At 39.2% G+C, this 72,089-nt stretch overlaps 1 protein-coding gene across 1 annotated transcript; it reads right to left on the bottom strand.

Moving 5' to 3' along the window:
- Nucleotides 1-20,991: 20,991 nt before the first annotated feature.
- LOC102390833 (hyaluronidase PH-20-like) lies at nucleotides 20,992-66,937 on the bottom strand. Its single transcript, XM_045166336.1, has 6 exons — nucleotides 66,562-66,937; nucleotides 55,081-55,160; nucleotides 29,919-29,964; nucleotides 27,546-28,498; nucleotides 26,748-26,837; nucleotides 20,992-22,200 (listed from the first exon to the last, which is right to left on the bottom strand). Exons 1-6 carry the CDS (start codon nucleotides 66,935-66,937, stop codon nucleotides 21,589-21,591), a joined length of 2,157 nt encoding a protein of 718 aa, XP_045022271.1. The 3' UTR covers nucleotides 20,992-21,588.
- Nucleotides 66,938-72,089: the final 5,152 nt, after the last annotated feature.

The following is a 72,089-nucleotide window of genomic DNA, read 5'->3' as shown; positions in this document are numbered from 1 at the left end:
TGTGGGCTTCCCTGGTGGCTCAACAGTAAAGAATCCACCCGCTACAGGAAACTGCTTGCAATTCAGGAGACTCGGGGTTCAATCCCTAGGTCAGGAAGATCCCCTGGATGGGGAAATGGCAACCCACTCCAGTACTATTGCCTGGGGAGTCCCATGGACAGAGGAGCCTGGCAGGCTACAGTCCATGGGGTCACAAGTGTATGGCATGACTTAGCAACTAAACCACCACCACCATCAGTAAATGATCTGCTTTAAAAATACAGCAATGAAAACCAAAACTGATGCCACATGAGAAGTAATAGACAGAAGAAATAAAATGTTCTTTTTAAACCTGGTCTTTGATTTCCTGTTTCATATTGTAATCTGTTGATATCTGAAAAAGATATACCTTACTTTTCAGAAATGGCAACATCTCCTAAAAATAGACTTTGAGCAATATGAGAAACAAAACAAGATTTACTCTTATGAAAAAAAAAATTGTGAAAAGAAAAACTGAATACACTTAACAAAGTATGAAAAAAACGTGTGCTTTATTTTGTAAGAACCTAGTTCTTAAACTGGGATGCCATTTTTACTTATGGATAACAATACAGAATTTGGTAATCCCCAGCAGTCCATGGGGTAGCGGAGAGTCGGACACGACTGAGCGACTTCACTTTCACTTTTCACTTTCATGCATTGGAGAAGGAAATGGCAACCCACTCCAGTGTTCTTGCCTGGAGAATCCCAGGGATGGGGAAGCCTGATGGGCTACTGTCTATGAGGTCGCACAGAGTTGGACACGACTGAAGCAACTTGGCAGCAGCAGCAGCAGCAATGCTGGTAAGGAAAATTGGCCCTCCTATTCACTATTGGTGAGATCCTTAATAGGAACAAACTCTCAGAAGAAAATTTGGCAATAACTCTCTAAGTTAAAATGTATACATCCTTTGCTTTAGCCATTCCATTTCATTCTGGCAAGAACATGTATCATCTAAATACAAATACAAATTTTTTTCTAAATACAGATCTATCAAATCTGCATTTTTGATACAGGGAGGAAAATTCTCCAGAATGTGAAATATCCATCAATAAGAACTTTCAAAAACTTTTTCATCTGATATAGTGGAATATAGCATAGTCACTACAAAATGTCCTGATGTGGACAGACACCTAAAATAAATAGTCATGTGGGAGATGTAGATATGGACAACTATGGACTAGGAAAAGGAGTTCGTCAAGGCTGTATATTGTCACCCTGTTTATTTAACTTATATGCAGAGTACATCATGAGAAACGCTGGACTGGAAGAAACACAAGCTGGAATCAAGATTGCCGGGAGAAATATCAATAACCTCAGATATGCAGATGACACCACCCTTATGGCAGAAAGTGAAGAGGAACTCAAAAGCCTCTTGATGAAAGTGAAAGTGGACAGTGGAAAAAGTTGGCTTAAAGTTCAACATTCAGAAACCTAAGATCATGGCATCCGGTCACACCACTTCATGGGAAATAGATGGGGAAACAGTGGAAACAGTGCCAGACTTTATTTTTCTGGGCTCCAAAATCACTACAGATGGTGACTGCAGCCATGAAATTAAAAGACGCTTACTCCTTGGAAGGAAAGTTATGACCAACCTAGATAGCATATTCAAAAGCAGAGACATTACTTTGCCAACAAAGTTTCATCTAGTCAAGGCTATGGTTTTTCCTGTGGTCATGTATGGATGTGAGAGTTGGACTGTAAAGAAGGCTGAGCGCTGAAGAATTGATGCTTTTGAACTGTGGTGTTGGAGAAGACTCTTGAGAGTCACTTGGACTGCAAGGAGATCCAACCAGTCCATTCTGAAGGAGATCAGCCCTGGGATTTCTTTGGCAGGAATGATGCTAAAGCTGAAACTCCAGTACTTTGGCCACCTCATGCGAAGAGTTGACTCATTGGAAAAGACTCTGATGCTGGGAGGGATTGGGGGCAGGAGGAGAAGGGGATGACAGAGGATGAGATGGCTGGATGGCATCACTGACGTGATGGACGTAAGTCTCAGTGAACTCCGGGAGCTGGTGATGGACAGGGAGGCCTGGCGTGCTGCGATTCTTGGGGTCGCAAAGAGTCGGACACGACTGAGCGACTGATCTGATCTGATCTGATCTGATCTGATGGACCATAGCCTTATTTGTGTTAAATATGTTGTTTAATTAAACAAAGAGGCCATTAGAGTAAGGTGGTTCTTAGCAAACATAAGCAAACCAAAAATCTAAGCCTGCAAGTGCCTCCGTGTTACACAGTCAAGACACTAAGGACAACCAATCACAAATAGCCATCTAGGTGTTAAGCTCCAACTTTAAAAGAATAAAAAAGCTTTTAAACCAACATAATATAAAAGACTATATGTGTTTCTGGGTTTCCATTTAAATATTGGAGCTTAATATTTAAAACGGGTGAACAACAAAGTCCTACTGTATAGCACATGGAACTCTGCTCAGTGTTATACCGCAGCCTGGATGGGAGGGAGGTTTGAAGGAGATCAGATATATGTATGGCTGAGTTTCTTCTCTGTTCACCTGAACCTATCACAGTATTGTTAATTGGCTACATCCCAATACACAACAAGAAGTTCAAATTAAAAAAAAAATTATTGGAGATTAAAAATGTAAAATAAGACTTTGAATCATCTTGATTGCTCCATCTCAACTCAAATATTAAACAAATTTTAGACATAAAAAGACAAGTTCTGTAGTAAAACTTTTTCCTCACAAGAAATATAATGCCTCAAAGAGTTGACTTTTTAAATTTTTATTGGAATAGAGTTGCTTTGCAATGTTGTGTTAGTTTCTGCTGTGCAGCAAAGTGAACCAGCTACATGTATCCTCTCTTTTATAGATTTCCTTCCCATTTAGATCACCACTGAGTAGAGCACCTTGTTCTATATAGCAGATTCTTATTAGTTATCTATTTTATACATAGTACTGTATACATATAAATCCCAATCTCCCAGTTCTTATTAGTTATCCCAATCTCCTAATTCATCCTCTTCCCTGCCTTGGCATTCATAATGTTTTCTCTACATCTGTGTCTCTATTTCTGATTTGCAAACAAGTTCATCTGTACCAGTTTTCTAGATACCAGATTCCACCTTTGTAAGTGATATTATACAATATTTGTTTTTCTCTGTCTGACTTACTTCACTCTGTCTCTAGGTCTATCCATGTCTCTGCAAATGGCACTCTATGACTGAATAATGTTCCATTGTGTATAGGTACCTTTTTTTAATTAACTTTTAAAAAATATTTTATTTGACTGTAAATCTTAGTTTAGGCATACAGGGTCTTAGTTGAGGCCTGTGTGGGATCTTAGTTCCCCCGCATTGCCAGGTGGATTCTTAACCACTGGACGACCCAGGAAGTCCTCATGTGGACCAATATTCATTATCCTTTCCTCTGTTGATGGACATTTAGGTTGCTTCCATGGCCTGGCTCTCGTAAATAGTGCTGCAATGAACATTACAGTGCATGCATCTTTTTGAATTATGGTTTTCTCCAGGTATATGCCCAGGAGTAGGATTTCTGGGTTTTACAGGAGTTCTATTTTTAGTTTTTTTTTTGAGAAACTTCCATACTATTCCCCAGTATGGAGATTGTACCAATTTACATTTCCACCAACACTGTAGAAGGGCTCCCTCTTCTCCACATCCTCTTCAGCATTTATTGTTTGTAGATGTTTTGATAATGCCATTCTTATCGATGTGAGTGAAGTGAAGTCGCTCAGTCGTGTCTGACTCTTTGCGACCCCATGGACAGTAGCCTACCAGGCTCTGCCATGCATGGGATTTTCCAGGCAAGAATACTGGAGTGGGCTGCCATTTCCTTCTCCAGGGGATCTTCCCAACCCAGGAATCGAACCCGGGTCTCCTGCATTGCAGACAGACGCTTTACCGTCTGAGCCACCAGGGAAGCACTTAATTGTAGTTTTGATTTGCATTTTTCTAACAGTTAGTGATGTTGAGCATCTTTTCGTGTGTCTGTTGGCCATCTGTGTGTCTTTGGAGTACTTTTAAGATCTTAATGACTTTGTGCCACAACCTGCAAGTATAAGGCCCCTTGTGAATTTGGTACATCCCAAACAGTGCCACCACTTTGTGCCTTCATCACTTTTGCCTCTTAAAGGAAATCTGCGGCAAGGGAAGAAGGAGACATTTATTCAGGTGAGCCCAAGTAGGGCATTCAAGTACAACTACTCTTGGCTTTTACAGGGAATTGAAGGCTGATTGTGTCTGCATCAGATGTTTCTTTTAATCCTGTGCAAATTACAGTCCTCAGTAGAATCAGAGAAAGCATTCTAGTTCTTTTTCCTTATCTCTTCTCTCCTTTTATTTTCTTCTCTCCCATTCTTCCCCACCTCCTTCCTTCCCTTACCCTCTGTCTGCAAGCAGAGGAGAAAAGATAAGAATCCAGGTTCTCAATTTTATTGATGGGTTTTATCAATAGATTTTTCACTTTCCAAAGTTTAAACACACTATATGAAATTTCAGTGTCATCAAAATGTCAGTATCTTGTGCAGGATGGCTGTGTTGGCACAATCCCAGCAGCTTTGCCTGTGAAACAGATCATGTAAGTCTTAGTCCTCTAAGCTGGGGCCACTGGTGGGCAAACTGCTGAGTGCTGAAATATCAGTCCTGGACCCAGGGTTGAGATTGCACTGCTTGTCAAATTCAAAAGGAAATTGCCATTCACCAGGTATAGTAATTCAAAAAGTCTTTCCAAAAATGACCTCTCCATGAGAGATGATCCTTTCAGAGTTAGTCTACAAATAACACTTTAAAATGGGCATATTGTTCATTTACTCTGATAGGTAGACTTACGAACTTACACAGAAGAATGAAATACTACAAAGAGGTAAAACATTTCTGCTTCCCCATTTGTTCTGTGAGTCTTCATTTACAAAGGTGACTGAGTGGCTATGCAGAGAACCATGTGAGGAACACCAGGTTTTGGACAAAACACAGATGCAGGAGTAGGGGAGAACTTATTCCAGGGTAAACTGGCTCATTTGAATAACTTTAGCAGGCTTTGGGCTGCATGGAGGAAAACATTCTATTTGATCCTCTTATTGTCCTTGCGTGCATGTGTGTGTGCGTGTGTGTGTGCGTGCACGCGAGCGTGCTTAGTGGCTCAGTCATGTCCAAGTCTTTGTGATCCTATGGACTGTAGCCCACCAGGCTCCTCTGTCCATGGGGATTCTCCAGAGAAGAATGATGGAGTGGGTTGCTATGTGCTCCTCCAGCTTGGAGTCCTTCAGTTCAGTTCAGTTCAGTTCAGTCGCTAAGTCATGTCCAACTCTTTGCGACCCCATGAATAGCAGCACGCCAGGCCTCCCTGTCCTTCACCAACTCCTGGAGTTTACTCAGACTCATGTCCATCGAGTCAGTGATGCCATCCAGCCATCTATCTCATCCTCTGTCATCCCCTTCTCCTCCTGCCCCCAATCCCTCCCAGCATCAGAGTCTTTTCCAATGAGTCAACTCTTCACATAAGATGGCCAAAGTACTGGAGTTTAAGCCTCAGCATCATTCCCTCCAAAGAAATACCAGGGCTGATTTCTTTCAGAATGGACTGGTTTGATCTCCTTGCAGTCCAAGGGACTCTCAAGAGTCTTCTCCAACACCACACTTCAAAAGCATCAATTCTTCGGTGCTCAGCCTTCTTTACAGTCCAACTCTCACATCCATACACGATCACAGGAAAAACCATAGCCTTGACTAGATGGACCTTTGTTGGCAAAGTTGAGTCTAAAAATTAAACTGACAAAGGTGGATTAGCAGGAGAAAAGCATACAAATCTGTTTTATGTTTAATATGTTTTATGGGACACCAGTGCCTTCATCAAAAATATGAAGACCCCAAGAAAACAGTTCAACCTGTGTAGTTAAATTCTAGGCTGGATGAAGAAGGGCAGTGGGGGAGAAATATGATGAGTTAAAAGGAATATGAGGTAATTGTAGGAAACTGGAGGAAACAGCAAGGCGAGTTGGTTAGATCCTTTTTGGCATTCTTGGGTCTTCAGAGAAAAGTCTGCTTCTTTCCTCCAGGTCCACAGGGGACACCTTTCACATGAAGGTCTTTGGCCTATTTCAGGAAAGAAAAGTGGAATGGGGAAGGACTTATAGTGATCTTCTTGCTGCCACTCTTTTTCAAACTCTTTCAACTTAAAATATTCAGTAACCAATGTGCCATAATTTGGGGTTGTGTGTCCCGAACCCCAACAAGGCTAAAGAAGTGCTCTCCAGTTCTCTGGAATCTGGCCCTAGGATGATGAAGGCAGAAGAGTATAGCCTCCTGGTGTGTGCAGGTCCATAGAGGAGGTAGGACTTGGATTGGTTAGTTTACATATCAAATTTCACGCTTTTTGCTATTTGTGAGAATTGACTAGTCCTGGAAAGTGCAGTCCATTCCCTGCCAGAAAGGTGTTTTAAGATGTTAGAACATCCGCAGACACAGAAAATAAATGACTGTTACTATTATTATTAAACAGGAAGGTAGGAGTAAGATCTTTTTCAATATGTACCCCCCAAAAACAAAGAAGAGTGATGGGGAGCATTTCCAAAGTTGAAATAATTTTAAATGAAGTGTTCCAAAATAAATACCCTCTGGCAAAGTAAAGCAAAAATGCATTCAACACAAGGTAGCTAAACAATTGAATTAAAAACATCAAATTTACTTTCAATCTGTAGTAATTATATTCAATAGTCACTACAACCTTTTTTATACAACTTTTATTGAGCACCTATTCTGTGCCAGGAATTGTGCTGTGTCATAGGATCCCAGGACGTGGTTGTCCCTTCGCTAAGCTTATCTGGGAGTGGATTAGAAAGAATACAGGCCGGAAATCACTTCAAAAGTGCAGCGTAAAGATACATGGCAAGTAAATGTCCTCACAGTCCTCAACTATCTAGTCACACAACAACAGGGCATACCTAATAGTCCTCTTCCTCATAGAGGGTCAAACATCTTCTAAAGATCCATTAATTTGCCAACAGCCTATTTATTAAAATTTGAGAAATTCATTTTTTATTACTACTACATTACTGCCGGGGACCAGCCCCGGCTGATCCAGGGTATTCGAAGGAGAGACGGCTAGGCGAGGGTCAGGGAATAACTGCTTAATTACACTTTAATTAAGGATACAAAGAGTAATAGAATAAGGATAGCTCAGTGAGGAAATTCAGTGGAGAAAAGAAGCTGAGTGGCTTGGTTTACGCGGAAAATCAATATAACCCGTGACACCAGGTTAGCTCTGACCACGGAGGCCGCAGGCGCCCTCTCGAATAGCGGAAGGTGCCCCACCTTAGACACCTTCTCGAGTGGGTCTTAGAAGCCCAGGCAAATAAATGGTCGCAGAGGACATCCGCGCTCCAGATGGACGCTCAGCTGGAATTTGGGAGAGAGAGTGACATGGGGAGACCAAGTTTCAGTGAACAAGGCCCGCACTTTATTTTCCAAAGTAGTTTTTATACCTTAAGTTATGCATAGAGGATAATGGGGGAAGGGGTAGAGTCATGCAGCAAGCCAGGCTTTTTTTCCTGTAAACTTATCATATGCAAAAGTTCAGGTGATAGACATCATCTTCTGGCCCGGAGGCCTGTTAACATTTTAAGAAACTTATCTTTCTCTAAAGGTGATTATTCCAAAGTCAGGCGCCAGCCTTCCAAAAAGCATTGAACAAAGCTGCATTTTACATTTCTATACACCCATTATATCAATCAATACACTGCCAAAGACACAGTAGGTAAGGAGTATGGAGACTTAGCAGCAAACATTGGCCCAACAAGTGAAAAACCCTTCACCAATACATTTTCTAATCAATCTTTTAACTACTCAAAGGAATCTGTGTTTAGGCAGTTTAGAACATCTCCTGCCTCTCACAGTTGGGAGGCTCTGAACAATCACATGTGGCCAGAAAAACCTATTCAGGCAGGCTAGAGGATTTCCAAAGGAGTTTGTAGGTTAAACACTGTCACATCCAAGAATTATTAACTGGAGCTGTAAGCTAACTCTTTTTTCAGAGAGAGGTAGTGGGAGACAGCCCCCCGTAAAGTCAGAGGTGTAGGTGAAAGCACAAAGCAGAAAGTAGGCAGACTCTGGTTTTGGGGGTAGATGCTCGAGAATTTCCAGGGGGACTCCTGAGGCTCGATCCCGCCTTTGCGTATGCCGAGCCTCCTTCCTCATGACCTTTGTCATGGGTGGAGTGCCTCACGCTGGCTCTCAGCAGTGATAGAATTCCAGTTGAGCTATTCCAGATCCTCACTCAATATGCAATATGCCAGCTCCCAGCATCTCCCCCTTTTTTATTTCTTAAAAACAGCCAGATGCAGCTCAGTCGCGAGCTTCTGAATGTTCTGCCGAAGAATCCTGACAATACAAGGAAGAATGAATATGAGAAGCAAAATTAAAGCACCAGCAGCGATGTATCCAAGGATATTAGACAGAATGTTTTTTCCTGAAATGAAGTTAGAGAAAGTGTGAAAAAAGTCATTAGCTGCCCCAGCGGCAGTAAAATCCAGTCGAGAGTGTTCCAGGGTCTGTATTTGATTATGAAGTTTCCCTAAGTCCAGGCCAATGTCAGAGCTGTTCCAAACACCTGAGATATGATTTTTGATTTTTTCCCATTCATAATCTGTCTCGTTTACCTTTAAAGATGTCACGCATATCTACCGGTAATCAGCGTGGCAAGACAAAGCCATTTTCACTTTTAAAGCCTGTAAATCAGTCCCAATATGCATTATTGCCTCTTCTAAGGCGTCTACTCTCATCTCTAATTTCCTATCTATAGCTTTTTGTGTTGTTAGAGTTAGTGAAACATTTTTAGACATGGTATCAACATATTGGGCAGTATGCACTTGTTGAGTCAATGATATTGCTGCCACAGTAACAGAAGTAATTGCGGTTATTAAAGCTGATATTCCTAAAATAAGTAAGCCCACAAATCGTCGCAATCGCATTAAATCCTGAAGTTGTTGTAATACAGCAAGACTATAGTTATATCAATAAGTGGTTACATTATAAGATAAGGTGGACGTTGTAACACTACAAAGGAGCAAACATTATATTGAGGGTTTAAACAAGATGAGAGCATACATTGTTCACAGGTCACTACATTGGGTCCACCAGTTTAAAGTCACATGTACATTAAGTTTTCCAGAATCGTTGGTAAAGAGAAAAACATAAGGAGAGGGTAGACAAGCCAAATCAGAATAAGTAGAATTATTTTCTGGTTGGAGTTCGCGCTGCAGCAGCCCCGTCGGTCCCGCCGGGATCTCGATGTTTATCTTGCCTCCCCTTCTGGCGGGCTCCTCTTTTGTGATCGAAGCAATGGGTGAACTGGATGTCTGGGGGTCTGCAACATGGTGAATCAGCCTGTCTAAATTGGAGAATCTGCATCCTGTGGAAAAATATAAGCACATCCTCGACCGATAGTTAATAATGGGTCAGGACCCTTCCATTGTCCTGAGAGGGCCTTCCATTTGACTAATGGTTTTGCATTTAATTGCTCCAGGCACCAATGACGAAGCATTGCAATAGTTCTGGCTGAAATCAGTATTTAAAATATTTATTACGAAAAGAGCATGTTGCAAGATTTGATGGGGAGAACTATACTTAAACTCCCCTTCTTTTAGTTTTTGAATTTGGATTTTTAATGTTTGATGCGTTTTTTCAACAATGGCTTGTCCCTGTGGATAATAAGGGATGCCTGTATTATGTTTAATTTGAAACTTTATACAAAATTTCTGAAAAGACTTAGAAGTGTAAGCAGGAGCATTGTCAGTTTTCAGAGCTTTTGGCAGGCCCAAATATGAAAAACAAGTAAAGAGATGTTGTATCACATCTTTAACTGCCTCTCCGGTACGAGCAGTTGTAATAATAACGTGATAAAAGGTATCTACAGTTACATGAACAAAGGACAGTTTTCCAAATGAAGAAACATGAGTTACATCCATTTGCCAGAGTACGTTAGGTTTGAGACCATGAGGATTAACTCCCATAGGTAGACTATTATAAACAGTGGGGCAGTGTAAGTAAGAATGTACAATCTCTCGAGCAGTCTCTCTGGGAATTTGGAATTGATACCTTAAGGCAGTAGCGTATTGATGATGAAGTGAGTGAGAGGCTCTGGCCTCCTCAATCACAGTAGCCACTGTATTTTTGGTTAACAAGTCAGCCAAATCATTAAAGGCATTTAAAGGGCCAGACAATCTGGAATGAGCCCGAATGTGTCCAATGAAAAATATTTTTTTTTTTTAAATTTGTTGTTGTAACTTAGTTAACAAATGAAATATGGTAGTTTTATTTTCAGGCAAAACCGCAGTTTCAATGTGTGGAATCAGCCTGACCACATACTGAGAATCAGAGTAAAGATTAAATTCCTCATCTGTAAACATAGCAAAAGCCTCTATGACTGCTGTTACTTCAGCTCTTTTAGCTGAAGTTTTTTGTGTTTTTAAAACTTTTTGGTGATTTTTAGTAACTATGAGGGCTTTACCATTTGTTGACCCATCAGTAAAAACTATTTGAACATTTGGAACAGGAGATTGTTTATATCTGACAGGAAAATTAACTGGATGTCTGGATATAAAATTCAACAAAACATGTGAAGGTAAATGATGTAAAAATTTGACCAAAATAGTTTCCTATAGCAATCTGCCAATTTTCAAACATTGGAAGAGTATCAAATTGTTTTTTATTATATGGAATTACAATTTCTGATGGCTCTTTACCAAATAATTTAATGTTCCGCTTTTTTCCTTTAATATCAAAGTAGCTATCAATCCTGGATAAGAAGCCGCTACTTTTTTAGTTTGAGCGGGAAGATGGACCCACTCTAGGGGGCCGTTTTGTCATAAAACCAATTTTTTGTCTGGCTTTTTTAATTATACCTATGGGGGTTTTATGGCAAAGGAATTGTCAAGCAGTTGTCAATTTAATTTTTTAATTTTTAAAATTTACATTTTAACAACATGAATTTAAAGATATGTTACTTTAGGTCTAATGTTTAGTTTAAGTCTCTGTATAAATTTCCCTGTTCGGGCGCCACCTGCCGGGGACCAGCCCCGGCTGATCCAGGGTATTCGAAGGAGAGACGGCTAGGCGAGGGTCAGGGAATAACTGCTTAATTACACTTTAATTAAGGATACAAAGAGTAATAGAATAAGGATAGCTCAGTGAGGAAATTCAGTGGAGAAAAGAAGCTGAGTGGCTTGGTTTACGCGGAAAATCAATATAACCCGTGACACCAGGTTAGCTCTGACCACGGAGGCCGCAGGCGCCCTCTCGAATAGCGGAAGGTGCCCCACCTTAGACACCTTCTCGAGTGGGTCTTAGAAGCCCAGGCAAATAAATGGTCGCAGAGGACATCCGCGCTCCAGATGGACGCTCAGCTGGAATTTGGGAGAGAGAGTGACATGGGGAGACCAAGTTTCAGTGAACAAGGCCCGCACTTTATTTTCCAAAGTAGTTTTTATACCTTAAGTTATGCATAGAGGATAATGGGGGAAGGGGTAGAGTCATGCAGCAAGCCAGGCTTTTTTTCCTGTAAACTTATCATATGCAAAAGTTCAGGTGATAGACATCATCTTCTGGCCCGGAGGCCTGTTAACATTTTAAGAAACTTATCTTTCTCTAAAGGTGATTATTCCAAAGTCAGGCGCCAGCCTTCCAAAAAGCATTGAACAAAGCTGCATTTTACATTTCTATACACCCATTATATCAATCAATACACTGCCAAAGACACAGTAGGTAAGGAGTATGGAGACTTAGCAGCAAACATTGGCCCAACAAGTGAAAAACCCTTCACCAATACATTTTCTAATCAATCTTTTAACTACTCAAAGGAATCTGTGTTTAGGCAGTTTAGAACATCTCCTGCCTCTCACAGTTGGGAGGCTCTGAACAATCACATGTGGCCAGAAAAACCTATTCAGGCAGGCTAGAGGATTTCCAAAGGAGTTTGTAGGTTAAACACTGTCACATCCAAGAATTATTAACTGGAGCTGTAAGCTAACTCTTTTTTCAGAGAGAGGTAGTGGGAGACAGCCCCCCGTAAAGTCAGAGGTGTAGGTGAAAGCACAAAGCAGAAAGTAGGCAGACTCTGGTTTTGGGGGTAGATGCTCGAGAATTTCCAGGGGGACTCCTGAGGCTCGATCCCGCCTTTGCGTATGCCGAGCCTCCTTCCTCATGACCTTTGTCATGGGTGGAGTGCCTCACGCTGGCTCTCAGCAGTGATAGAATTCCAGTTGAGCTATTCCAGATCCTCACTCAATATGCAATATGCCAGCTCCCAGCACATTACCAAATAAAGAAATGGAGAAGCTCTATATAGTCAGCAAAAACAAGACCAGGAGCTGACTGTGGCTCGGATCATGAACTCCTTATTGCCAAATTCACACTGAAATTGAAGAAAGTGGGTAAAAACCACTAGACCATTCAGGTATGACCTAAATCAAATCCCTTATGATTTTACAGTGGAAGTGAGAAATAGATTTAAGGGACTAGATCTGATAGACAGAGTGCCTGATGAACTATGGATGAAGGTTCGTGACATTGTACAAGAGACAGGGATGAAGACCATCCACAAGAAAAAGGAATGCAAAAAAAAAAAAAAAAATGGCTGTCTGAGGAGGCCTTACAAATAGCTGTGAAAAGAAGGGAAGCGAAAAGCAAAGGAGAAAAGAAAAGATATTCCCATCTGAATGCAGAGTTCCAAAGAATAGCAAGGAGAGATTTTTTTTTTCTTTAAAGACTTCCTCAGCAATCAATGCAAAGAAATAGAGGAAAACAACGGAATGGGAAAGACTAGAGATCTCTTCAAGAAAATTAGAGATACCAAGGGAATATTTCATGCAAAGATGGGCTAGATAAAGGACAGGAATGGATGGACCTAACAGAAGCAGAAGATGTTAAGAAAAGGTGGCAAGAACACACAGAAGAACTGTACAAAAAAGATCTTCACGACCAAGATGATCATGATGGTACGATCACTGACCTAGAGCCAGACATCCTGGAATGTGAAGTCAAGTGGGCCTTAGAAAGCATCACTACGAACAAAGCTAGTGGAGGTGATGGAATTCCAGTTGAGCTATTTCAAATCCTGAAAGATGATGCTGTGAAAGTGCTGCACTCAATATGCCAGCCAATTTGGAAAACTCAGCAGTGGCCACGGGACTGGAGAAGGTCAGTTTTCATTCCAATCCCAAAGAAAGGCAATGCCAAACAATGCTCAAACGACCGCACAATTGCAACTCATCTCACACACTAGTAAAGTAATACTCAAAATTCTCCAAGCCAGGCTTCAGCAATATGTGAACCATGAACTTCCAGATGTTCAAGCTGGTTTTAGAAAAGGCAGAGGAAGCAGAGACCAAATTGCCAACATCCACTGGATCATGGAAAAAGCAGGAGAGTTCCAGAAAATCATCTATTTCTGCTTTATTGACTATGCCAAAGCCTTTGAGTATGTAGATCACAATAAACTGTGGAAAATTCTTAGTGATGGGAATACCAGACCATCTGATCCATCTCTTGAGAAACCTGTATGCCAGTCAGGAAACAACAATTAGAACTGGACATGGAACAACAGACTGGTTCCAAATAGGAAAAGGAGTACGTCAAGGCTGTATATTATCACCCAGCTTATTTAACTTATATGCAGAGTACATTATGAGAAACGCTGGGCTGGAAGAAGCACAAGAAGAAATCAAGATTGCCAGGAGAAATATCAATGGCCTCAGATATGCAGACAACACCATCCTTATGGCAGAAAGTGAAGAGGAACTAAAAAGCCTCTTGATGAAAGTGAAAGAGGAGAGTCAAAAAGTTGGCTTAAAGCTCAACATTCAGAAAACTAAGATCATGGCATCTGGTCCCATCACTTCATGGCAAATAGATGGGGAAACAGTGGAAACAGTGTCAGACTTTATTTTTTTGGGCTCCAAAATCACTGCAGATGGTGACTGCAGCCATGCAATTAAAAGACGCTTACTCCTTGGAAGGAAAGTTATGACCAACTTAGATAGCATATTTAAAAGCAGAGACATTATTTTGCCAACAAAGGTCCATCTAGTCGAGGCTATGGTTTTTCCAGTAGTCATGTATTGCTGTGAGAGTTGGATGGTGAAAAAAGCTGAGTACTGAAGAATTGATGCTTTTGAACTGTGGTGTTGGAGAAGACTCTTGAGAGTGCCTTGGACTGCAAGGAGATCCAACCAGTCCATCCTAAAGGAGATCAGTCTTGTGTGTTCATTGGAAGGACTGATGTTAAAGCTGAAACTCCAGTACTTTGGCCACCTTATGCGAAGAGTTGACTCATTGGAAAATAGTCTGATGCTGGGAGGGATTGGGGGCAGGAGGAGAAGGGGACGACAGAGGATGAGATGGCTGGATGGCATCACCAACTCCATGGACATGGGTTTGGGTAGACTCCTGGAGTTGGTGATGGACAGGGAGGCCTGGCGTGCTGTGATTCATGAGGTTGCAAAGAGTCGGACATGACTGAATGACTGAACTGAACTGAACCAAATAAAGGCTAGTGTTTTGGAAATTTTTCTTATTTCACCTCTTTCTGCTTTTCTTTTTTTTCCTATATATTCCTGTGGGCTGTTTCCTGTTAGTCATTTTTGTGCTTGCATAATATCTGCATAGATTAAGAATCCAAGAATTAATTTTCCTAAATGGACATACTTATGCAAAGTTCACTGGCAAGAGCTTTTTTTAAAAAAATAATTAGTTTTAATTTTTCCTGTGCTGGGTCTTTATTGCTTTGCAAGGATTTTCTGTAGTTGGGGTGCATGGGCTTCTCATTGTTGGGGCTTCTCGTTGCGGAGTACAAGCTCTAGGCATGTGGGCTTCAGTAGCTGCAGCACACAGGATCACAAGTCATGGCTTGCAGGCACTAGAGTGCAGAATCAGTAGTTGTGGCACACGGGCTTAGTTGCTCGGTGGCATGTGGGATCTTCCCAGACCAGGGAACAAACCTGTGTCTTCTGTACTGGCAGGCCATTCATGTCCACTGCACCACCAGAGAAGTCTTTAAGGGCATTTTTTAACACCACTTTTCATGATTTCATTATTGCTTAGCAAATATCCTTAAATCATTTTTCAGCATCTCTTAGAAATGTTTGTTTAATTCTCATCAATCAGTTCAGTCCCTCAGTCATGTCTGACTTTTTGCTACCCCATGAACTGCAGCACACCAGGCCTCCCTATCCATTACCAACTGCCGGAGTCTACCCAAACCCACATCCATTAAGTCGATGACACCATCCAACCATCTCATCTCTGTCGTCCCCTTCTCCTCCTGCCCTCAATCTTTCCCAGCATCAGGGTCTTTTCCAATGAGTCAGCTCTTCACATCAGGTGGCCAAAGTATTGGAGTTTCAGCTTCAATATCAGTCCTTCCAATTAACACCCAGAACTGATCTCCTTTGGATGGACTGGTTGGATCTCTTTGCAGTCCAAGGGACTCCCAAAAGTCTTCTCCAATACCACAGTTCAAAAGCATCAATTCTTCAGTGCTCAGCTTTCTTCGCAGTCCAACTCTCACAGCAATACATGACTACTGGAAAAACCATAGCCTTGACTAGATGGACCTTTGCTGACAAAGTAATGCCTCTGCTTTTTAATATTCTGTTTAGGTTGGTCATAACTTTCCTTCCAAGGAGTAAGTGTCTTTTAATTTCACGGGTGCAATCACGATCTGCAGTGATTTTGGAGCCCAAATAAAGTCTGACACTGTTTCCACTGTTTCCCCATCTATTTCCCATGAAGTGATGGGACTGGATGCCATGATCTTCGTTTTCTTAATGTTGAGCTTTAAGCCAAATTTTTCACTCTCTTCTTTCACTTTCATCAAGAGGCTCTTTAGTTCTTCTTCACTTTCTGCCATAAGGGTAGTGTCATCTTTATACTGAAATTACTGATATTTCTCCTGGCAATCTTGATTCCAGCTTGTGCTTCCTCCAGCCCAGCATTTCTCATGGTGTACTCTGCATATAAGTTAAATAAGCAGGGTGACAATATACAGCCTTGACGTACTCCTTTTCCTATTTGGAACCAGTCTGTTGTTCCACGTCCAGTTCTGACTTGTGCTTCCTGACCTGTATACAGGTTTCTCAAGAGGCAGGTCCAGTGGTCTGGTATTCCCATCTCCTTCAGAATTTTCCACAGTTTTTTAATAATATTGAATATATGTGAAGAACTGACTTATTAGCAGAGATTCTGATGCAGGGAAACATTGAAGGCAGGAGGAGAAGGGGCAACAGAGGATGAGATGGTTGGATGGCATCACCAACTCAATGAACATGAGTTTGAGCATGTTCTGGGAGTTGGAGATAGACAGGGAAGCCTGGCATGCTGCAGTCCATGGGGTGGCAAAAAGTCAGACACAACTGAGACCGAACTGAACTGAATGCAATAAATCCAGTGGTCTACTATACGTTATTCTCCTTTCAAATTCACTTACAGAAATAAAGGCATAGTTTTCTCTAATAACTTTGGGACTGAGTCCTCTGCTGGTAAAGAGACAGGTTTTGTATGATACTGAAAGTTTAACAATGTTATCTGCATCTAACAAATTAATTCCCTATCTTTTAAAACTAAATTACTCAGGTCCTTTAGTGAGTGCATGTGTATGTGCCAAGTTGCTTCAGTTGTGTCTAAATATTTGCAACCCTATAAACCATAGCCCACCAGGCTCCTCTGTCCATGATTCTCCAGGCGAGAATACTGTGCCCTTCTTCAGGGGATCTTTCCGGCCCAAGGATTGAATCTACATCTCTTTTTTTTTTTTAATTTTATTTTATTTTTAAACTTTACATAACTGTATTAGTTTTGCCAAATATCAAAATGAATCCGCCACAGGTATATATGTGTTCCCCATCCTGAACCCTCCTCCCTCCTCCCTCCCCATTCCATCCCTCTGGGTCGTCCCAGTGCACCAGCCCCAAGCATCCAGTATCGTGCATCGAACCTGGACTGGCAACTCATTTCATACATGATATTTTACATGTTTCAATGCCATTCTCCCAAATCTTCCCACCCTCTCCCTCTCTCACAGAGTCCATAAGACTGTTCTATACATCAGTGTCTCTTTTGCTGTCTCATACACAGGGTTATTGTTACCATATTTCTAAATTCCATATATATGCGTTAGTATACTGTATTGGCGTTTTTCTTTCTGGCTTATTTCACTCTGTATAATAGGCTCCAGTTTCATCCACCTCATTAGAACTGATTCAAATGTATTCTTTTTAATGGCTGAATAATACTCCATTGTGTATATGTACCACAGCTTTCTTATCCATTCATCTGCTGATGGACATCTAGGTTGCTTCCATGTCCTGGCTATTATAAACAGTGCTGTGATGAACATTGGGGTACACGTGTCTCTTTCCCTTCTGGTTTCCTCAGTGTGTATGCCCAGCAGTGGGATTGCTGGATCATAAGGCAGGTCTATTTCCAGTTTTTTAAGGAATCTCCACACTGTTCTCCATAGTGGCGGTACTAGTTTGCATTCCCACCAACAGTGTAAGAGGGTTCCCTTTTCTCCACACCCTCTCCAGCATTTATTACTTGTAGACTTTTGGATCGCAGCCATTCTGACTGGTGTGAAATGGTACCTCATAGTGGTTTTGATTTGCATTTCTCTGATAATGAGTGATGTTGAGCATCTTTTCATGTGTTTGTTAGCCATCTGTATGTCTTCTTTGGAAAAATATCTATTTAGTTCTTTGGCCCATTTTTTGATTGGGTCATTTATTTTTCTGGAGTTGAGCTGTAGGAGTTCCTTGTATATTTTTGAGATTAGTTGTTTGTCAGTTGCTTCATTTGCTATTATCTTCTCCCATTCTGAAGGCTGTCTTTTCACCTTGCTAATAGTTTCCTTTGATGTGCAGAAGCTTTTAAGGTTAATTGTCTCCTGCATTGGCAGGTGAATTCTTTACCACTAGCACCACCTGCGAAGCCCCAGTTCCATCTAGTACTCTCTGTTAATTCAGACTTAAATTTAAGAAAGTAGGGGAAACCACTCGGAGAAGGCAATGGCACCCCACTCCAGTACTCTTGCCTGGAAAATCCCATGAACGGAGGAGCCTGGTAGGCTACAGTCCATGGGGCCGCTAAGAATTGGACACGACTGAGCGACTTCACTTTTCACTTTCATGCATTGGAGAAGGAAATGGCAACCCAATCCAGTGTTCTTGCCTGGAGAATCCCAGGGACGGGGCAGCCTGGTGGGCTGCCATCTATGGGGTCACACAGAATCAGACACGACTGAGGTGACATAGCAGCAGTAGCAGTAGCAGGGGAAACCACTAGACCATTCAGAGATGATCTAAATCAAATCCCTTACAATTATACAGTGGAAGTGACAAAGAGACTCAAGGGATTATATCTGATAGAGTGCTTGAAGAACTATGGACAGAGGTTCATGACATTGTACAGGAGACAAGAATCAAGACGATCCCTAAGGAAAAAAAAATGCAAAAAGGAAAAATGGTTGTCTGATGAGGCTTTAAAAATAGCTGAGAAAAGAAGAGAAGCTAAAGTCAAAGGAGAAAAAGAAAGACATACCCATTTGAATGCAGAGCTCCAAAGAATAGCAAGGAGAGATAAGAAAGTCGTCTTAAGTGATCAATGAAAGGAAATAGAGGAAATCAACAGAATGGGAAAGACTAGAGATCTCTTCAAGAAAATTAGAGATACCAAGGGAACGTTTCATGCAAAGATGGGCTCGATAAAGGACAGAAATGGTATGGACCTAACAGAAGCAGAAGATATTAATCAGAGGTGGCAAGAATACACAGGAGAACTGTACAAAAAAAGATCTTCATGACCCAGATAATCACGACAGTGTGATCGCTCACCTAGAGCCAGTCATCCTGGAATGTGAAGTCAAGTGGGCCTTAGAAAGCATCACTATGAACAAAGCTAGAGGAGGTGATGGAATTCCAGTTGAGCTATTTCAAATCCTGAAAGATGATGCTGTGAAAGTGCTGCACTCAGTATGCCAGCAAATTTGGAAAACTCAGCAGTGGCCACGGGACTGGAGAAGGTCAGTTTTCCTTCCAGTCCCAAAGAGAATGCCAAAGAATGTTCGCTACTACCACACAATTGCACTCATCTCACATGCTAGCAAAGTAATACTCAAAATTCTCCAAGTGAGGCTTCAACAATACGTGAACCATGAGCTGCCAGATATTCAAGCTGCATATAGAAAAGGCAGAGGAACCAGAGATCAAATTGCCAACATCTGCTGCATCATCTAAAAAGCAAGAGAGTTCCAGAAAAACATCTATTTCTGGTTATTGACTATGCCAAAGGCTTTGACTGTGTGGATCACAATAAACTGTGGAAAATTCTGAAAGAAATAGGAATACCAGACCATCTGACCTGCCTCTTGAGAAATCTGTGTGCAGGTCAGGAAGCAACAGTCAGAACTGGACATGGAACAACAGACTGGTTCCAAATAGAAAAAGGAGTACGTCAAGGCTGTATATTGTCACCCTGCTTATTTAACTTATATGCAGAGTACACCAAGAGAAATATCAATAACCTCAGATATGCAGATGACACCACCCTTATGGCAGAAAGTGAAGAAGAACTAAAGAGCCTCTTGATGAAAGTGATTGGAAGGACTGGTGTTGAAGCTGAAGCAGAGTATATCATGAGAAATGCTGGGCTGGAGGAAGCACAAGCTGGAATCAGGATTGCCAGGAGAAATAACAGTAACTTCAGATATGAAGATGACACCACCCTTATGGCAGAAAGTGAAGAAGAACTAAAGAGCCTCTTGATGAAAGTGAAAGAAGAGAGTGAAAAAGTTGGTTTAAAGCTCAACATTCAGAAAACTAAGATCATGGCATCTGGTCCCATCACTTCATGGCAAATAGATGGGGAAACATTGGAAACAGTGTCAGACTTTATTTTGGGGGGCTCCAAAATCACTGCAGATGGTGACTGCAGCCATGAAATAAAAGACGCTTGCTCCTTGGAAGAAAATCTATGACCAACCTAAACAGCATATTAAAAAGCAAATATATTACTTTGCCAACAAATTTCCATCTAGTCAAAGCTATGATTTTTGTGTTTTATTTGTTCAACAAATATTTAGTGGGCACCTATTAAGTCTCAGACGCTACCCATTACTCTGTGGATACAGCAGCAAGAAAAACTAACACCTGTCCTTTTGATGTTTGCCTTATAGGAAGGTGATGGGCAGTAAAAAGAGAGAAATTTTTGTGTGATAATTGTGCATGGGGAAAATAGGGCAGGTCAAGAAGTTTGGCAGCATCTTCCTTGTAAGGCCCAAACTTTTTGGTGTGGTCTACAGCAGCCTTCACCATGTGGCCGTCTATTGAATACAACTCTGATCATCACAATCAGCATTCTGTTCTAATAAGGTTTCCTCTATCTCATATCTCCAGATGCACTAATTGCTATTCAGCCTTCAAGGTAATGGACACTTCATATCTCTCATGGTATCTTTGAAACCCTCCCTCAAGCTCTTGTTTGTATACAAGAGCATGCTGAACTATAGCACTTCTAACACGTTTTGCTGTAAGTTTCCACTTTCAATGTCTGTCTTTTTCAAATGTACAACAAGCTCACAGATAACAAGAAGCATGCTGCTTCACCTTGAACCTGATTAATATTTAGCCTAACAGAAAGAAACACTCAACAAAGGCTATATGAAGGATGTGAATAACTGCTTAGATGAAACAAGGCATTTTAGGTACACAAGATTGTCAAATTTGACATCAAGAATTAAAATTAGAATAATTTATATGTGAACTTTGAAGACACAGTAAACTGTGTACAACAGTTAACAGGATTATTTGTAGTTTATCTTTCTATAAAACACAACTCGAACAAATTATCAAGATGAAATAGCTAAAAAAATATAATTCTGTGCTGACATAGACTGGTACACTTAGGATATTACTTAAAAAAATATGATGTTGAGCTTTAATATTTTTGATATTTTTATTGAAAATTACCCATAAAGACATGCAGTTGCAGTAAATTGACATTATTCAAACTTTTACTTTTTGCAGAAGAACATAGTATCTCTAAGTATCATAGGCCTTATAATCAGTCTCTGATAGAACCAAGAATATAACAGGCATCTCTCAGTATGTATTAATCACACTATGCGAAATATTTGCCATAATTTTAAAAAATGGGTATCATCTTACAAAGTAAATTCTATGCTATCTTAATTATCAAAAGTATACTTTGACTTTCAAAAGTAAAATGTAGCATCAATGGATTTAGTAATAACACTGCCCTATGATTTTAAATATTAAAGGTGCTGATCACAATTCTTTGTTTATCAATCAATACTAACTTCAAATTAAATTTGATCATGAAAATGCAATCTTTGCTCAAAAAATTAAAATACTATCTTGGCCATGAGTTTTGATTCACATTTCAAATGTAAAATTTCAAATATATAGGTATCATCATTTGCCTAAAAAGTCATTGAAGTTATAAACTATTATAATGTAAAAAAAATCAAAACATAAAACATGCAGATAGGAAACCTAATAATCACTGAATTTATATTTTAATAGTTTGTTTCATTTTTAATGTTTTGAATGTATAACTGACGGAATATATTTTTCCAGTCAACACTCTTATGGCCTCTTCGGATGGTGTTGGAGAGGGCTCCCCCTGAAAGCCTGATTTTGAGGGACACATGATCTTTCCCAGGAACATATGCAGACACTTTGGCAGTCGGTGTGGAGGATGAGACAGTGCTAAAAGTGGTAGAAGATATCTCTTTCTGGCTAGAAGAGTGCTCACTGTGGTCTGAGTTTAGAGAAGCTTTTATACAAATATCTTCAGCAAAACATACATTAATAGTACGAATGTTTTTTATATCTCTTTCTTTACAGTGGATGTTGGCATAACAACTGCAATAAAAACTTTCAGAAAATTGTAGCAGGTCTTCAAGTGTGGGTTTCCCATGTATGGTGTATTTTCCACATTTCTGTCTTTGAATAGCAAAATTCTTTGGGTTCAAGTGAAGATAGTCGGTTGAATTCCAGTGTTTCCTTGTACATACTCCTTCCTCATGGCACAACACTTGGCTACACATTTTGGCTGCTAGAGTGACGTTGATTATATAAGGATTCAGTATAGTATTCAAGTAATTGCTTAGGTTCATGCAAGATTGCTGTAAAATCGTAAGAAGATCAGATTATTAAGATCCAAGTGAGTTCATATGTGAATTAATTCACTATGTTAAGCAATTTTTTTCATGGAATTCTCCAGGCAAGAATACTGGCGTGGGCTGCCATTTCCTCCTCCAGGGGATCTTCCCAACCCAGGAATTGAACCCAGGTCTCCTGCATTATAGGCAAATTCTCTATCATCTGAGCCACCAGGGAAGGCCAAACAATTTCTAAAGAAGCATACACATAACAACCAGACTCAATAAGAGTAGGAAATGTTTGTATCTTTCTTTACTTTAATAAGCAAGACAATTCCAACTGTTCTTTGTAACATTTGTAAGTTTCACATGCTATTTCATGTCACTAAATAATTAATGAGTTGAAGTTTAATATACCCAGCCTTGGGCTTCCTCAGTAATTCCTACACTAACAGGGGTGGAAGTGTGGGTGGAGGGATTAGAGCATGGGGTCTGGAGTCCTTCTGCCCAGTTTGGAGTCACAGATCCATGAATAGCTAGCTGTGTGAGCTTGGGAATCCCTTGAGCTTTCTTCATTTCCTTTCTGGGTGACCTTGTAAAAAGTAATTAAACTGGCTATGACTCAGCTTCATCATTGCAAAATACAGATAATTATAGCACTTACCTCATAGAGTTATTGTGAAGATGAAAGGATGCAATGTATGTAAAACAGCTAAGCACAGAGCCCAGGATATCATGGATTACCTCTCAAAGTATAATCAATATAAAGTACAAATAAATGTAATAAATATCACATTTGTCAGACATGTTTGGGCATTGTGAAGAGTGGTTTCTAAACTGCTAGCTCAAAACAACTAAATAGGTTCAACTGAGTTTTTTGTTGTTAGTAGCTAAGTTGTGTCCCATTGTTTGTGACCACATGAACTGTAGCCTGCCAGGCTCCTCTGACCATGGGATTTTCCAAACAAGAGTAATGGGGTGGGTTGCCATTTCCTTCTCCAAGGGATCTTCCCAACCCAGGTATCAAACACGTGTCTCCCATGTCTCCTGCATTACAGGCAGATTCTTTACCACTTAGCCAACAAGGAAGCTCTCAACTGAGTATATCTTAAGTGTTATGTATAATTCAAGTACCGTTGAACCATGACAGCTCTTTTGCAGATATACTTATTTGGCAATGAGTCACTAAAACGATTCATCTTGAAACTGATATTTTCTAAAACTGGAAAACTGTTCTTTTCAAAACATGGAAGGTAGTTGCTTTCTTTCAAGATCAACAGTTCCATTGAGTGAATTGGCTGTGCTCGTCCTTCATTAGATCAAAGGAGGTGTTTGTTTGTGGTAGGTTGGCAGGGAAGTTGAGGAACCTTGGCAGCTTCCATTTGAATCTATTTCTTGTTACCTTCTTGAAATGACACCATCAGTGGCAGGCAGAATAAGAGCCTTCCAAGGATATTCATTCTCCAGTCCCATGGAACCTGTGGCTGTGTTACTTTACATGGTGAAAGGGGCTCTCCAGATATGATTAAGGTTGTGGATCTTGAGATGGGGAGAGTCTACAGCCAAACCACCCTGAACATGACTGATCTCGTCTGATCTTGGAAGCTGAGCAGGGTCGGGCCTGGTTAGTACTTAGATGGGAGGAGATGGGAGAATATCCTGAACCATCTGATGGACTCAATCTAACCACGAGTCCTTAAAAATGTAGAAACTTTTTATATTTGGAGTTTTAAAATGAGCTGGGAGAAGGAGGACAAATACAAAGGTAAAGGACACTCAACCTGGCATTTCTGGCTTTGAATGTAGATGAGAAGACCAAAAACTAAAGAATACAGTGACCTTTTGAAGCTGGAAATCGCCGTAACCATAGCCAGAAAATAGACATCTTGATGCTACAAACACGAGGAAATGAATTCTGCCAGCAACCCAAACAAGTAAATGAGGGTCTTTCTGTAAAAAGGAATATAATCCTGCTGATATCTTGATTTTAGTGCATTAAGGTCCATGTTGGACTTCTGAAGTACTGAATTATAAGATAATAATTTTCTGCTGTTTAAACCACTGTTGTTATTTTTATGGCAGCAATAGAAAACCTCTTAATTCTCCAGTAGCTTTACATAGCATTTAGAATACAATTCACTTGTATACTGCCTGCTGGGGTGAAACCTCTCCTTCCTCTTGTACAACCCCCTTCACCCACTTGGTCTTGTTTCTCAAGTGTGGCAGGTCTATTTCAAACTGCACTTACTGTCCCCTCTGTCTAGAATTCTCTTTCCTCTCATTTTTAACATAGCTGACTACATCTTGTCTTTCAGATTACAGTTTTAATTAGATAAGATCCTTTTCAGACACCTTTCTTGTCCAGTTTCTCACAACTATTTTAATTTTCTGCATAGTACTTATCACATAAAATATTTTTGTTGTTTTGTATTGTTTCTATCTCTCTAAGCTTCACAAAGGCAGGGACTTTATCAGTATTATTCAACATAGTATCACCAGTGTCAAGAATATATAAGAATTTATTCCAAGATCAGATGATATTGGAGTTGGGTACAGAGACAAGATCTAGATGAGAAGAGGAGAAAAAGAATGAGAATGTTGGAGAATCATTAGCCTACACAAGATGTAGTCTTTGGAAAGATCTAAACCTGGATCTCTAAGAGAAAAAAATCTGTTTTATAGCATTTCTAAAGACCCATGGTGTAAATACTCCTACCATGGCCCATTTTAAGCTGCCAACCTGACATCACTGAGTGCAGAGTTAGGAATCAGGTACCCCACCATTACACTGATGGAAGTATGGTGTGAAGTGCACATCACTATATAATACCATTTCCATTTATACAGGCACAATAGATGTAAATAACCCTAAAAGGATAAATAATAGGGAAATAAATCATTGATGCATTTTTAGTATTTATTACTTTTGTTTTTAACATAATTTTATTCTAAGCTTTTATAATTTAATTTTTAATAATGACTATGTTTAACAAACAGTTCACAAAATTTCTGAATATTTATCAGGTCTCATGAATTGGGACCAGGAGAAGCTGGCCTGGTCACAGCATTGGATCTACTAAGATGGAATGGAAGGAATGGTTTGCCTACATTCAATAGCCATTGTTTTAAGTCAGTTCCTGTCATTGCAAGTAAACCTGCAATTACCAGTTTCTCAAGTTGTCAGTGAATCAGAGGAAACACAAGCAATCCATGATTCTATTGATTTCCAATGACATAGGAAAAAGCAAAGTAATGCCAGAATTAACATTCAAAATGATAAATTTGGAAAAGTAGCAGAGATGTGCAGCATAAAGTCCATGGGGAACAATTTCAAGGCAGTGTTATTTCAATCCAGTAGAAAATCATCATATTAAAACTGAAGGACTGTCCCTGGGTAAATAGTACTGGAGGTGATTTAAGAGTCATAGTAGAAGAGTGTGAATCTAAGATTAAAGTGCAATTAAAAACAAAACAAATGTGACAATTAAGTAGTTTGCCATGTCATCCTACTAATCGGAGAATGCCTGATTTATTCCTCATCAGAGTTCTTAATTTTAAAAAGAAGGAGTTCTTAATCTTTAAAAAAAGGAAGTAATATAGGGAATTTATAAATTGTTCCATCATAGAATTATCAGGATCCTGGAGAAAGAAGTTTATAGATTTGAGAAAACAACTAATAAAAGTTAGGAATATTCTTAGGAGAATTATAATTCTTAAATAATTTTCTGACATGTAAAAGATTTTGCAAAAAGGACATATACCTTTCTCTGAACTTAGTTTCTATTACTTCCCTTAACTGGTGATCAAACCAGAGACAATAGAATCTACTAAATGGGTTGGATGGCTCAGAAAACCTTGAAAGAATTTCACAAAGCCAAATATCTTTATAAATGAAGGGAAAATATGGCTAGTCTATCTGAAGGACAAGATATCAAAAGATCTCTTCTGGTCTTTTGAGTATAAGGTTTGTTCTCTGTACATGCTAGGATAAAACCTCTGAGCCAAGAGCTTTATTAGACACCATGACACCTACATCACTAGTATTCCCACATTGATTAGAGAAGGAAAAGTTTGGCTCTAACTCAGCAGTGTCCATGTAATAGCTCTACTCATGCTTTGAGTCAAGAATATTGAAGAGGTGAAAGATTAAAACCTGACATGGAAAATTGTTTTAAAAAGATGAAAATAAAGGAAGAGAGAAAAGGATTAGGTTGTGATAGTTAAAAGCTTTTTGAATAAAATGCATTAGGAGAAAAGTAATACAATTCATGATATAGTCGAGAAAACACCAAAGACCACATAAGGAAACCAAGACTGTAGTCCTGTTTTTGCTACTTCTTAGTCATGTAGCCCAGGCAATTTCAATTAATCTCATCAAACTTCTGTTTCCTCACTGGAAAACAGCCTTATAATACAACCACACAAATGATAGTTTGATTTAGCCACTATTAATTGAGCACCTACTACTGTGTGCCAAAGATCATGTTTATTTTATTATTCAATCCCACAGAAACCCTGAAAAACATTAAAAGCAAAAATATTTTCATCTATTTCCTACCATTTCAACTTACCTTAGTTAGGCTTAAGTTGAAGCTTCCCCACATTATAATTCCAGAAGCACCTAGAGCAATGCTCTCACCAATTGTATTCACAAGGTCATCCTGGCAAAGGTGAAGAGTTAACAGGGAGGAATAAAATGAAGTGTTATGCGGACAGTAACACCAAAGCCAAGAATGCTGACCCTACAAAAATTATGTAAATATTTCTCCACCATTCATTTCTATCTTTTAAGCCACCACTGTCCTACTATAACAAAAATTCAGATTTTCTGCTATTATTTTAATTACTTCTGACAAGAGAGCAGGTCTGTAAAATAAAAAAAATAAATAAAAAGAACTGAATTAATACATTATCTATATTATGAAATCCTCCATGGTTGCTAAGACATTATATGATTACATTAAAATGAAATATAGTCTTATTTATTTTACATCCATATAATGAGGCAGAACTACCTGAGTGCATATTCCTAAAGGTTGAAAAGTGAAAGCGAAAGTGTTAATGGCTTAGTTGTGTCTGACTCTTTGAGACCTCATGGACAGAGGAGCCTGGCAGGCTACAGTCCATGGGATTCTCCAGGCAAGAATACTTAAGCGGATTGCCATTCCCTTCTCCAGGGGACCTTCCTGACCCAGGGATCAAAGTTGGGTCTTCCGCATTGCAGGCAGATTCTTTACTGTCTAAGCCACCAGGGAAGCTTAAAGGTTATTAAACCTAAATTTCACTCCTTTCAAAAATGATGTTCAATTCCACTAAATGCCACTAAATGTGGACAATATTCCATAGCCTTCTCTACTTGATTTTCTTACCTGAGAAAGGAATTTCGAAGACATATCACTAAAAACTGGACGGGTGTATACAAAAACCGGAAGTGGACTTGTAACATTGGCAATTTTAGACAATCGAATGGCTTCCTGAACACGATTACGAACAAAGAGGCCAGCTTGTGGAGATTTTATCTTGGTATTCAAATAAACAGAGGGGTAAAGGGCAGTGCTTTCCTTCCACAACCAATCGAGTGCATCATTTCTTCTTTTCTCTTCATCAAAGCAACTTCCATTGTAACTAGTTTGGTTATAATGATGATTGTAACAATCAGGAAAAAGATAATAACCCCATAAGCGCTTTGGCCGAAGAAACTTTCCCAATTTTAAAGTGTCTTGCATGAAGCTCTTTGCTGCCTTTTCAAAATCCGCTTTCGCTCTCTTGGTAGCCGCTTCCAAAGTAAGGTGTAAATTTTGCTGCAGAACCAACTCAATAGACTCCTTCTTGTAAACATCTTTAGGTTTCCAGTTTCTTTCCCAGGTAGGCCTCCAATTTTCCCAGTCAATGACCGCCAAGCCCACGTTGTCGATTGGCATGTAATAGGCAATGTCTTTTTCAGCTTTGTCCAAATGTTTTTTTAAGAAACCCACCTGAGGGAGTCCACCATTCTTATGGACACCTGTTCTTTCATTTATGTTAGGATAGTAGCCAAGCCTATCAGCATAAAATAATGTAATAGGTTGTCCTGTAACATCTTTTTGGGGGTTTCCTACTAAGGAGAAGAGGCTCAGATCTGGAGGCATGTCAAATATTTTAGCACAACAGTTAGTTGGGGCATTCCAGGCCCACAGGAAAGGAATATTTGGAATGAGAGGGGGTGCTGTAAAGTTCAAAGCCAAACAACATGGAACCAGAAGGAAGGTGAACACTGCCTGGGGTGCTCCATTGGACCCAACAAAGTTCCTAAAAGAGATATACTGGTGCCTTAGCATTCCCACTGCAAAAAGTAATGATTTTAAAAGCACTTTTTTTCTCCTACACACTTTGGTTTATCTAATATTTGATGTAAGATATAAACACAGAAGAGAAAGTATGGAATGAAGCCACTTTGATGGATAAAAATGTATAATGATGATATGTATTTAAATATTCTTCTTCTTGCTTCTTGTTTTAGCAATGTTTTGCAAGTTGCATCATCTGTAACTGAAAAAAGAAAAAAAGAAATGTAGAATATATTGTTATACTCATTTCTGCATAAGAGACTGTAAGCTTTACCAAGTTCTCAGCTTCAAGTGCAGGGAGTTTAATTCAATGTTTGAAAATGGAAGACTCCTGTGTTTGAATCCATAAAATCATTTTCTATAATGCATGATACAAAACCTATAATAGCTAACCATTTTCTAGTTGTTCCAATCATTATTGAATCTACAGAGAAGTGAATGAAGCTATTTTTCCTTTTGCTTTCCTAGTTGTGAAGAATGCTGTATCAAGCAATGCCTTAGCAAAAGACTGTTAAGTAAAAATAAATTCCATGTTGAGCCTCTTAAGCTTGTTTGGTTATTTCCTGAAAGACCACTTTACAGTGGTCTGCCAAAAAAAAGTAAAAACAACTTCAGAGAATTTTGAGGTTATATATATATATATATATTTGCTTTTTAAGGGAGGAGGCAAAAATCACTTCTGCCAGAGGTAATAATGCTAAAGTTTGCTTGAAACTATTAAATCAAACAAAACCTCCCACTGAGGGGTAAGTTGAAGTGCTATTTAGAATGATGCTCCATCATATGTCAAAGAAAGTGAAAGTGAAGTCCCTCAGTCGTGTCCAACTCTTTGCAACCCCATGGACTGCAGCCTACCATGCTCCTCCATCCATGGGATTTTCCAGGCAAGAGTACTGGAGTGAGTTGCCATTTCCTTCTTCAAGGGATCTTCCCAACAAAGGGATCAAACCCAGGTCTCCTGTGTTGCAGGCAGACACTTCACCATCTGAGTCACCAGGAAAGCTCACTCTACTATATGTCAAAGTAATGTCCAATCATGTTTACAGTTGATAAAATATCTTATGAGATTATATCTTCCACTGAAAGGACTGGTTCTGGTCTTGCTTAATAAAAGCAACATATGAACTTTGTTATTTTATAGCCTTTGATAATTGCGATTATAGTGTCATTCTTATTGTCACAGCATGAAACTTAGGGTATATTTTGTGGTAAAATAAAATAGTCAAGGATAAGAAATTAGCTATGTGTTATTTAACACTTGGTATCTGCAAAAATTACCTATAAGAAGGCATATTTAAATATGCTACATTTCTAGGAGAAAACTAGAATGTCTATTTTAATTAGATTAGTAGCATACTGCTATATAAAGGTACAACGAGAATTGTACCATTTTTTCCCACAAACATGTGACCTTACCGTAGCAAATTATCCACTTATCCCCATTTCCATAAAAGGAATTACTCTAAAGAGGACATCATAAACAGAATAAAATAAAACCCTAAGAATTGTTATAGTCTCATTCTTTGAAGATAATGGATTTTTTTCCCCCTTAATGTTTAGAACATGTAAAGGAACTAAAGATTTTCACAGTTTAAGCCCTTCTAAACTTCCTTATTTAGGACCTAGATAATCTTCACCTAAAATAATGGTGGAGGAAAAACTAATTCCTTTCAACTACCAATTACCAACACAAATGCCTGAATGGTAGCTAGCGAAACAAGTACATGGAATTAAGAAAGGATCAGATGTCCCTATATCTCAGTGAAGGAGTAAGTTAGGCTTATTGAAATAATTAACATTCAAACCTAATTTCCACATGGTCATTTTATATAAGGAAAACATGGGACAGAATGAGCCTATTAGGAAGAATTCTACCCACAGAAATCTTCAAAAAAGAATGGACATGTGTGTCTTCCTTATGAAGAGATAATGAAAGAGAGCAGATTGTTAAAAAAAAAAAAAGACACTTCTATCCTTGAAAATTGTGAATCTAAAATTTAAAAAGTAATAATGTTGTTGACATTTAAAGAAGGCTGGTACTTTACTGGGTTTAACATGCCCCTCCCAACCCAAATACACTTCTACCTCAAACCTCAGAATGTGACCTTACTAGAGAACAGAATCTTTGCAGATAAAAATAGTTAAAGATATTAAGATGATATCAACTTGGATTTAGAGTTGTACCTAAATCCAGTGACTGGTACTTAAATAAGAAGAAGAGAGGACACAAAGATAGAGAGATACAGGGAAGAAGGCTGTGTGACTATGGAGACTGAAGTAATGCAGTTATGGACCAAGAAATGCCAAGGATTTCCAGGAGCCAACAAAAGCTAAGAAAAACCAAGGAAAGGCTACTTTCTGGAGTTTTGAGAGGAAAAATGGCCCTTCTGACACCTTGATTTAGAACTGCTATCCTTCAGAATAGTGAGATAATACATTTCTATTGCTGTAAGCCACCAAGTCCTTGGCAATTCATTATGGTAGCCCTGGGAATCTCATTCTAATCACCAAATGTGAAGAACAGATTGTAATTTCTACAAGTCTGTTTTCTCAAACTGGTTTCAAGAGAAAGATTAGTATATTTATATATATCAGGAAGTAACTCATTTACCCAAACTGACCTAAAAACAACAAACCAGTGACAGATCCAGAACCTGCATCTTTCAGACTCATTTTGTGGAATAAAACCTTCTTGAAGTCTTCAGAGTTTAAGGGGAAAAGGAGAATTCCTTCATCCTTTGGGCCACCTGATGATTGTCAACATAACCTCCTCAAATGTCACTGTTTCACACAAAGCAAGGCAACTGGTATCTGTGTGAGCCAAGGTAATGATCAGAATCCAAAGCACACAAGGCCAGAAGACTCACTTGAACTTCAATGCAGGTTTGAGTCCCAGAGATGAGAAGAGTTCTAGAGAAATTTAATATCTCTGGGCAAATAGATAGTTGAGACTAGGGTGTTAATATATAAGTGAGAGAAAAGAAAGGAAGCAGAGAGAAATAGTTTTAGGTCTCAAGTACAAAGGCAAGATCTCAAAATCACAGATCATAGATTTGTAGTCAAAGACTTAAATGAATCCCAGCTAAACTGTTAGCAGAATCTTAGGGATTCTCAACATTCATTTCTGAGGACCAATTAGAAGAACCTGCATAATTCCAGAGCAATATGAGTAGGAAAGGCACATTTGGGCTGGCTAAGGTTTTAATTGTCCAAATACCTCTCAACATACTCAGGGCCTTATTACCTAAAGATAATAATAAAATCAGCCAATCATGCATGCAACATTCACTGAACCCCCATAGTATGCCAGGTACTGTGGCAAGCAGTAGTAACAAAGAAGAAGAGGGGTGGGGGAAGGAGAGGGAAGAGGAAAAGAAAAAGAAGGAAGATGAGATGAAGAGAAAGATGATAGCACACACTTGCTGACAGGTGTTAGGAATGCAGAAATTGATGGCCAGATGTGAAGAGCACAATAGTGCTTTAGGATATGTCTAAAGCACCATGAGAGTCAAATACCAAAGATCTCTGGGTAGGTGAGCTATGGCTCCACACAGAGAAGAATGCTCAAGCTGGACAAACCCAAGTAGGAGTGGGGGCTGGGAATGGAAGCAGGGATTAGACACAGAGGAGTAGTGTTCGGAGCAAAATATTCAGTAATCCAGTAGGGAGAAATTTGAGGACCTGAGAAAGGATAATGTTGACAATGAGGAGGCTCAGATTTCGTACCAAGGGTTTCTGACTGTAGCCCTTAGTCAAGTGGCAGAATAAGTGAGAATGCAAGATGTGTGGGACTATGGCCAAAGTCAAAGGTCATATCCTGTTCTAAATGAACATCTGCTATTTGGCTTGAGTTGTTTGGAATGGTGCCAAATCCTTCAAGGTTTAATATGAAAAATTTTTAAATGTGGACATAATTTTACATTAGGACAAATGTCTGTATGTATAAATGTTGGTAGTGTTCAAACATTGTGGAGAGGGGGTAAAATATATCAGCTAACAGAGCTTTGGGTTGTCTATCAGGGATCTTTGCTCCAAAATAGTGTTTTGTTAGGGTAGTGACATGATCAGATTTGTTTCATAACAATTATTATAACCATGCTATATAATAATTGTTATGAAACAAATCTGATCATGTCACTACCCTAGAGATGCAAGACAAAAGGAGTAGAAATAAGTTAGAGAGTAGAAGAGTAATAGGGGGATTTCCCTGGTGGTCTAGTGGTTAAGACTCTGTACTTCCAATGCAGGAGGTGAGGGTTCAGTCCCTAGTTAGGGAGCTAAAATCCTGCATGCTTCATGGCCAAAACATCAAACAGAAGCAACATGGTCACAAATTCAATAAACACTAAAAATGGCCCAGATCAAAAAAAATCTTTTAAATTTTACATTAAAAAAGAAGAGTGACTCTGGGGGAGAGGGAGAGGGTGGGAAGATTTGGGAGAATGGCATTGAAACATGTATAATATCATGTATGAAATGAGTCACCAGTCCAGGTTCAATGCACTATACTGGATGCTTGGGGCTGGTGCACTGGGACGACCCAGAGGGATGGTATGGAGAGGGAGGAGGGAGGAGGGTTCAGGATGGGGAACACAGGTATACCTGTGGCAGATTCATTTTAATATTTGGCAAAACCAATACAATATTGTAACTTTTAAAAATAAAAAAAAAACTAAAAAAAAAAAATAAAGAGATAATTTAAATCACCTGGGATAGTGTCAGGTATTAAGCAGACACTCCATAAATGGAAGCTACTGTCACTGTCATTGATATTTACTTGTACGAAACCTACGTTGACTTCTCTGTGGTGAAATAAACCCAAGAGTTTAATGATGTATGTAGAAATGTGTGAAAACTGTCAGTAAGGTACCAGCTGAGCCACCAGGAGGGCTCTGTAAGATGCAACAGGGACTGTTCACTTGCACATCTGGTGTGGCCCAGTGTGTTCAGTTCAGTTCAGTTCAGTTCAGTCACTCAGTCGTGTCCAACTCTATGCGACCCCATGAATTGCAGCACGCCAGGCCTCCCTGTCCATCACCAACTCCCGGAGTCTACTCAAACTCATGTCCATCGAGTTGGTGATGCCATCTAGACATCTCATCCTCTCTCATCCCCTTCTCCTCCTGCCCCCAATCCCTCCCAGCATCAGAGTCTTTGCCAATGAGTCAACTCTTTGCATGAGGTGACCAAAGTATTGGAGTTTCAGCTTCAGCATCAGTCCTTCCAATGTACACCCAGGACTGATCTCCTTTAGGATGGACTGGTTGGATCTCCTTGCAGTACAAGGGACTCTCAAGAGTCTTCTCCAACACCACAGTTCAAAAGCATCAATTCTTTGGCGCTCAGCTCTTTATAGTCCAGTGTGTAGCCACAAGTAAACCAGAAGATATGTCCTTCCCTTTTTTTCTTAGATGCTCAGCCCTCAAGTGGCTTCCGGCAATCCCCTCCTCTGAACCTCAGTGATAGAGATGTTCTTCTTTAAAAGTTCAAAAATCTAAGAATAGTTTTAACTACAAATAAAGTTTCCCTTTTACTAAAAAAAAAAAAAAAAAAAAGAAGAAGAGTGATAATGACTGGAAAAGAACAAGACTCAACAGCCATTGTTCACCAATCGCATTTGGAAGATTAAGGAAGCTGGTAACTTGAGACTCCTTGGTTTCTGGCTTGAACAGTTAGAAGGGATCAGACTGAATCAAAAAGACAGTCACTCAGTCTCTTTATCCCCATAATTCTCCGTTTGTTAGAAAAATAGTAACAAACTTGATAAAGATAATGGTAGTGAAATGTCCTATAAAAAGTAAAATATCTTAGATATCTTAAATATTTTAAGCTGTTTTTTAGATGTCATTTTATGCCCTGTTCAGATCTGCTACAAAATAATTTGGCTTGGGGAAGGGTGACTAGGTGGGAAGGAGAAGATTTGAGTTTAGGTGGAAATGATTGGCCATGGATTAAATAATTGTAGAAACTGGTGATGAGGATATGAAGGTCAATTTTTTCTACTTCTGTGTATGTTTGAATTGAAGGAGATGAGGATGTGCCATCTTCAAATATGCCCCTTCAGCGTATTGATGATTTTGAGCTGAAGATACTTGAGAAACAGCAACTATAAGAAAGCCTTTCTGATCTCCCTATTTCTACCTAAAAGCAGGACACAAAATTTTCCATAAGAAAGATGCCCTCTTTGGTACCAGAAAGATAACATTCTTATCACTGGCAATGGGGAAACAGTGCCAAGATGAAAATCTCCTATATTGTCTATGGGTTTCCTTTTATGTCTTCTTTCCTTAGGACCTCCTCAGTCTCCATTACTTCACAGTCCCCAGATCAACCAAGCATGATAAAGGCACTATTACATTACACAGCAAACAGCCTCTAGCCTCATGATACTAAAAGGGATTATTTGTGTATATATAGATATAGATATAGATATACACATACACACACACACATACACACACATATATATAATATATAAATTATATTCATAAAAACTCTGGGAACCATTCTTTGAGATGACAAATAAAAAGCATAATTCCAAGTGAAGCAGCAGTTCCCAGATGTATTGCCCTCATAGCACTTATATACTAACCATACTAGAAAGGCATGTGCCCTTTCTGAACTGTTTAGTTTATCACTTCAATGCAAAGGCTGACTTCTACCTCCAGTAACAAGTAACTGTGAATCCAAACTGAATTCTGAGTAAACTTCTGAAATAAGAGACCAGTGTAATATCCTCAAAGCAGAAAAATCCCCAAAGCAGGTTCTTCTTTTAAAGCAGAAATTTGTTTTCAGGAAAGAAAGGTGCTTTCAAGCAAGACATTTTTCCTAGAAAATTTCACATTAAGCTATGATATTTTGTAATGTAACTTGGCCAGAAATAGATAAGGTGATAAACTTGGCTCAATAAGAGAAGTTAGTAGCATTTTTGCTGGCATTCCATCAACCCCTTTTCCTTCCCCATTCCTATCATTATTATTACTATCATCATCAGTATTTCTTATTATTGGTTCCTTCCACTTTGTTTCAACTTTGTCAGTTTCTCACCCAGATAAATTTTACACAGGTTGGAGATCCTCAAGACTAAAAAATATTGCTAATCCTTAATCTGTGTATTCCCTATAAAGCACAAGTAAATGCAGAAAAATTTTCCTCCTAAAGTCAAAGATGTAGCTTTAAAAACACAGCACATTATACAACTTTTAATAATTTTTTTTTTCATAGAAAGGCATACCTCATGTTCCCTATCAGGCTACGCAGCAGAAATTTGAAAAGACTACTTACTTTTGAAGCGAAATTTAAGTTTTCTTCTAAAAAGTCTTTAGGTCAGAAACAGTTCCAGATAATCTAATAGGTCTGCAGTATTTAACCTGCTGGATGATAAAAGACAGCTCTTTGCCCAGTCAGTTAAAGAAAGACTTAATTTTTTGAGATGTTATTGTGTGATGGGGGAAAGGGGAATTTTGTATGTTTGGGTGGGTGTGTGTATTTCAATATGTGTGTTTGAATTCCAGCAAATTCAAGTGCCTTCCTAATAGAAAGAATTAGCCAGGATGATAAGTTAATATAAGAATGCTATAAATGTTTCATTGACATTTGAAGTGAGTTTAAGAACCCAATGATAGAACAAACTCTTATGGCAGTTGTTTTGATGGTTAAACATTTTGTATATAATGACAGATTTTTGCAGTGTAATATAGATGAAGAATCAACTTTAAGACACTGGTTTCAAGGAAATATAGCATTCAGTGTAAAATTAATCTTTTACTACAAAATTTAAAAAATGAATTAGACTGAATATTTTCAAAATGGTGAAGAAAGCCATGTTTGATATTTGTTAGCCATAGGAAAATAATTTTCTGAGTTCTGTTTTGTTCCATAAGGTGGGACTGGAGCGGGAAGAAGAGAAAAAGAAGAGTCAAATAAATAACACAGTTCCTCAAGAGAAGTCCCCAAAATCTAATTTTATTTAATTGCTGTAGTGGAACAAAGAGATATAATTTATACATGCTCATCTTATGCAATAAAAGCTTGTCCTGTTGAGCCATGGCATAATCAGAAAGTAATCTAGTTAAGAAGCTAGGGAGGTGGCCCTAAGATGGTGAAGGAATTGGACGGGGAGACCACTTTCTCCCCCACAAATTCATCAAAAGAACATTTGAACGCTGAGTAAATTCCACAGAACAACTTATGAATGCCAGCAGAGGACATCAGTTCAGTTCAATTCAGTTCAGTCACTCAGTCATTTCCAACTCTTTGCAACCCCATGAATCGCAGCACGCCAGGCCTCCCTGTCTATCACCATCTCCCGGAGTTCACCCAAACTCACGTCCATCGAGTTGGTGATGCCATCCAGCCATCTCATCCTCTGTCGTCCCCTTCTCCTCCTGCCCCCAATCCCTCCCAGCATCAGACTATTTTCCAATGAGTCAACTCTTTGCATGAGGTGGCCAAAGTACTGCAGTTTCAGCTTTAGCATCATTCCTTCCAAAGAAATCCCAGGGCTGATCTCCTTTAGAATGGACTGGTTGGATCTCCTTGCAGTTCAAGGGACTCTCAAGAGTCTTCTCCAACACCACAGTTCAAAAGCATCAATTCTTCAGCACTCAGCTTTCTTCACAGTCCAACTCTCTCATCCATACATGACCACAGGAAAAACCATAGCCTTGACTAGACGGACCTTTGTTGGCAAAGTAATGTCTCTGCTTTTGAATATGCTATCTAGGTTGGTCATAACTTTTCTTCCAAGGAGTAAGTGTCTTTTATTTCCATGGCTGCAGTCACCATTTGCAGTGATTTTGGAGCCCAAAAAATAAAGTCTGGCACTTTTTCCACAGTTTCCCCATCTCTTTCCCATGAAGTGATGGGACCAGATGCCATGATCTTCGTTTTCTGAATGTTGAGCTTTAAGCCAACTTTTTTACTCTCTTTCACTTTCATCAAGAGCTTTTTTTATTTCCTCTTCACTTTCTGCCATAAGGGTGGTGTCATCTGCATATCTGAGGTTATTGATATTTCTCCCGGCAATCTTGATTCCAGCTTGTGCTTCTTCCAGCCCAGCGTTTCTCATGATGTACTCTGCATATAAGTTAAATAAGCAGGGTGATAACATACAGCCTTGATGTACTCCTTTTCCTATTTGGAACCAGTCTGTTGTTTCATGTCCAGTTCTAACTGTTGCTTCCTGACCTGCATATAGGTTTCTCAGGAGGCAGGTCAGAGGACATCAGGCACCCAGAAAAGCAGCCCATTGTCTTTGAAAGGAGATAGTAAAAAATACAAAAGATAAAAAGAGAGACAAAAGAGGTAGAGACAGAGATCCGTCCTGGGAAAGGAGTCTTAAAAAAGAGAGAAGTTTCCAAACACCAGGAAACACTCTCACTGGAGAGTTTGTGGTGAACCTTGGAACCTCAGAGGGCAACATAACTGGGAGGAAAAACAAATAAATAATTAAAACCCACAGATTATGTGCCAAACTGTAATTCCCAGTGGAGAAGCAGCACAGATGCCCTCATCCACCACTAGCAAGAGGGAGCTGGGCAGGGAGGTGCGGGTTGCATTGCTTAGAGTAATGACCTGGCCTGAATGCCCCAAGGGCAATCTGAGGGAACTAACTTTAGATAGCAAACCAGACTGTGGGATAGCTACCCCGCGAAAAGCCCTAACCTAAGACACCGCCAGGCCTTCTCACAGAACAAAGGACTGATTAGAGCTAGCCGGCTGTGGACAGGTCCATCCACCACTGCAGACAGGCAGGCGAGGGCAGCCAGAGCCAGAAGGGGGCAGTCGCGGCCCCAGCGAGGCATCATCTACCAAACTGCAAGCAGGCTTCATTGCTAACCAAAACTTCTTGGGATTCTGGACGGTTGACATCCGCCTGAGAAGGTGTGCAGGTTGTACACCCAGAAAACCAAGCAGCAGGGACCAGGGAGGCAATATGTCGCAGCAATCTCGCTTCCCAAACACCTGGTCACCTGAGCTGCTCTGACCTGGGAAGGCACAAAACACAGGCCCAACCGAATCTGTGCCTTTGAGGAGTACTCGAGTACCTGAACCTGAGGGGCTTAGACCTGGAAAGTGTATACAACCCAGGGCCGGCCTCAGACAGTTCCTAACAGAGCAGCCTAGAGCCTAAGCAGTGTAGACAGGGAAAGCACACACACAGTGAGGGGAGGCAAACCCAGTGTGGCTGAGACACTGCAAACACTCCCCACACACGCCAGTGTTATTTGTTTGCCACGCTCTTCCCTGCCCATAGCACAACTGAACAAGTGAACCTAAAGAAGTGTCCACCACTGCCCTCTTGTGTCAGGGCAGAAATTAGACACTGAAGAGACCAACAAACAGAAGAAGCTAAAACAGAGGGAACCTCCTTGGAAGTGACAGGTGGAATAGATTAAAACCTTGTAGTCAGCACCGACTACACAGGAAGGGGCCTATAGATCTTGAGAAGTGTAAGCCGGATCAAGGAACTATCTGAAAATGAACTGACCCCACACTGTCCACAACACCAGAGAAAGTCCTAGATATATTTTTACTGTTATCATTCTTTAAATTAAAAATCTTTTTTTAATTTTTAAGTCCTCTATTACTCCTTTAATTTTCATTTTTATAACCTACTATTACTTTTCAAAAAAAAAGACCTTATTTTTTAAAGCAAACTTCATATATATATATTTTATAATTTTTGTGACTTTGTTTTTTTTTCTTTAATATTGTATTTTTGAGAATCCAACCTCTACTATAGATTTTTAATCTTTGCTTTTTGGTATTTGTTATCAATTTTGTACCTTTAAGAACCTAATCCTCAGTACCCATTTTTACTTGGGAGCAAGATTACTAGCTTGACTGCTCTCTCCCTCTTTGGACTCTCCTTTTTCTCCACCAGATTGCCTCTATCTCCTCCCTCCCCCTTCTCTTCTCTACCCAACTCTGTGAATCTCTTTGTGTGTTCTGGACTGTGGAGAACATTTAGGGAACTGATTACTGGATGGATCTGTCTCTCTCTCTCCATTTGATTACCTGCTTTATCCTCCTGGCCACCTCTGTCTCCTTCCTCCCTCTTCTCTTCTCTGTATAGCTACGTGAACATCTCTGAGCAGTCCAGACTGTGGAAAGCACATAAGGAAGTGATTACTGGCTAGCTTGCTCTCTCCTCTTTTAATTTCCCCTCTTCTCCTCCTAGTCACCTCTATCTCTCTCCCCTCTCTTCTCTTCTCTTCTCCATGTCACTCTGTGAACCTCTCTGGGTTTCCCTCACTGTGGACAAACTTTTCATCTTTAACCTAGATGTTTTATCATCAGTGTTGTATAGAGGGAGAAGTCTTGAGGCTACTGTAAGAATAAGACTGAAAACCAGAGGCAGGAGGCTTAAGTCCAAATCCTGAGAACACCAGAGAACTCCTGACTCCAGGGAACATTAATCAATAGGAGCTCGTCAAACACCTCCATACCTACATTGAAACCAAGCACCACCCAAGGGCCAACAAGTTCCAGAGCAAGACATACCATGCAAATTCTCCAGCAACAGAGGAACATAGCCCTGAGCATCAATATACAGGCTGCCCAAAGTCACTCCAAACCCACGGACATCTTATAATTCATTACTGGACACTTCATTGCACTCCAGAGAGAAGAAATTCAGCTCCACCCACCAGAACACCGACACAAGCTTCCCTAACCAGGAAACCTTGACAAGCCACCCGTCCAACCCACCCACAGCGAGGAAATTCCATAATAAAGAGAACTCCACAAACTGCCAGAATATGGAAAGGCCACCCCAAACACAGCAATATAAACAAGATGAAGAGGCAGAGAAATACCCAGCAGGTAAAGGAACAGGATAAATGCCCACCAAACCAAACAAAAGAGGAAGAGATAGGGAATCTACCTGATAAAGAATTTCAAATAATGATAGTGAAAATGATCCAAAATCTTGAAAACAAAATGGAGTTACAGATAAAGAGCCTGGAGACAAGGATTGAGAAGATACAAGAAAGGTTTAACAAGGACCTAGAAGAAATAAAAAAGAGTCAATATATAATGAATAATGCAATAAATGAGATTAAAAAAAAACACTCTGGAGGGAACCAACAGTAGAATAACGGAGACAGAAGATAGGATAAGTATGGTAGAATGGTAGAAATAAATGAAACAGAGAGGAAAAAAGAAAAATGAATTAAAAGAAATGAGGGCAATCTCAGAGACCTCTGGGACAACCTTAAATGCCCCAACATTCGAATCATAGGAGTCCCAGAAGAAGATGACAAAAAGAAAGACCATGAGAAAATACTTGAGGAGATAATAGTTGAAAACTTCCCTAAAATGGGGAAGGAAATACTCACCCAAGTCCAAGAAACCCAGAGAGCCCCAAACAGGATCAACCCAAGGCGAAACACCCCAAGACACATATTAATCAAATTAACAAAGATCAAACACAAAGAACAAACATTAAAAGCAGCAAGGGGAAAACAACAAATAACACACAAGGGGATTCCCATAAGGATAACAGCTGATCTTTCAATAGAAACTCTTCAGGCCAGGAGGGAATGGCAAGACATACTTAAAGTGATGAAAGAAAATAACCTACAGCCCAGATTACTGTACCCAGCAAGGATCTCATTCAAATATGAAGGAGAAATCACAAGCTTTACAGACAAGCAAAAGCTGAGAGAATTCAGCACCACCAAACCAGCTCTCCAACAAATGCTAAAGGATCTTCTCTAGACAGGAAACACAGAAAGGGTGTATAAACTCGAACCAAAAACAATAAAGTAAATGGCAATGGGATCATACTTATCAATAATTACCTTAAATGTAAATGGGTTGAATGCCCCAACCAAAAGACAAAGACTGGCTGAATGGATACAAAAACAAGTCTCCTATATATGTTGTCTACAAGAGACCCACCTTGAAACAAGGGACACATACAGACTGAAAGTGAAGGGCTGGAAAAAGATATTCCATGCAAATAGAGACCAAAAGAAAGCAGGAATAGCAATACTCGTATCAGATAAAATAGACTTTAAAACAAAGGCTGTGAAAAGAGACAAAGAAGGACACTACATAATGATCAAAGGATGAATCCAAGAAGAAGAGATAACAATTATAAGTATATATGCACCCAACATAGGAGCACCACAATTTATAAGACAAATGCTAACAAGTATGAAAAGGGAAATTAACAATAACACAATAATAGTGGGAGACTTTAATATCCCACTCACACCTATGGATAGATCAACTAAACAGAAAATTAACAAGGAAACACAAACTTTAAATGATACAATAGACCAGTTAGACCTAATTGATATCTATAGGACATTTCACCCCAAAACAATGAATTTCACCTTTTTCTCAAGCGCACACAGAACATTCTCCAGGACAGATCACATCCTGGGCCATAAATCTATCCTTGGTAAATTCAAAAAAAATGAAATCATTCCAAGCATCTTTTCTGACCACAATGCAGTAAGATTAGATCTCAATTACAGAAGAAAAACTATTAAAAATTCCAACATATGGAGGCTGAACAACATGCTGCTGAATAACCAATAAATCACAGATGAAATCAAAAAAGAAATCAAAATATGCATAGAAACAAATGAAAATGAAAACACAACAACCCCAAACCTATGGGACACTGGAAAAGCAGTGCTAAGGGGAAGGTTCACAGCAATACAGACATACCTTAAGAAACAAGAAAAAAGTCAAATAAATAACCTAATTCTACACCTAAAGCAACTAGAAAAGGAAGAAATGAAGAACCCCAGGGTTAGTAGAAGGAAAGAAATCTTAAAAATTAGGGCAGATATAAATGCAAAAGAAACAAAAGAGACCATAGCAAAAATCAACAAAGCCAAAAGCTGGTTCTTTGAGAGGATAAATAAAATTGACAAACCATTAGGCAGACACATCAAGAAACAATGGGAGAAAAATCAAATTAATAAAATTAGAAATGAAAATGGAGAGATCACAACAGACAACACAGAAATACAAAGGATCATAAGAGACTACTATCAGCAATTATATGCCAATAAAACGGACAACTTGGAAGAAATGGACAAATTCTTAGAAAAGTACAACTTTCCAAAACTGAACCAGGGAGAAATAGAAAATCTTTAACAGACCCATCACAAGCACGGAAATTGTAACTGTAATTAGAAATCTTCCAGCAAACAAAAGCCCAGGTCCAGACTGCTTCACAGCTGAATTCTACCAAAAATTTAGAGAAGAGCTAACACCTATCCTGCTCAAACTCTTCCAGAAAATTGCAGAGGAGGGTACACTTCCAAACTCATTCTATGAGGCCACCATCACCTTAATACCCAAACTTGACAAGGATACCACCAAAAAAAAAAAAAAAAAAAAAAAAAAAGAAAGAAAGAAAAGAAAACTACAGGCCAATATCACTGATTAACATAGATGCAAAAATCCTTAACAAAATTCTAGCAATCAGAATTCAACAACACATTAAAAAGATCATACACCATGACCAAGTGGGCTTTATCCCAGGGATGCAAGGATTCTTCAATATCCACAAATCAATCAATGTAATACACCATATTAACAAATTGAAAAATAAAAGCCATATGATTATCTCAATAGATGCAGAGAAAGCCTTTGACAAAATTCAACATTCATTTATGATAAAAAAAAAAAAAACCTCCAGAAAACAGGAATAGAAGGAACATACCTCAACATAATAAAGGCTATATATGACAAACCCACAGCAAACATTATCCTCAATGGTGAAAAATTGAAAGCATTTCTCCTAAAGTCAGGAACAAGACAAGGGTGCCCACTATCACCACTACTATTCAACATAGTTTTGGAAGTTTTGGCCACAGCAATCAGAGCAGAAAAAGAAATAAAAGGAATCCAAATTGGAAAAGAAGAAGTAAAACTCTCACTGTTTGCAGATGACATGATCCTCTACACAGAAAACCCTAAAGACTCCACCAGAAAATTACTAGAGATAATCAATGAATATAATAAAGTTGAAGGATATAAAATCAACACACAGAAATCCCTTGCATTCCTATACACTAATAATGAGAAAATAGAAAGAGAAATTAAGGAAACAATTTCATTCACCATTGCAATGAAAAGAATAAAATACTTAGGAATATATCTACCTAAAGAAACAAAAGACCTATATATAGAAAACTATAAAACACTGGTGAAAGAAATCAAAGAGGACACTAACAGATGGAGAAATATACCATGTTCATGGATCGGAAGAATCAATGTAGTGAAAATGAATATACTACCCAAAGCAATCTATAGATTCCATGCAATCCCTATCAAGCTACCAACAGTATTATTCACAGATCTAGAACAAATAATTTCACAATTTGTATGGAAATACAAAAAACCTTGAATAGCCAAAGCAATCTTGAGAAAGAAGAATGGAACTGGAGGAGTCAACCTGCCTGACTTCAGGCTCTACTACAAAGCCACAGTCATCAAGACAGTATGGTACTGGCACAAAGACAGGAATACAGATCAATGGAACAAAATAGAAAGCCCAGAGATAAATCCACACACCTATGGACAACTTATCTTTGACAAAGGAGGCAAGAATATACAATGGAGAAAAGACAATCTGTTTAACAAGTGGTGCTGGGAAAATTGGTCAGACACTTGTAAAAGAATGAAACTAGAACTCTTTCTAACACCATACACAAAAATAAACTCAAAATGGATTAAAGATCTAAACGTAAGACCAGAAACTATAAAACTCCTAGAGGGGAGCATAGGCAAAACACTCTCTGACATAAATCACAGCAGGCTCTTCTGTGACCCACCTCCCAGAACATTGGAAATAAAAGCAAAAATAAACAAATGGGACCTAATTAAAATTAAAAGCTTCTGCACAACAAAGGAAACTCTAAGCAAGGTGAAAAAACAGCCTTCAGAATGGGAGAAAATAATAGCAAATGAAGCAACTGACAAAGCATTAATCTCAAAAATATACAAGCAACTCCTGCAGCTCAATTCCAGAAAATAAACGACCCAATCAAAAAATGGGCCAAAGAACTAAACAGACATTTCTCTAAAGAAGACATACAGATGGCTAACAAACACATGAAAAGATGCTCAACATCACTCATTATCAGAGAAATGCAAATCAAAACCACAATGAGGTACCATTTCACGCCAGTCAGAATGGCTGCGATCCAAAAGTCTACAAGCAATAAATGCTGGAGAGAGTGTGGAGAAAAGGGAACCCTCTTACACTGCTGGTGGGAATGCAAACTAGTACAGCCACTATGGAGAACAGTGTGGAGATTCCTTTAAAAACTGGAAATAGAACTGCCATATGACCCAGCAATCCCACTTCTGGGCATACATACCGAGGAAACCATAACTGAAAGAGACATGTGTACCCCCAGTGTTCATCACAGCACTGTTTGGAATAGCCAGGACATGGAAGCAACCTAGATGTCCATCAGCAGACGAATGGATAAGAAAGCTGTGGTACATATACACAATGGAGTACTACTCAGCCATTAAAAAGAATACATTTGAATCAGTTCTAATGAGGTGGATGAAACTGGAGCCTATTATAGAGAGTGAAGTAAGCCAGAAAGGAAAACAATACAGTATAATAACGCATATATATGGAATTTAGAAAAATGGTAATGATAACCCTGTATGCAAGACAGCAAAAGAGACACAGATGTAGAGAAAAGTCTTTTGGACTCTGTGGGAGAGGGTGAGGGTGGGATGATTTGGGAGAATGGCATTGAAACATGTATATTATCATATGTGAAATGAATCACCAGTCCAGGTTTGATGCATGATACAGGATGCTCAGGGCTGGTGCACTGGGATGACCCAGAGGGATGGGATGGGGAGGGAGGTGGGAGGGGCTTCAGGATGGGGAACACATGTACACCCGTGGCAGATTCATGTCAATGTATGGCAAAACCAATACAATATTGTAAAGTAATTAGCCTCCAATTAAAATAAATAAATTTATATTTTAAAAAAGAAGCTAGAAAACCATAGTATAATTAAATATGAATTCTAAATATTGAAACCTTAAACAAGTTATATTGATATATTGTAAAAGGTATAAATATTCACCTATTGAAAATGCATGACAGAGTCAATACCAACAGCGTTTAATTGAAAATATGAAAGCAATTCATCTTATTCTTGGACAACAGTTCCTTTGAAAAATATGTGAATGTGCCTATTAAGGATTTTCTGTGTCCAAAATATCTTTGTACACCATAGAGGTATTATAAAAGGTGTACATAATATACCTTTAACTGTAGGATTAGTTTATTGTCAACTTTCTAAGCCACATAGTTGATACTCAATAGATACACACAAGAGTTAGTTATTAAAGGAATTAACTCAACATACTTTGAATCCCAGTAAACTCAAAACTATGGCTTATGGTGACCCTTTAAAATGAAGATTTTCAAACAAGAACAAAATGTATCATCCAGAAGCTTCAGAACTATCAAACAAAAACCAGAATGAGACAGCAATTGAAGCAGTAAAAACAAATTTCGTGAAGATAAACTACTGCAGTAGGGGACAAGAGACCTCAGCATACAACTGGGCTCAATTTCTGAATACCACAAGGAATCTGAGAATTTATAACCGAGGAACAGGGGACTGAGGGTGGTCAGTGGGTACAAAATTACTAAAGGAAATATCAGGGGTGAGGGGAGAGTATGGCTAAGGTCACCTGACAGGATTCTTGCTGAATGCAGGCCAGGTGGTCGGAGGTCATGTGGGGGGTGGTGGCAGATGAGGAAGCTGCTACGGGTCCAGGGGACAGAGAAGGAGGATGGGGGATTCGTGGTAAACTGCCTTCCCAGGGTTCTTGCTTTAATTGGACTCTATGAGGAAGGCCACTGAAGCCCAGGGTTTGAGGCCATGCCAAAAGATACCTCAGTGAGCCTGACACGTACGGTCCAGTGGAGACTCTTTGTCAACCCCCTGTTTGCGGCTGCAGAGTGAATTAACTAGTTAATGAAATAAATGACTTTGATGTACCTGGAATTTCAGTAAACTCAAAATCATGGCTTGTGGTGACACTTTAAAATGAAGATGTTCAAACATTAAAAAAAAAAAAAGTGCAGCATACATAAGCCAGAATTCAAACATTACTCAGAAGACAAGTATGTCTTCTATAGCTAAGCATGACATCCTGACACACCCAGATACGACTGAAATGAAGTAATTGAACAGTGGAATAAAGCCATGAAGAGTCTCTAAATCCTAGAGGCTAATTAGAAGTACAGTAGCTTCCCCAGGAGTGCTTCTGTCAGACCCTAGGCTGAGCGCCATGACGCCTGACTTGCAGTCATCCCACCAACATTCCATCATGTAAATCTGGGACCAGGGCTGGTTCTTCTGTGTTTCCAGTGCCTCAGCTGCCTGGTACTGATGGACAAAGGGGGCTTAGCAGGTTGGAGTTCAGGGCACACAAGTCTGCCCCCAAAGATGCCAAAGCTGCATATTGATTATTTCTAATTAAAATTACTTGGAAAGCAGAACATATATGAACCCTTTGATCCTTCTTTGTCTCCCTGAATACAGAAGATAACTCTCCCTTGTGAAGAGTACCCTCCCAGTAACTGGATGCTAATAGAGACATCCTTATCACCAGAGATAATTCATTTCAGGGCTGACAAGCCCATATACACAAACCCTGTTCCTTCTTTAATACTTTACTACCCAAGCCTAAACTTTGCTTAATTTCCTTATTTATTAAGGCCTCAAACCTAAGCCTCTTTGTCTTGTCAAATGCTCACAAATGTATTGTTTCTTTACATAAAAAGATGAAAAATCTGCCTATTTCATATCACTCTCTGAGCATCATTTTATGATCTCTCATGCACATGAAATTTTCTCCTGTTAATGTGTCTTGTGTAAATTTTATTACCAGTATAGGCACAAGAACTCAAGAGGGGTAGCAAGGAATAGTTCCACCTCCTGAACAGTACCAGTCAAGTTCAAGTTTAAGAAAAATAATACCTCCATCATTACCAGTGCTTTGCACAATGAAGTTCACAACAGTAAAATAGCTATAACATGAGATAAGAGTTTGCATTTGATCTCCTATTAGCCTTAAGAGTTGTTCCCCTTCCCCTGAGCAGTCAGATGACATTCAGTTTTTATTTCCCTGAATCATCAAAGTCCTGGTTACTATATCTTCTACATATGAGATTATATCAAAGGTCCAAATGGTCACTGTAGTCTAACACAAACAGAAAACACCTGTATATTCATAAATTTCCTTTGTCCAAAGACAACAAGGACCCAAATGGCATTAAATATACCTGAGCACATTTACTAAAGGTGAAGACAAATACCATTAAAGAACAGATGGGCTCAGCTTCAAAAGACAATGCGACAAACAGATGTTTTCTTCTTATCTGTTTAAGATATCTGGAGCCTGTAGAGATACTTCTACATGGAGCACTCAGGGTGCAGACTGATTTTTTTCTTAGGGTAGAGCACTGGTTCAAAAATGTGGTCAAGAGTTTTAAGCGACTTAACATTTATCATCCTAGAAAGCCATGTTCTGCAGTCTGCCTTAAGAATGTATATTTGGGGGACTTTGTTGATCCAGTGGCTAAGACTTCAAACTCCCAATGCAGGGGGCCCAGGTTCAATCCCCGGTCAGGGAACTAGATCCCAAACTCAGCAATTAGAACAGCATTGCCATATAAATGAATACTTTTTTTAAATGGCTATTTTGTGAAAGCAAAACTATGGCTAAACTCTCAAGCAATCAGTCTTCCCAGCAGGAATGTGTGGCAATCCAGTCTAGGCCAGCTTTTCAGCCAGGATGTAAACAAAAATAAAAGTCAAATTTTTCATTACCCATGAAAGTTCCTATTCCTTTGAATAAGTTTGGGGAGTTACAGGTTCTCATGGACAGAATTAATTACATATGGGAATTCTATATATCTTCTTCCAGTGGGATCCTGTTGTGCACCTCTCAGTTAATCTCTTTTTCTTAGATTTTAAAAATCTCTATTCTGAGCCTAAAAATATATGTCTCCATGTCTGCTCCTACTGTGCAGCCTTTCCAAATACCAATAGATATGATTATTAGGACTTCCCTGGTGGCTCAGCAGTCAAGAATCTCCCTGCAATTCAGGAGCTACAGGAGACGCAGATTCAATCCCTGGGTCAGGAAGATCCCCTGGAGAAAGCCATAGCAACCCCCTCCAGTATTCTTGCCTGGAGAATCCTATGGACAGAGGAGCCTGATGGGCTACAGTTCATGGGGTAGCAAAAAGTTGGACATGACTGAAGAGATTTAGCACACATGACTATTGAAGTGTTAATCTCTGGTTGCCACTAAGGTTATTTTAAATCTATCAACACGGTCAGAAAAATTGTACTTTTTTCTTAGCACCAGTCACAGTTTGTGTTCAAATTTGAAATGTCTGCCTCCCTCAGTCAGTTCATTCATTTCAGTCATGCCTGACTCTTTGTGATCCCATAAACTGCAGCACGCCAGGCTTCCCTGTCCATCACCAACTCCCAGAGCTTGCTCAAATTCATGTCCATCAAATCGGTGATGCCATCCAACCATCTCATCCTCTATCATCCCCTTCTCCTCCTGCCTTTCATCTTTCCCAGCATCAGGGTCTTTTCCAAGGAGTCAATTCTTTGAATTGGCCAAAGTATTGAGATTTCAGCTTCAGCATCAGTCCTTCCAATGAATATTCAGGACTGCCTCCTTTACTCAGTTCAGTTCAGTTCAGTCACTCAGTCATGTCAAACTCTTTGCGACCCCATGAACCTCAGCATGCCAGGCCTCCCTGTCCATCACCAACTCCCAGAGTCTACCCAAACCCATGTCCATCGAGTCGGTAATGCCATCCAGCCATCTCATCCTCTGTCATCCCCTTCTCCTCCTGCCCCCAATCTCTGCCAGCATTAGGGTCTTTTCCAATGAGTCAACACTTCGCATGAGGTGGCCAAAGTATTGGAGCTTCAGCTTCAACATCAGTCCTTCCAATGAACACCCAGGACTGATCTCCTTTAGGATGGACTGCTTGGATCTCCTTGCAGTCCAAGGGACTCTCAAGAGTCTTCTCCAACACCACAGTTCAAAAGCATCCATTCTTCGGTGTTCAGGTTTCTTCACCGTCCGACTCTCACATTCATACATGACTACTGGAAAAATCATAGCTTTGACTAGATGGACCTTTGTTGGCAAAGTAATGTCTCTGCTTTTAAATATGCTATCTAGTTTGGTCATAACTTTCCTTCCAAGGAGTAAGCATCTTTTAATTTCATGGCTGCAATCACCATCTGTAGTGATTTTGGAGCCCCCCAAAATAAAGTCTGACACTGTTTCTACTGTTTCCCCATCTATTTCCCATTAAGTGATGGGACCAGATGCCATGATCTTCGTTTTCTGAATGTTGAGCTTTAAGCCAACTTTTTCACTCTCCTCCTTCACTTTCACTACTGTTCCAACTCCCAGTACTGTGCTTGGCCCCTAAGTTTTTAACTGAGTATGTGAGTAAGTGAATCTATCTGCTAATCCTTTCAACTAATTACTTTTTGCTTATCCTGAGTGTCATTTAAATTATTTTAATCTTCAATCATTCTCCCAAATCTATTGTATTAAACTCAAGTTGCTGCTAAGTCGCTTCAGTCATGTCCGACTCTGTGCAACCCCATAGACGGCAGCCCGCCAGGCTCCGTCGTCCCTGGGATTCTCCAGGCAAGAACACTGGAGTGGGTTGCCATTTCCCTCTCCAATGCATAAAAGTGAAAAGTAAAAGTGAAGTTGCTCAGTCGTGTCTGACCCCCAGCGACCCAATGGACTGCAGCCTACCAGGCTCCTCGGTCCATGGGATTTGCCAGGCAAGAGTATTGGAGTGGGCTGCCATTGCCTTCTCCAAAACTTGTCACAAAAGGTAACAGGGTAACGTAAAACATAGCTATTGTTACTTAAGCATGATAATTGTCACAAAATGTAACAAGGTAACGTAAAACATAGCTATTGTTACTTAAGCATGATAATTGTCACAAAAGGTAACAAGGTAATGTAAAACATAGCTATTGTTACTTAAGAATGATAATTGTCACATTTTGTGTGACAAATTAATTAATTGTCACAAAATGTGACAATTATCATTCTTAAGTAACAATAGCTATGTTTTACGTTACCTTGTTATATGAAAAGTAAAATATATCTTAGAGGTTACAATTAGCAGAGATTATTTTCTTTTTCTTTTGGCCACATCCCAGAGCTTGCAGGAACTAGTTCCCCCACCAGGGATCAAACCCCAGGACTGAGCAATGAAAAGGCCAAGTTGTAACCACTGGACTGCCAGGAAATTCCCTAGCAGGGACTTTAACTAATCTTATTCCCTTAGAATTCTCTTGAATTGCCACCATTCTACCTAATGATGTGATATAACCCAAGATTAGAATACAGCACACACAGCAGCAATGGAAACATTTTCTGGTGTTTTCCTTTACAAGGAGACATTTTTTCTCTCTACTTACATTTACTTTTAACTTTTTTCTTTCTGTCTTAACTGAGTCTTCCATTCGCCAATGGGACCTGAAGGCCGGTGACTTTGGGGATTTAAGAATCTATATTCAGAAAAGGGTTGAGCATTTATTTCCAGGCTCAGATGGTAAAGATTGTGCCTGCAATGCAGGGGACCCAGGTTTGATCCCTGGGTTGGGAAGATCCCCTGGAAAAGGATATGGCAACCCACTCCAGTATTCTTGCCTAAGAAATCCCATGGACGGGGGAACCTAGTGGGCTACAGTCCATGGAGTCCCAAAAGTGTTGGACACAACTAACACTTTCACATTTTCACTTAGCTTTATTATCCAGTGATTGGATAGCTCAAATCATTCAACCTTTAAGTGTTACTCAACTCTTTAAATAAAAATATATTGGTAGCACCTAGATTAGCCTAACTCCCAAGGATGCTGTGATGATGATACCTATGAAGTATTCTTCACAAGAAGCTCTGTATATCTGAAGTGTAGTGTTATTTCCCCTCTCTTACCTATATTATTAAATCTTGCTTATTGTGGTTCACTGCATTTGGCCCCAAACTATAAGAAAGATAGCTGTAACAAGTGTAGAGAGAATTGTGTTTGACTTATACTACTACCACTACTAAGTCACTTCAGTCATGTCTGACTCTGTGCAACCCCATAGACGGCAGCCCACAGGCTCCCTTGTCCCTGGGATTCTCCAGGCAAGAACACTGGAGTGGGTTGCCATTACCTTCTCCAATGCATGAAAGTGAAAAGTGAAAGTGAAGTCGCTCAGTCATGTCTGACTCTTCGTGACCCCATGGACTGCAGCCCACCAGGCTCCTCCGTCCATGGAATTCTCCAGGCAAAAGTATTGGAGTGGGGTGCCATAGGAGCCCATAAAAGCCAATATGTGTAGTTAGATTAGGGATATCTCTAGAAAAAGTTAGGAATTATGAATTCTTAGTCCAAGAACTAGGGGTTTCCCAGGTGGCTCAGACAGTAAAGAATCTGCCTGTAATGTGGGGGACCTGGGTTCAATCCCTGGCTAGGGAAGATCCCTTGGAGGAGAGCATGGCAATCCACTTCAGTATTCTTGCCTGGAGAATCACCATGGACAAGGAGCCTGGAGGGCAACAGTCCATGGTGTTGCAAAGAGTGAATGACCAAGCATAGCAGTAAGCACAGTCCAAGAACAATAAAGAAATATTTATCATGGCTACTGGCATAGCTAGACAATACAGAGAATTTTGGGGGTGATAACAGTAATCTAAGCCTCATTTAAAGAATATAGTCAGTGAAAAGGGAAGAGTCATACCTAGCAAAATTCACTTCAAATGTAGAAATTCAGTACAAGCTGCATTAACAATTTCCTTTTTCTCTCCATCTATAGATTCTGAGACTGCATTACCTGATGACTGTAAGACTGATCTTTGCCTCAACAAAGATCACAGGGCACCAGTTGAAGGAAATAGGAGAGCTCAGTCAGTGCTTCCACAAGAGAGCACAGCTAATCTCTGCACTGAGATCGTCACTGGTCAAAATCTACACACAGAAACTAACATTTCAGAGCAGAACCTAAATCACCTAAGTAGTATGTGCATTTTAGGCACAGGTAACTGTGAACATGATTATCTAAGAAAGTGATGTTGAGTAGGCTTATCTCTAGCATTTCCCCCCAAATTGTAGGTCACAATTAGTGGACCACAGGATTGATTTCATTGTTTGGAATAAGCTTTTTTTTAAAAAATAAGTGAAATAGGCAATACTACAGTGAAATAGAAAAAGATAGAATGGGACAGAATAGGAAACACAGAAGGTACTATACTCCCATATAGTAAGCGTGAGTATGAATTTACAAATCTTTTCTATACATATTATACATGCATGCAATGGGTCACAGTGTAAAATGTATTTTTTTTTTTTTTTTTTTTTTTACTGTGGAATGGATCAAACCACTTTGATTCTTCAAAGCTTTCAGCCTGACACACCTGGATACTGCATCCTCAGTGCAGCTGTTTCCTAATGATGTGGTCTTGGGTACATTATTAATTCTCTTTAATCTCTTCAGCAGCCACAACAAAATTCTGAGCTGTCTCAGGGCTCTTTCATGTCTGTAAATGACTGAACTACTGGACTAGGCAACTTTGTTTTCTACATGAGGACAAGCAGGACTGGAATCTGGCTTCTCAACTTGGGAGCAATATGGCCTTGCCCAAACTATTTAACTTCACTGCACTTTAGTTTTCCTTTTTCAATTAAAAAATATGACTATTAATGGCAACACTCTCACAGGTCTGCTGTGAAATTTTAATGAGATAAAATACACAGATTGCTTAGCACAAAGCCTGTGAAGAGGTTCCAGACATGCCACCCTAAATGTGCCCCTTTCCCATATTATTATGACTATTTTGAGGTGAAGGTGATTGAGCAACAGCAAATGCAGACAATATTCTGACCTCTGCCTTGCTGTCTGAAGATTTCCCTTGTGAAAGGTGTACTCTGTACCAGGAAGAGGGAAACATCACCAGAGATGGGTAGCTGATGCTAAAATGAATGTGCACAAACAAACTTATGAAAATGACCCTTATCCCCTAGCAGTTTCCCTCAGATATTTCCTAGCCACAATTTACTGTCCCTCAAATCTTAACCCCCTTTCCTTTTGTCTTGTCACTTCACAATTTATCATTCTCTGTTAAAAAGATTTGTAAACTCTTGATCCTCACTGTTCCTTTGGGTCACCCTTTTTCCTATAAAAACTTACATGTATGGGTAAAAATATTCAATAAAGTTTGTGAGTTTTTCTCCTGTTAATCTGTCTTTGGCTAGTTCAATTCACAGGCCCCAGCTATAGAACTTAAGAGGATAAAATGAAGTTTTTTTCTGCCATTACACCAGACACATTGTAAATACCAAATAAATGTAATGTTCTTAATGTTAATACATTAACAAGAAATTAAGAATAAAAATTAATAAATTATCCCCTTTATTATCCTACACCCTCCTCTGTATGAAAGACAAGCACAAAGAAAGGATAGAAACCCAAGACCATGTAATGATTCATAGACCTGCTGTCATTAAAGCTTCCTAGGAAATACCAAAATAAGACTTTAAATGATGGTGGAGTTGTGCCTGAGGGATGGCGTTTATCACTGCAACATTCTCCCTGAGTTTACTCAGTGGTGAAGAACCCACCTGCCAAGTAAGAGATCTGAGCTCAATCCCTGGGTCAGGAAGAGCCCATGGAGGAGGAAATGGCAACCCACTCCAGTATTCTTGCCTGGAGAATTCCAGGGATAGAGGAGCCTGGTGGGCTACAGTCTCTGAGGTTGCAAGGAGTTGGACATGACTTAGTGACTAAACAACTACATCCTCCCTGAAAAGGAGCCTACCTACATAAGATCTCCATGGGTCATGACTCTATTTGCAGATCAGACTGACTCAAGCCTTAATATGTGTTGCATGTTGCATTAACTTGGCTGCCTCTTTGTGTCCTGTGAAAAGTCCACTTAGAAAAGAACATATTCTAGCTCAGACTTAAAACTGTCTTCTCTCAGCCTGACTGAACTGACAAATGTGATTTCTTTTCAGTCTTTTCACTTGGATTAGTGAAATAAGCAAGTGGCATATAAGTGACACTTAAAACAAATATTAGCAAAACAAATGATTAATATAGAACACAGATAGTTTTACAGTGTTAAGTCATTATATCTTAGTTTGGCTAAACAGGCTGGTTCTGTTTCTATTTCACCAGAGAGGAGAAAGAGCAGTTATCAAAAATCAAAGAAGCAGTAGTTAAGAAGAGTATTTCTTGGCAACTAACTTACTTTGTCTATTGGCAGGTTTATTACATCTACACAATAAGAGTCATCATTAGTAACCATTATTATTGCTGTTATCAAATTAAACAATACACCTAGCACATCATATATATGTATCAAAATAGGCGACTAATGCTATCAAAAAGAAAAATTAACTAAAACATCGACCTTCTAGTGCCATTATAGAGGTATATGAACAATCCTTGTCATCTCTGCCCCTCTCCACTACTCCGTAAAAACCTGACCACATTTACCCTTGTAGATGAGCACAGCAGGAACTGTTCTCTGTCTCCACCAAGAACAGAGGTGAACAGGAGTGCCCGATAATTTTCACCTGAGGCCAGAGAAACAGGAATTCAGAGTGAGTGTGATAGGAGACTAAGAATCTGGCCAGTTTATAACAGGATGGGAGTGTCCTTGAAATTCACCAACTGGGAGAAAGCACGGAAGAGAAGGACCTCTGAGAGGCTGGAGAAATCAGCTATAGAAATATCCAAGAACAAACATCAAGAAAATTGTAGGCTGTTCCACTTCAGAATTTTTGAAGAGTCTGAACCTAGTATAAGCATAACCTAGTATAAGTCTGAACCTAGTATTATCGGGGGATAAACCAAGTATGAGTTTGAGGGATGAGGACAAAATCTTTATAAGACTAATTTTTTTTTTTTTTGCTTTAAAAAAAAAAAATGTAAACCAGATTAGACAGATCACAAGACAATATCAAAGAGTTAAAATTTTAAAGGCACTTGCTCACTTGTCAACATAATTATGAGGTAATGAGTCTCACAAGGTGGTATTTAATTAATATTTTAGCTACTTAATGAATGTTTATGATCTGAACAAAAAAAAATCTTTTATTCAGTTGTGTATGGCTTATCTGCTTTTAATTTTTAACACACAATTCTTATAATTGAAAAAAATCCAAGATAATAAGTAATGTTTATGGATGGCCTAAACTGCCTTAATTAGGGTGATATTTATTACATTTTAAATGCTAACATGAGTACATCAAGACTTTTATTAAAATGTCATTAAGAGACAGTGTTTACAGGAAAACAATTTCAACCAAATCCTTACAATCAGACAATCAACAACTGATTCTGAAATCACCTAAGGGTTTTCTGTGAAAATTAATTATGGGATTTATATCACTCAGTAACACCCTGGAGTAAGAATAATCCTCATTTTCCAAATGAAGAAATAAGCATTAGAAAAAAATTAAAAGATGACCACCATCCCAAAGCTAGAAAACTCAATTCTAGCTAATTCTGATGTTCAAGTTGTGCCCAAGCCTCTCTATTATATAAGCCACTATCATAGAGATGAAAATATGAAACAAACACAGGACATGTTCTTGAGAGTAGGCCCAATATTTTAATTATCTAGTACTGTATGTAGATGATGGACATCTTTCTGTTTGTATAATTAACCAGCATATGGCTATTAGAATTAACCTCACTTGAAAGAAAGGAATTAAAATTCAGTCTAAATATTTTCAAAGGTATGCATTTAGTTAGACTCCAGTGCAGTTCACTTGCCCCTAAACTATCTCTTGGTTTTGGTTTAGATAACATTTGCAGAATGGTTACTTCTTCTATTAATTTTCTTCACTCAACTATTTTTGTGCATATGCTTTAGCTTCAAATGATTACAAGTGTTAGCGTAGCAGTGGTGTCTTATGTTTTAACTTAGTTTACTCAGTCTTGATCAGGAAAATGGAAATACTGTATTATTTACTAACTTTCCACATACTGCAACCTAAAAGTTAGAATACATCCTTTAAACTAAGAGACCAACACTTTACCTAAAGTAGAAGTAAGTTGAATTATTTGTGGAGGTCTTTCACCTCCTGGTTAATGTATGTGATCTTCTAAGTTTGCCAACAGTGATTAAGTTAGTTATTGAAACTTGTTATATAACTTTCTCAGAAAACTGTCATAGAGAATGGGCAAGTTGAAGCCTAAACACCTTTGGGGTTTAAATCATGATACAGTAACTGGACAAAGTGAGCTAGTTTGAGCCTAACCTCAGCCCCAATCCTGAGACAAGTTGATGAGTGCTAATATTTTAGCTTTTCTTTTTCTTCCCCACCTCTCTTCCTTCCTTCTCAGACACTCTACATATGTCAACACATTTAATATTAATATCAACCCTGTGAAGGAGGCACAAGTATTGTCCCTAATTCTACAGATGTCACTCAACTTCTTTATACCTCAGGCTGAGCAAATTTCCATTGAATCCCTGGGATTCAGATGTCAGAACTGTTTCTATTTCATTGGCAAAGTCCTGGAGTGCCTTAATGCAGCAGGTCAGAAGAAGAAAATAAGCCAGTTTCAAGGAGGCCCAGTGGGTTCTTTAGTTTAAGAGATCTATTTCATCAAAGTCTGACTTGACTGATGTCTGAGATGTTTCTGGCTATTTTCAAAGATTTAGAATAAAATTTTTAAATCCGAGGAAGAAAACTCAAGAAAGTGCCCAGGGAAATATGACAGAGGTTTGGCTGAACCCAGACTCTGTCCGGAGCTCTCTTGTCTCCTGGAGCATTGGTCTGCAGTCAAGTGTAGCCCTGGCAGCAGCTGGACTATGACAGAGGGTCATACAAGGAGGGACACACCACACGTTAAACCCTTCCATAGTCCTACAAGTGGCAACATTGAGGAGTTTCTATCATTTTTTTCACATATTTTTGCCAAAATGACTGATACTTTAAATGTCTCCCACTTCATCCAGAAACACTGCCGTATATTCTACACTCAGCTTTGCTGGTCTCCCTAGACTCTTGCTACTTCTTTCTACTTGAACTATCCTGATACCTTTGGTTTTCCTCTGTGCCTCGCTTTTATTTCCCTGTTTAGAGCATTCTGATGGGCACCATAGTCCTCCACCTGCTTAGGTTTAGATTCTGGTTTCTCCTCTGAACTGTCTTGAGACGTCTCTTGTCTTATTTGGGTTCTGTAACCTCTACAACCCAAGTGAGGCTCCCCAACTTCCCTCCAATGTCTACATCTACTTGTTTGCAATCAGTTAAAATATACTCCATGATTCTGACCTTACCTGGTTCACACCCTCAGTTTTAATTATTTACTTCTCTCTTGCTCAAGTTCCTTAGCTAATTTACTTCTGGTTAGATTTTCATGAAGTAATACTTTAACAGGCTCCCTCAGGGTCTTCGTTTATTGCCTAAGGAAGAATTTCAGACCTTGAAAAGGGCTATCAAGGAGTGACTAGGGCATCTCAAACCATACCGTAAGTGTTGCCTACTTGATTTATTGATTGAACTATTTTAAATGGTGCATGCCAAGAGCAGACATGGGGGATATTACATGCCAAGAGCAGACATGGAAGATACCATATAGACTAGATTTTGTTCTTTTTTTTTTTCCATGCAGGATCTTAGTTTCCTGAGTAGGGATCATACCACCCTGTTCCCCCTGCACTGGGAGCGTGAAGTCTTTTTTTTTTTTTTTTTTTTTTACTTTTATTTTGTATTAGGGAATAGCTGATTAACAAGCAGTGTTGTAATCATTTCCGGTGAATAGGTGCATAGCAAAGTGACTCAGCCATATATATAGATGTATCCATTGCAAGAGTGGAATCTTAACTGCCTGCCTGCTTGGGAAGTCCTCAGATTCTATTTTTATGTGGTTTACATTCTAGTGAAGGAATCAGATAATAAGCAAAAACCAAACAAACAAATAATTTCAAAGTGATAAATGCTGAATTAGTCTGTCTGAGCTGCTGTAAGAAAATACCACAGACTGGGTAGCTCATGAACAACACAAAATTTTTCCCACAGTTCCGCAGGCTGTGAGGCTTCAGATCAAGGTGCCAGCATGCTCAGGTGAGGGTCTTTTTCCAGGTTGCAGACCTCTCACTGTGTCTTCACATGGTGGGAGGAGGCTTTCAAGCTCCTCAGGCCTCCTGGATAAAAGCACCCATTCTTCATGATCTAAACATCTCCTGAAGGCCCAACATCCTAATATCATCCCAACAGGCATCAGGAGTTCAGCATATGAAGATTGAGGGGGTTCAAATATTCAGACTGTGGCAAATGCTATTATAGGATTTAAAGAGAAAATGAGAAAGAGCAGAGTTAAAAAGGCAATTCTTGTCCATTTTACAGTATACAATATATAAAGTTAATTCCTAAAGAGATTGTACCAATTAATACTTCCTCCAGAAAGTGGTGCTTATTCCCCAGACCCAAACTAACACTGTATTATTATATTTTGCAAGTTTTTGCCAATCCAAGTAATGTAAACATGCTATGCTATGCTAAGTCACTTCAGTCGTGTCTGACTCTGTGCGACCCCATAGACTGCAGCCCACCAGGCTCCCCCGTCCCTGGGATTCTCCAGGCAAGAACACTGGAGTGGGTTGCCATTTCCTTCTCCAATGCATGAAAGTGAAAAGTGAAAGTGAAGTCGCTCAGTCGTGTCCGACTCTTAGCGACCCCGTGGACTGCAGCCTACCAGGCTCCTCCATCCATGGGATTTTCCAGGCAAGAGTACTGGAGTGGGATGCCATTGCCTTCTCCGAATGTAAACATAATATCTCATTATTTAATAATTATTATTTTATTTTGAGAAATTGGGTCATGCATCATTTTTTGTCATAATTTTTGGTCCATGTCCTTTGCCCATGTTAGGTTTGAGTTGTTTTGAATTGATTTGCTTCAGAACTCTTTATATATCATCAGAATTATTATTTTGTCATGTATTCCAAATATATTTTTCCAGTCATGTTCTGAGTTGTCCATGGTACTGTTTCCATGTAAAGCAAGCTGCTTTTCTTTATGTTTGTTTCTAAATATTTGGAGAATAAATGGGACTTAGTTTAAGTTCCCCAGTAGCAGACCCTAAGATGAGGTTTCACGTGCAAGTGATTTATTAGGAAAGCTTTTTCAGGTAGAAACTCTCAGAGAAAGAAAGCCACAGAAGAAAGGGGACAAAACCAAGAAAGGGTGTAGTTTCATGTAAAGTCCTACAGAAGGCAGCATTAGCCTGATCACACTGCAGATCCAATTAAGGGCTTCAGGAAACAAAATCATACTGAATAGCAGGAAGCAATGAGGAAGAAAAGCCACTGAATCTGGGAGAGGGGATGCACACAGACTATAATAGGGACTTTGGGGGATCTGCCAAGTGTCTGTTAAATTGTGTGGGTCAAAAGTCAATGAAAGGAAAGAATCAAGAAGTTCAAATACAGCGTTTGATTTCAATTTTGAAATTTATTATTATTTACTTGTGATCAGTTATTAAGCAAGGTAACAGAAGGAATCCACCCAGTCAGGACAATTAAGTTCACCCTGACCTAGTCACCAGTGACTACTCCTTTTCTTCACCTCTCCCTAGATTTCCACAATCAGGCCTAATGGTGACAAAGCTATTGGGAAAGTCAGTTTTCAATAAGTTGAAAGCCAAGTAAGTAATTTCAGATGCAGATCTTGAGTGTATATGAAAAGATGTAATGGACTGAAAGGGGGATGCTTGGTCTTTCAGGAACACAGAGTTGAGTCCTGCACTGTTACTCATAAAGAACATCCTTGCTTTATTTTTAGAGTAACTAGAAAATAACCCCTGATTTTGATCTTCATTAATATCACAGATTATTTTCTTCTTGGAGGATGCTTAGTCTCCACTAAGGGAATCTCTTTCTTAATTCTCTTATGGAGTAAAATTTAATATTGTGAGGTAAATATCATGCTGATAGCATCTGAAAAACTCTTATGACTCTTTTAATGACAGACACTTGTCTAGCACAAAGCACTACACAGTTTAGGACTGCCCTTTCCCAACTGTCACTTCCAGGGATGCACGTGTGGATTTTTTTATCTCCCCTAATGATTTTAATATACATCTTTGACTAAAAATAACTGAATTACTGCCCTTTATTTTAACACATATTTTTCAAGTGTCTCCTGTGTAACTGCTCTGAGCTTCACCTAGGAATACAAAGATGAATTCACTATGACTTAGGAAGTTTTAGTGAGTAGAGGGAGAAGAAGGAAATGAAAAAAAAGTGTCTATCATGTAGGACATAGTAATTCAGAGACTGCTTATCATTCCCCACTCTCTTGTTCCCTTTTTTAGTAGTAATAGATTTTAATCTAATCTAATGGATGCCAGAAATACAGATCACATTTAACAGCCTTCCTTGAAGCTAGCTGGGGGTCAGGTGACTGAATTCTGCTGAAAGATATAAGCTGATGCATCACGTGACAGTTCCTGGGAAATTTTCTAAAAAGAGTATGAGTTGTTTTCTTAACATTCTTCAGAGGTGGTCAGTGAAGAAGTTTCTTTAGTATCATTTTGATCTCATGGATTTAAATGTATTTCATGTGTTTCAATCTATTGCAGTTATTTCTTTAGATAGATAGATAGTGAAGTCGCTCAGTCATGTCTGACTCTTTGCGACCCCATGGAGAGTAGCCAACCAGGCTCCTCCATCCAGGAGATTTTCCAGGCAAGAATACTGGAGTGGGTTTCCATTTAGTGATTCTCAAATGTTCTCATCTTTGGCAGTGGCTCTTTGAGTTGCCTAGTGAGTACTTTTGATACAATCCTAGTGACCCCCAGCAGAACCCTTGTTTTATAGTATAATAAATTATTTCAGACACCTTTTGTACTTTTCCTGTCTTAGGCCTGGAATCAGACAGTTTCCTAAGAGGTCCTAGTTTCTTTTATGGGTAAATGATATTTAGATGTTTAGAGTTTGAGAGCTAAGGGTATATTGCTTATAGTTAACAGTTTTATCTCAAATAAATAAATAAAAGGACACTGACTATGTGATATCAGAATCAGTCTACTTGCAGGTTATATTTGTCTATAAATTAGTAAGAAGAAATTTGGTGCAATGAGAAAGTAAAAAATGACAAAAAGATAAAACAAGCCTATTTAATATCACATCAAAAAAATGTGAATTGATTTGGAATAAATTTACCAAAGAGATGAAAGATATGTATTCTGAAAACTATAAAACATGGAGGAAATTGAAGAGGACACAAAGAAGTGGAAGGATATCCCTTGCTCTTGGATTGGAAGAATTAACATTGTATAAATGGCCATACTACCCAAAAGCAATATACATATTTAAAGTGATCTCTATCAAAATACCTATGATATTTTTCACAAATAATCCTAAAATTCACATGGAAGCACAACTGACCTTGAATTGCCAAAGCAATCTTGGGAGAAAAGAACAAAGCTGCAGTTATCAGGCTCGCAGACTTCAGACTATGCTATAAAGCTTCAGTAACAAAATGAGCCAGGAGGTAAATGGGCTTCCCCAATGTAAAGTGATTGGAGAGTCATTCCCTGAAGAATGCTTCATAAAAGTTATTCACACGGGGGGTGTGATGCAACAACTCTGTCTCTGAGTCCATCCATGTATCTATCCACACATACTGTACCCTTTTTTCCTCCTAATAAATAAACACCTTACTTGCTTCATTACTTTCTGTCTTTGTGGAAATTCTTTTCTGCAAAGCCAAAGGGCCAGGACCCTTGTCATTGACCACCGGTCTAGAGGCTGGAATCTGGTAGTCTCACCATCATGACTCAGCCTCAATCTCTGCCTGGGAACCCAAGCCCAGCCTCAAGCTGTTGCAGCCCAAGGCCATCCGAGATCAAAAACAGCATGGTACTGATACAAACATAGAATAGAGAACCTAGAAACACACACACACACACACTAATGGTTAATTAATCTATGACAAAGGAGGAAAGAATATAGAATGGGAAAAAGTCTCTTTAATAAATGGTGCTGAAAAAATGGGACAGCTACATGTAAAACAATGAGGTTAGAACATTTCCTCACACCATACGCAAAAATGAACTCAAAATAGATTAAAGACCTAAATGCAAGACCTAAAGCCATAAAATTAGAAGAGAAAATAGGCAGAACATACTTTGACATAAAAGATTGTAGCAATACTATTTTGGATCTGTCTCCTAAGTCAAAAAATAAATATATAAAAGCAAAATTAAACAAATTGGAGCCAATTAAAAAAAAAAAGAAAACCATTGACAAAATGCAAATATAACATACAGAATAGGAGAAAACATTTGCAAATGATATGATTGATAAGGGATTAATATCCAGGATATATAAATAGATCTAATGAAAACATAACTAGTTTAAGTTCAAAAGAAAAGGGTTCTAAGCCTGGGTATTTCTTCAGGATATTGTCACTTCATTACTCTGAGTCATATAGACTTTTATCTACCTCAAAATAAAGATAGGATTGCCTATTGCAGTTTTTATGAGGATCAATATTGATAGTGCTTGACGGTAATAGCTAACATTTGCTTGGGAACTTCTATGTGCCAGATTTCATTCTAAGTGTTTTATCTACTTGATATGATTAAACTGTATACAAGGAAAAAAGATACCAAAATGATCTTCCTTTTATGAAAGAGAACACTGAAGATTAGTGAAACTGAGCACTTTGCTGTTTCCATAAAGAGAAGTTAGGACTGTCCCAAGAAACTGCAGTCATTAAGCATCTTTAGAGGTAGATCTCTTGTCCAGGAGCAGTGAGCCAAATTAAACAGAGTCTGCAGCTGGAATATCTGGGGACTGACTGAACATAACCAGTAGTCACAGCCCAAATTAATAAAAATATGTAAAATTCATGGTCAAAACTTGAATGAAAATGTTCAAATTCCACTGCAAGAAGAAAACTAGGCAACTCAGAATCCAGACGGGGCTCTTTTGCAAACTGGCTCTTTGACTTTGCCAAGTAATTTATTCTCCTCAGGCCTCAAGTCTTCACAGAGGAGTTGAACTATGTGATTTCAGAGGCTCATGAACTACTATAAGAATAGAACAATAATGTTAGAGACTGACTGCAATAACTCACTATAAATGTGCAGAGTTTAAAAAAACAGAAAACCTGTAACAAATTTATAACTTCCACTGTTCGGGTTTCTGCATCAGTCATTCATTCATTCAAATATTTATTGGGCACCTACTGTGTACCAGGCACTGTACCAAGTAGTGTTCTGGCAGTGAACAAAGTGAAGTCTTCATTTTCTTAGTTTAGAAGACAGAAATAAGCAAATATACAATCTATACTATGTCTTCAGTGATAAATGCTACAGACCAGAGAATAAACCAGGGAAGTTGATGGTGAAGGGAAGTATCCCATCACAGTGCCCTCTAGATTCTTCTGTGAACATATCAGGCCCACTCCCAAATATTCACCTCTGATCCATTTGGCTGAAAAACCCTCCCCCAAACATCCTCACAGTCAACTCTCTATCATTCAAACAGTGTCTGCTAAAGCTGCCCAACATATGAAAATCCCACTCTCTCCCATTCTGCTTTTTCTGTTTTTTTTTCCCCATAAATCTAACATCTGAAACAAATTGCTAATTTATGTATTGACTGTCTCCTCCATGAGTTCTAAAAAGGCAAGGTTTTTTGTTTTGTTCAAGGATATATTTCAAAGCCTAGAACAGTGCCTGATAAGAAGTAAGGTTTAATAAATCAATTAATGTACAAGTTGATTAATAGGTGAATAAATGAATTAAGAAGATGACGTGGAAAGACTTCTCTGAAGAGGTGACTAGTAAAAACTTGATATTTAAAAATCAAAAGTTAAGGAAAGTTGTTAATTAAATTTTGCCACATGAAGTTGATAGACAATTATGTGGCTTCAAAGTACTTAAATTCTACTTATATTAAATAGCAAAAAAATACTTACAATATATGGTTAAGTGAAAAACATGAGATGCAAGAATACAAATTCTTATATATTATTTAGAACCATGTTTTAAAAATGCCTTTATAAGAAAAGCTAGCAAGAAATATATCATGAGTTACCAGTATATATTATAGTGATTTTTGGTTATTTTGTGGTTATTTCCATTACATTCACAAGTTTTCTATATTGTGTTTCCTAAAAATAAATAATGAAAATATTTCAAAGTTAACCTGCATGATGCAACCTGTCTCCTGTGGTATTATAATTTTCATTTGGTTTGTATTTTACATTTAGAAATTAGACCTTCACCATGTCAGTAACCCCTGATAAGCAGGGACCCAGAGTTGAAAAGTAAAATCCATATTACAAATATTTCACGGAAAGATGAAAGAGGTGGGAAAGGAGATTGAATCAACTCTCATGCCTTCTATAATAGCATCATAGCTGTCTTGAGTTTACCTTTCATGTAGATCATCTCTAGGAGAAGGAAATTCTATCAATTGAAATGGTGCCTTTCAAGAGAATGGAGAAGGCAATGGCACCCCACTCCAGTACTCTTGCCTGAAAATCCCATGGATGGAGGAGCCTGGTGGGATGCAGTCCATGGGGTCGCTAAGAGTAGGACACGACTGAGTGACTTCACTTTCACTTTTCACTTTCATGCATTGGAGAAGGTGTAATGGCAACCCACTCCAGTGTTCTTGCCTGGAGAATCCGAGGGACAGGGGAGCCTTGGTGGGCTGCCGTCTATGGGGTCTCACAGAGTCGGACATGACTAAAGCAACTTAGCAGCAGCAGCAGCAAGAGAATACATGTGTGAGTGATTATACATAGAACATAACATCAGGAAGAGGAAATTGCCCAAGACCTCATTTCATTCTAAGTGTCTCCGTTATTTTGGTGATCCAGAGAAGATAACTGAAGATTTAACAACATGTATTAATAGAGAAAGTATGCATGGGATGTGTTATCTCACTTATTCCTCAGAATAATTAACTAAGAATCATATTACCAAATTTCAGATGAGGAAAGGGGGGAATATGAATAACTTTCCCAGAGTCATATAACCAGATGGATAATGAAACAATGATTTAAATTAGATTTAAACTGATTAAAAACCCACTGCTCTAAACTCACATATGGGGACCAAAATACCCAGTATTTCTTGATAGGACCCCTTCCTAGTTGCATTTTTGGGTCCCTTATATGCCATGCATTAAAATATTTTTTATTAATGATTTTTGCTTGCAAAAACACCAACCCTACTTTTATTAACATGTCTCCAGTTTCTACATCTAGAGCAGTATCAGCCTAGGCAAGCATGAATACTATCCTGAAGTTTTTCACTTTATTTACATGACCAGCGTCTTTGAGGGAGGGAATTATGGTGGATGAGAGAGGTGCCATATTGGAATAGATGTCTTTGCAGGGAGTTGATTCATCTCCCCTTACCTTAGTTCCTGAGCCCTTGTGAGAAGTCACAACAGGAACTGCTCATTGACCAGTTCTACACTCATTGAGCCCAGGCAAGGAGAAGCAGCCTGAAAAGTTTGAACATAAGGCTGGAACAGGAATTCTGCATTTAAATCTCTTCAGTGGACCAGGTGACTAGGTCCCTAAGGTGACCGCATTTGTTAAATCAGATAATTGCTTAGTAATATGTCCTTAAGTAAATTGCTAGCTGGAAGGGCAGTCATTGAAATTAATAATTTAATATTTAGATGTATACTTTTATTTATCAATGGTTATATTAAGACTAAAATATATTAGTTCTAGGTTAAATACAACTTAAACCTTCTACCAAGGAAGAAAGGTACATTGATTTTACTCCTGGATCTGGCTTCTTAGCCAAATTGGAGCCAAAGAATGCAGTGTTTCCTGTTTATATCAAGTGACACACATGTCTACTTATAGTGCCTCTCAATGGATTTCATGTGAGAAAAAAATTGTCACAGGTTTCATCTCTTCCCTGTGATAACCCTGAGGCCACACAATTCCCTTTAAGCTCAATTATCTCACCACTGACGGCTCTGATAACTTGTGGAAACCAGCAGACGCAGTGTGAGTAGTGAGCCCGAGAAAGAGAAAGGCCCAGAGCAGCCATCAGCCGTCTTCATTTCTCTGCAGTCAGCCCCTTGGTATCCCTGATAACAATGACAGGAGAATCTCTCCGCCAGCACTGCCAGGTCTATATCAGATGCTCTGCCTTTCACAATAAATTCTCCATCCTTGGAGGCCTCTATGTGGTAACTCGCAGGGTTCAGGTGAAGGTAATCAGGCATTTTCCATACCTTCCTTATGCATCTCCCATTATTCCTGCAGACATGAAGTCTGAACACCTCAGCGGCTCTGGTCACATTGACTATGTAGCTCCCTAAATCAGAACTCACAAACTGCTTCATCTTTAATATAGTTGCCCTAGAAATGTAGAAACAAATAGGATTTAGTATTTTTCTAGTACTGGTAGGGTTAGGGCATCTAGACCCACAAGGCTGCTCTTTGGACTCGATTGACAATGGATTGGTTCCAGCCAGTGAACTCAGGCTCAGGTGCTGTAACACAGGGGACCCAGACCAAAAAAAATAAAGGTGATCATGACAGGAGATGGAAAATATATTGCCTTAGGCTAACTGAGCTTGGAAATGGGCCCCAGCGTCAGCATATATGACCTTGTGCTGTGCTCAGTCACTCAGTCCTGTCTGACTCTTTGCAACCCATAGATTGCAGCCTGCCAGGCTCCTCTGTCCATGGGATTCTCCAGGCAAGAAAACTGGAGTGGGTTGCCATTTCTTCCTCGAGGGGATCTTCCCAACCCCAGGGATCAAATCCATGTCTCCTTTGTCTCCTACAATGCAGGCAGATTCTTTACCTCTGAGCCATTAGGGAAGCCCCATAAGTGACCTTGCCTTCTTCCAATTTGTATTATTTTTTCTTCTTCCTTCTAAAACCCAAGTTAATGGGTGTGAAAAAAAGAGGAACAAACCCAAATTTAGAAATCATGCCAGAGTTGTTGTTCTCTGGCCACCTTTCAGCTGTGTGTACTTTTCAGGGTTGTGTTGTTGCTGCTGCTGCTGCTAAGTCACTTCAGTCGTCTCTGACTCTGTGCGACCCCATAGACGGCAGCCACCAGGCTCCCCCGTCCCTGGGATTCTCCAGGCAAGCACACTGGAGTGGGTTGCCATTTCCTTCTCCAATGCATGAAAGTGAAAAGTGAAAGGGAAGTCGCTCAGTCGTGTCCGACTCTTAGCGACCCCGTGGACTGCAGCCTTCCAGGCTCCGCCATCCATGGGATTTTCCAGGCAAGATTACTGGAGTGGGGTGCCATTGCCTTCTCCGCAGGGTTGTGTTAGAACCTGAATTATTCTGTTCTACCAAATTATTCTTGACCATCAACCTGAGCCTTCCGGATTTTCCTGTTAAGATCAAACATAGACTGCCCTTGGATCTAGCCTCCTCTATACAATTCAAACACAGGGACACCTGGAAGGCTAACCAAGTAATTTGTGTGTGTTTCCTATTGTGTGTTCTAAACAGAGGCTCCTGGTTTTGCACCCAGCTTCCTGATGACTCGTCAGGAGCCTCATGGGCTAGAAGGGAAATATCACACCTGGAGAGTCAGGTACTGATCCTCTCAGTGTCAACCTAATTCTCATATGTGGACAGAGGAGACTTTTAACTTTATATTGTCACAAGTAATTTCATAAACAACATCTCGGTAGCAACAAATTGAGCATGTGAATGAAATTCTAAGAATAATATCAGATTACCATGAACTTGCAAAAAACAAATTTAACAAAAAGCATTGAGGATACAAGCATTATAATTCAAGGCAAAATATGCTATAGAGATATAAACAGAAAACATCTGGAAAAACAGGAGAGACTGTGATTGACGTGGATTGGGGAAAACTAGGAAGACTTCTTGGAAATAGATAATATTTAATTGGAAGAAATTTGAAGAGAAAAATCTTACTTTAAATGGGTTTATTTTTTCCACCAGTTTCTCCATAGAAGATAAATAAGTTCAATGTGGATATTAGAAATTACCGTCTAATTACACTTTTCAAAATATGATATCACACATTTTATGTAATGGCTAAATGTAAGGGCTCCAGAGTTGTACATTTGTGGTTAGTGTCAGCTTCACCATTAGCGAGCCTAAGTAGCTGTTATCCTAGTTAGATTTCTTCTCCTTTCCTCATGTATACATGAGGGTGCTAGTCCTTACTTCATAAGTGTTTTATGATCAGTAAGTGAGCTAACCCAAAATAAAAAAATCACTTAGTACAATCCTGGACTACAGTAAATATTCAATAATCATCAATATTAACCATCTTAATATAAATTCCCTCGTGGGCTTCCCTCCTGGCTCAGAGGTTAAAGCATCTGCCTGAAATGTGGGAGACCCGAGTTCAATCGCTGGGTCAGGAAGATCCCCTGGAGAAGGCAATGGCACCCCACTCCAGTATTCTTGCCTGCAGAATCCCATGGAGGGAGGAGCCTGATGGGCTACAATCCACAGCCTTGCAAAGAGTCGGACACGACTGAGCGACTTCCCTTTCACTTTTCACTTTCATGCGCTGGAGAAGGAAATGGCAACCCACTCCAGTGTTCTTGCCTGGAGAATCCCAGGGACGGGGGAGCCTGGTGGCTGCCGTCTATGGGGTCGCACAGAGTCAGACATGACTGAAGTGACTTAGCAGCGGCAGCATCTTTATTGAGCTGCTTCTATGTATCAGGTGCTTATTTGAACTTGGATTATAAAGCAATTTTGCTATGGGAGATCTGAGAGCTCTGATTAGAGTAAGTTCTATAGGAAAATAGTGAATAATTTAAATAGTAACTATACTGCCAAGTGGAGAAGGAAATGGCAACCCACTACAGTATTCTTGCCTGGAAAATCCCATGTACAGAGGAGTCTGGTGGGCTAGAGGCCATGGGGTTTCAAAAGAGTCTGACAAGACTTAGAGACTAAACAACAACATACTGCCAAGTTACCGTCTTAACTCAGATGAACTTAACTCAAATTCATGTCTCCCCAAATAACAATGCCCACAGTTCTCAGGGCAGCACTTTCTCCAATAGTACTGATTAGATCTTGCAGATTGAAAACAGTAGAGTTCATTATACATTTGAATATAAAACAATCTGCCAGTGATTATGATTGAAGGCTAAATGTAAAATAATAGGATGACACTATTCTTTAATTTCTTAGAGTAATGCAAATGTTAAATGAACCAGTGTTTAAATATTGCCCTCTATAATTAAATGGAAAAACATATTAAATATATATTTTTTGAACTGATATCTTCCCAAACAGTATATTATTTTGAGACAATTTGCCTGTAGATAGCCAGCAATAGTTGTTTAGTCAAAGTTGACTAGGGACATAGACACACAAAGCAGCTATAAGTATATGACCTGGAAACAGAATCCCCAAGTTTTCCAAATGTGAGGGATGCCTTGCATTCATCTTAGCCAAGTTCCTTTGGTGGAAAACAAAAAGCCAAGTTTTCAGTTTGCAACACTCTCCCCAGAACTTTGCCTCTACAGTGACTCAGAGGGCTTTTAAAAATATTTTTGTTTTATATCAGAGGGGTTTTGTGTCATTTGGATTCCCAGGCTAGGCAAAGGAATACAGTGTTTAGGGCCCGCAAGATCTGATTTGATCCAGCCCTTATAATTGATCCCTGAAAATATTTGTTGTTAATTTTAGAGTACCTAACTTAATGGGCTTTATTTATGATTCATCCAGTCACAGATTTTTCTCAGTTAAGATATGGTTAAGATAGATGAAAATAAAATTTCAGCAGGGAGAATTTTGGTTTTGTAATCCTAAAGGATTACTGTTTTAGTGTTTAAAGGTCAGCATAAATCTAGGTCATTTGAGAGGGAAAATAAAAGTAGAATGTACACAATTGGCTTCCTAATTTTTTCTGCAGTTGGTTTTCTAAGTAAGTGTGTTATTAATCATCATAATACATTCCCCCATTCTTTAGAATAGTAAACATTCACCTTATACTCTAAGGATCCATTTCCATAGGCTATATGCTGGAAAAAGTAATTGGGTGACTTTGTGGAAATTAAAAGCAGAACTTTAAACAGTATTTTTGCTTTGGGTATTTTATATTAGTATCAATACTTGAGAAAGAAGTCTCCTTACTTGCACTTTTATAGTCTCCTAAAATGAAAGATTTCACAATCCCAGTTTTTAAAGTTTTTTTGTTTGTTTTCTTTTTCAGCAATTTCCTTGCAATTTTCAAAAATAAGAAAATATTTTGGTTTAAACTATTAATAATTTCTTTTCAGGCTCACATCTATTTCCATTTCCCAGGACCAAGGTGTCTGCTGAACAGGTCAGAGGTGACATGACATGGCAAGTAAGGGAAGAGTTTTTGTGAGGCTCAAATGAGATAGTGTAAGCAAAATGGTTTTGAGAATTATCCATGATATGAGGAATACTGGCAAGAGGAGGAGTAAGAAATGCAGAGCTCAGAATGAGGACTCTGCTGGGTCCAGGTCCATTGCCTCTTTTAACAAAGACCTAAGGGATCAGAAAAAAAGCAAAATGGCTGTCTGGGGAGGCCTTACAAATAGCTGTGACAAGAAGAGAAGCAAAAAGCAAAGGAGAAAAGGAAAGATATAAACATCTGAATGCAGAGTTCCAAAGAATAGCAAGAAGAGATAAGAAAGCCTTCTTCAGCGATCAATGTAAAGAAATAGAGGAAAACAACAGAATGGGAAAGACTAGAGATCTCTTCAAGAAAATCAGAGATACCAAAGGAACATTTCATGCAAAGATGAGCTCGATAAAGGACAGAAATGGTATGGACCTAACAGAAGCAGAAGATATTAAGAAGAGATGGCAAGAATACACAGAAGAACTGTACAAAAAAGATCTTCAGGACCCAAAAAAGATAATCATGATGGTGTGATCACTGACCTAGAGCCAGACATCCTGGAATGTGAAGTCAAGTGGCCCTTAGAAAGCATCACTATGAACAAAGCTAGTAGAGCTGATGGAATTCCAGTTGAGCTATTCCAAATCCTGAAAGATGATGCTGTGAAAGTGCTACACTCAATATGCCAGAAAATTTGGAAAACTCAGCAGTGGCCACAGGACTGGAAAAGGTCAGTTTTCATTCCAATCCCAAAGAAAGGCAATGCCAAAGAATGCTCAAACTACTGCACAATTGCACTCATCTCACACGCTATTAAAGTAATGCTCAAAATTCTCCAAGCCAGGCCACAGCAATACGTGAACCATGAACTTCCAGATGTTCAAGCTGGTTTTGGAAAAGGCAGAGGAACCAGAGATCAAATTGCCAACATCTGCTGGATCATGGAAAAAGCAAGAGAGTTCCAGAAAAACATCTATTTCTGCTTTATTGACTATGCCAAAGCCTTTGACTGTGTGGATCACAATAAACTGTGGGAAATTCTGAAGAGATGGGAATACCATAACACCTGATCTGCCTCTTGAGAAATCTGTATGCAGGTCAGGAAACAACAGTTAGAACTGGACATAGAACAACAGACTGGTTCCAAATAGGAA

Source organism: Bubalus bubalis, chromosome 8, assembly GCF_019923935.1.
Source record: "Bubalus bubalis isolate 160015118507 breed Murrah chromosome 8, NDDB_SH_1, whole genome shotgun sequence".
Lineage (NCBI taxonomy): Eukaryota > Metazoa > Chordata > Mammalia > Artiodactyla > Bovidae > Bubalus > Bubalus bubalis.
This window is presented reverse-complemented; position numbering and strand designations above follow the sequence as displayed.

Bases quoted from the DNA above. Each gene is read 5' to 3' on its own strand.
- LOC102390833 (XM_045166336.1), bottom strand. From the start codon at position 66,937: ATGAAGCAGTTTGTGAGTTCTGATTTAGGGAGCTACATAGTCAATGTG. The intron at 55,161-66,561 runs GTCAGTGGTGAG...CTCTGGCCTCAG, and splicing joins TTCCACAAGTTATCAGAGCC to GTGAAAATTATCGGGCACTC. The intron at 26,838-27,545 runs GTAAGAAAATCA...CACCTTTGCCAG, and splicing joins CTTCGAAATTCCTTTCTCAG to GATGACCTTGTGAATACAAT.